The 54,086-nt window shown below is 52.7% G+C and overlaps 3 protein-coding genes across 5 annotated transcripts; all 3 read left to right on the forward strand.

The window, feature by feature from the left end:
* The first annotated feature begins 2,285 nt into the window (after positions 1–2,285).
* LOC129121743 (cytosolic 5'-nucleotidase 1A-like) lies at positions 2,286–9,727 on the forward strand. The gene is made up of 7 exons (XM_077179923.1): positions 2,286–2,510; positions 3,849–3,907; positions 4,556–4,723; positions 5,061–5,190; positions 5,685–5,807; positions 6,878–7,056; positions 7,584–9,727. Exons 2-7 carry the CDS (start codon positions 3,863–3,865, stop codon positions 7,884–7,886), a joined length of 948 nt encoding a protein of 315 aa, XP_077036038.1. The 5' UTR covers positions 2,286–2,510; positions 3,849–3,862; the 3' UTR covers positions 7,887–9,727.
* Positions 9,728–17,878: 8,151 nt separating this feature from the next.
* CTSD (cathepsin D) lies at positions 17,879–33,523 on the forward strand. The gene is made up of 9 exons (XM_054634178.2): positions 17,879–18,270; positions 18,720–18,876; positions 21,074–21,197; positions 22,798–22,916; positions 26,403–26,602; positions 27,735–27,857; positions 29,021–29,165; positions 30,110–30,208; positions 30,771–33,523. The coding sequence occupies exons 1-9, from the start codon at positions 18,209–18,211 to the stop codon at positions 30,930–30,932; spliced, it is 1,191 nt and encodes a 396-aa protein (XP_054490153.1). The 5' UTR covers positions 17,879–18,208; the 3' UTR covers positions 30,933–33,523.
* A 4,042-nt stretch (positions 33,524–37,565) lies between these two features.
* IFITM10 (interferon induced transmembrane protein 10) lies at positions 37,566–48,463 on the forward strand. 3 transcript variants are annotated; one of them, XM_054635322.2, is made up of 3 exons: positions 37,566–37,809; positions 38,847–39,261; positions 47,568–48,463. In XM_054635322.2, exons 1-3 carry the CDS (start codon positions 37,700–37,702, stop codon positions 47,715–47,717), a joined length of 675 nt encoding a protein of 224 aa, XP_054491297.1. In that variant the 5' UTR covers positions 37,566–37,699; the 3' UTR covers positions 47,718–48,463. The 3 variants fall into 3 exon arrangements, with proteins under 3 accessions (XP_054491297.1, XP_077036040.1, XP_077036039.1); XM_077179925.1 differs by having other exon boundaries at positions 37,792–37,877; XM_077179924.1 differs by lacking the exon at positions 37,566–37,809 and adding an exon at positions 38,159–38,427.
* Positions 48,464–54,086: the final 5,623 nt, after the last annotated feature.

The following is a 54,086-nucleotide window of genomic DNA, read 5'->3' on the forward strand; positions in this document are numbered from 1 at the left end:
GGGGAACCCTGACTCTTGCTCCCACCCTGTGCTGACTGGGTTCCCAAATCCAGACTTACCGACAAGTGTCCTTCCCAGCGTCAGCCTGCCCTCCCTGCTGCCCAGGCTCCAGTCAAGCCAGCATGTGTGGCAGGGGCATGCTGTGAGATGGGAGCCCAGCGGGCACGCAGCGGAGGGTGCAGAAGGGATGGTGGCTGCACTGCACAGCCCAAACAGGAAAGTCTGCTTTGCCAGCTCAGGAGCCAGGTGGCCCCAGCAGCTCTGCCGGCCCCACCTCGCTGCTGACCCAAGCAGCGTTCATGCAGGCAAAAAGCCAGCGGGGAACTCCCTGCTGGACCAGGAAGCAAAACCTGCCCTCCTGCCTGCCAGAAGCTGGAGGGCATTGCTGCCCAGCTCCAGGCACTGGGAAATTGCTTCTCCAAGTTATCCCTGCAGTGATGCTGGGCTGAAATGTGTGGCTGCAGGCACTTAGCACAAGAGAATGGACACTTTCAAGGGGATGGGTGCATGACTGCATCCATCGCTGGTCAGCTCTGCCCTTGGGAAGCCCAGCTCCTTGGCCTACAGGGCACACACTGTATGAGGGCCTGCAAAACGTGTGTGTGGATGAACAGGAATGCTCTGCTGCAACACAGCAGGAAGGACAGACAGGACAAGGGGATACTGCTTGGGTGGTTTCATCCTCCAGCGCCAACACAGAAGCACCAGGCACACAGCCAGGAGCAATTTCACAGGCTTCCATTGCATTAAATTTATGCTTGTAAACTTCTTCCCTTGCTGCCAATTCAGCAAAGTCTGCCCAAAACCTGCCTTATCGCCATGTAAATTTTGGGGTGGTGTCAGAAGCAGGGAGCCATACTGCAAAACTGCCAGTGTCTAGTGGCTGAGGTAGTGATGGGACGTGTCCCAGCTCTGCCCCACCACCCTGACTCACCAGTCCTTCCAGATTTTCACATGGCCACCAAGGCATTTCCACAACACGTGCCTAGCCACAGGAGAGGGGCTAGGGCTGCCCTTCAGCCACTCAAAAAATAGCCACACTCACAAGGACCTTGCACTCCTGCTGCTCAGGAAAGCACCATCTCCAGGAGCAGGAGATGCAGGAATGATGCTGCAGAAAACTTCTGGGGGAACTTTTTTTTCTAAACTGGAAGTCCCAAGGGATGCACAAGAGAAATGCAATATGGGGATGGGGGAATAGGGATATTTAAATCCTGCAGGGAAAGGGGGTCTGCATATGCACACTAAAAGCTGAGCATGTAAGTAGCCTTTTCAACAGGTGGTTTGCTAGAGACAGCTAAAAAAGAAGAGATTCAGATCTTGGGGAGAAATTCTTTACTCAGAGGGTAATGAGGCACTGGAACACATTGCCCAAAGAAGTTGTGGCCTCATCCCTGGAAGAGTTGAAGGCCAGGTCGGATTGGACTCTGAGCAAGCTGATCTGGTGCATGGCATCCCTGCCCGGGTGGAAGGGGTTGAAACTAGATGATCCTTAGGACCCTTCCAACCAAAATCATTCTATATTCTATGACCTCAGTGAGACCAAGCTGCACAGGACCCTGGTGCCTTCCCACATTTTGGGAGGAGATTTGGTGATCCTGGTGATAGCCTGATGTCATGCAGGTGGACAACTGTTCAGCCTTAGTGCATGTGAGTTTGGTCTCCATCTGGTCTCCAAGGCTGGGCAGGCTGTGTATCATGTTCCAGCAGTAGGGCAAAGGAAAAGCTGCAGGATGGTCCTGGGTCCCTGAGCCACTCTGCCCTCACCCTCTCCCCCCCACATCCCTGACAGTCACAGTCTTGGACAGAGAAAGGGTGTTGAACTATTCTGGTACCATGAGCCCCACAGGGCTGGGTGCCACACAGCCTACCCAGAAAAGTAAAATCCTAGCCCCAAAATCAACCCTGCTCAGGACAGCATGTGAGACATGGCTTTCAGAAAATTAGGGAAAAGAGACCGAAAATCATTACAGTAAAATTGCAAACGTGCTGCACCCAGCCACGCTCTGCACCTGCCTCTGCTCCCCGCATCCCTGCATCTGCCCCGAGTCACTACGGACCAGGTACCCCTATTTTTTTCGGTCAAAAATACAACCATTCAGGGCTGGAAAATGAGAGGACTGGAGGCACTCTATAAACACTCCAGCTGCAGAAATAAGACATCACGGCTTGTGGACCGCGATCAGCCACTGAGCACAAGCGCCGAGAGAGCTGCGGAGCCGGGAGCAGCGCCGAGGGCCCTCCCCAGGGTGACCGCGGCCGTGTCCGAAGCCAGGCGCAGGTGACCGTGATCCTCTGCAATGCCAGCCGGGAAATGCAGTCTGGCCCGGGCAGGACGCCAACCAGCTGGCTGCCTACAAATCCCAGCGCGCCGGGGAGCGGAGCTGCGCCCATCCCGGCTCCTGCCCGCTTCCTGCAGCGCGGCAGGGGGAAATATAAACAGCGGGACACGGCCGGGATGCTGCCGCGGGACGGGCCGGGCCGGGCCGGGAGCAGAGGCAGCGCTCAGGGTGAGTGAGTGAGTGTGCGCTTTTCTCTCCGGCAGAACCCTGTCTGTGTGCAGGGGCTAACATCTGCTCCCTGCTAGGCAGCCGTAGGAAGAGCTGCGGGGACCAGCAGCGCCCGCCTGGAAGGCTTTCCTGCGGTCTGGCAGCGAGACGTGTGCCCGTGCGGATCCGGGTGTCTGGGTGCGAACAGCGCTGCGGGCTGTCGGGGCAGAGAGATGGAAAGGAGAAGTCGGGCTTGGTTTGCAGTGCTTGGAAGAGCGAAGCAGAAATTAGAGGTGGATTCTCCCACCAGGAAGGGCTGCCCAGCTCCGTTACCCCTTTGCGTTTAGTTTTGACTTTCAGAGAATACTTGGCTGAGATTATGTCGGAGGAAAGCTCCTGCCTGCGCTGGGCTGGTGTTTGCCACCCTCTCGAGGAGGAGACCCCTTCCCAGCATGGGGCAGGGGGTGGAGGAAGCAGAGGGATGCTCAGCATCTCCTGGCTTTCCAGGCAGCTCTGGCTGGGGTAGTAGCCCTGTTGCAGGACTTTCTACTCCTGGGGCAGTCGGGGAGTGCACATGGAAGCTCTGAGCAAGGAAGCTCATGGCAAGGCTGTGGCTCTCACGGCTGGCATCAGCCAGTGGTGCCTACTGGCCCAGGCAACATTTTTCAGTCCCTGAACAATAAACATTAATTAAATAAAACTGGGGCACAAGACAGGTCTCTGTAGAAACCCTGACTTGTCCTTTACACTGCATGTTGGCTTTGCTCTTTGCTTGCCCAGCCCCCCAGTACAGTAATCAGCTAGGGCCTTACTGGCTCACAGGGCTGTGGAGGGGCAGACCAACCCCATCGCAGGGGTCTCAGCCTTTATCCAAGCCCTCACCACACTCTTCTACTTACTCCGGCTTTTTACAGCTGCAAATGAGCTGCTGATGCAGTGAACTCCTTCATTTGTAAATGCAAATTCACCATTCAAGCAAAAGTGGCAAAAAAAGGCAACAAGGATGTGAACTAGAAACCTACTTGGGCTTTTAAAGACAGCCTTATTTTGTTTGGAAAAGAGCTACACAACAGCTTTCAGCAGTTCCACACAGAGAAAAATACTCTTTGAGAAAAACAGAAGTAAAAATAAAATAGTGATCTGTGTTTGAAAAGCCATTTTTCCATCACATTTAATTGGAGCTATTAGAACAGTTTTTCTCAGAGCAACGCTGCTGTCAGGAGAAACAGGTTCATTTGGGCTGCTATGCTTGGTGTGTAGGATGTTTCCTGTCTCCTTTCCACTCTTTCCCCTCTCAAGAATGACTATAGATTGATTACATTATAATCTGTAGGTTTAATTTTGTATTTTCTCTTAAAGGCTGAGAGTTGAAGATGGCAGAGCTGGAAAGCACAGTCATAAACACCAACGTAAAACAGGTAAAAGGGCTGTCCATTACAAAACACACATCCTGTATTTCCAAACCAAGCCTTGAAATGCCACCACAGAAGGGAACACACCACAGCCCAGAACTGTGGTGGCCTGAATTGCTCATGCCTGGGTTTCAGCAGAAGTCTGTCCCAGAAGGCTGTCCCAGGGCTCTGGGCTCTTGTTCCCAGTGAAGTCCATGTGATTTCCAGTTGCTTGGACTGGACAGGTACATTTGCTCACACTTAAATTTTGGAGCAGCCATGTCTACATACACAGAGACTTTATTCAGCTGTCCAGAACAGACACAAACAAAGGGTAGTACCACCATTATGTGCAAAGAAACCCAGCACAAACAGATGACTGTGGCTGTGCTGGCCCCACAAAGAACAAAATTATGGAGCAATTCCCTCTGTGTGAGCTGTCCTTGGAGCATGTGGCACTTATCAGACAGGTTAGGGTTTCACAACTGCCAGCCCCATCCTTGGTGGCCTGAAGATGAAGACTGGGTGTGGTACCTCTGGCATCAGGAACCGTGACACAGGGGTGATACCTCCAGCACCCAACCCCACCACTCTGGTTGGTGCCCCCTGCTCACTCCATCTCCCTGAGCTCCTTCTCTGCTGTCCCCTGACTCCTCTTTCCTCCCTGTCCTGCAGAAAGACCCCAGCACAGCACTGGTCGTTGCTGTGACCACCAGAGCCATCTTCAACCTGGAGGAGGAGCACAAGCTCTACCTGGAGAAGGGCAAGGAGGAGTACACAAGGCACCAGCAGGCCAACCAGGACAAGCCCTTGCCACCAGGCACAGCCTTTGCCTTCATCCAGGTGAGCCCCACACCTGGCATGGGGCACATGCAGACACTCACAGGATGGGGTGAAAGCTCAGCTTCCCCAGCTTTAAATCTCAACTCCCATCACAGGGTTTGTCACATCATCAACCTGTGCTGATCTCTTGGCCTCATTGCAGGGCACTGAGACCTGTTCTCCTGACCAGTCCATCTCCTCCTGGCTTTTCCAGGATGGTTGCTCTGTCTGGCTCTCCATAACATGCCAGCCTTGCCGTAGCTGACAGATGCAGCACAAACCACTAACCATAACTGCAAAAGAACCCTGCAAAGGTACTGCAGTCATGCCTCTTTTAAAGAGTCCCATCTCCTCCCAGGCAGTGCAGTATGTTAACAAGAAGATCCTGGAGAGCAACCCAGCAGAGAGGGACCTCTTTGACATCCTGGTGCTCTCCAACAACAGCCCAGAGAGCGGCATGCGCATCATCAACAGCGCCAAGCACTACGGTAAGGGGGACCCATCCCTGGCTGTGTCTGGGAGGCTGCACAGCAGATCAGGCACCACAGTGGATCATCAGTGGCAAACAGAGAGCCAAGGGATACAAGGGGAAGGGGTTCTCTTGGACCCCAGCTCCCCTCAGCCATCTCTTTTACACCAGGAAGTTGCAGCATTTTGAACGGCCTGGGCATGTTCAGGCAGGTACTGAAAATAAAAAAAGTTTAAAAAAGCCACCCTAAATCCCAGAGTGCTGTCAGGAGGAATGCTCGTTTAAGAGAGGGATGGAGCGAATATTTACATGCAGTCTGCAGTTTTATTGGAGCAACAACAGGTCAAGAAGATGCAGCAAGAACACAGGCAGGTTCCCCATACATCACTGGGAAATTCATTGCCCTGAGCTCTTGCAGAAAAGCACACCGAGACCCAGGAAGGGAGGGACCAGGGAGGGGCTGTGAGGAAGATATTGCTCCATAAGATTCCACTCACATCCCTTGTCCTGAAGGCCTGGAGATCTCCAAGTTCTGCTTCGTCAGTGACGAGGACTCCACGCAGTACCTGAAGTCCCACGGCGTCAAGCTGTTCCTCTCAGCTGACAGGACAGATGTCTGCAACGCCCTCCGGAGAGGTACGTTCTCCCCTCCATCCCACGGCCCCAAACCCACCACACTTTTTCTAAGCAGCTCAGTACCAAGAGACAACACCAGAGCCTGTGATTTCACAGGGACAAGGGGTGAATGGTACATTGATTACCAGTACAGTCCTGAACAGTTCAGTTTCCTTTTCTGTCCTTACCAGTAGCCTGCAAACACACCAGGCTTGCTCAGATGCCCTCATAAGTCACTGAGTGCATTATGCATCATTTTGAGCACAGCTCTGCCATGGGCTGGTCATTCCCTGCCTGACATTTAAGCCTTTCTAACCAAAAATGCAGTTCTATTCATCAGTGAGGGCTTATCAGCGATTCCCAGGGCTTTGTGAGGATGCCACAGAAATTTACTGTCTTGGTACATGCAGAGTTTCTGTGTGCTCAGTAAGCACGTGTCTGCCCTCAATCAGAGGAAGTGCAGTCTCCCCAACTCCTCTAATGGGGTTAATCACCTTCCTATTAATTCACTTGGATATGAGCATATCAGCTGGCCACCGTCCTTCAAGGTCAGGAGCAAGCCATCTGCAGCCTGGACTTTCCTTCACCACACAGCACATTCCTGGAACCTCCTTGAGAGAATCATTGCCCTGACAAGTGTCTTCCATCTGGGAGCCTGGGTCCACATATGAGGGTGGGCAGGGAGCAGCTTGTAGGAAGAGACTGTAATTAAGCCAATTACCACAATCAATGGAGATGCCAGCCCATATTATTCACATCACAGTGTGCTAAATCTGGGCATTAAAGATTGAGGCTTGGCAGGGTGAGCAAGCACCAGGAGGAGGGCTGCTCATGCCTTGACAACCACCCACCATCTCTTACCACACTTCAGTATCTGCCCAGACCTTGGTTTCTGATCAGCAGCACTTTCTCAGGGAATAACAGAGCCATGGAAATGCTCGGCTGACTCCCCCAGAAAGCTCCCTGACTTGGAGGCCCTGGCATGGTGATGTGGGTCAGGGCTGCAGCAGATGCGTGGGGAGCAGCTGGCCATGCATGGGGTGCCCCAGGGAGGGCTGTCCCCCCTGACCCCAGCTTGCTCTGCCTCACAGGGGTCTCAGCGGCGCTCGTCTTCCAGCAAGAGGTGCAGGCCCCCAGCACTCCACTCCGCGTGGCGTTTGACGGGGACGCCGTGCTCTTCTCAGATGAGACAGACCGGATCTTCCAGGAGCAGGGCCTGGAGGGGGCACTGCAGTACGAGCGGGCCATGGAGGCCGTCCCCATAGGAGAGGTGAGCGTGCCACCTCACTTCCGTGGGCACCCACAGGCTCTGCTGTCTCTCCTGCTAGGGCTTTGGCATGAACAGTCACAAAAGCAGAAATCCTTACAGAGTCCCTATGCATCCACTACTCAGTCCCTGGTGTGGGCCTGATCTGGAGTCTCACTGGAAATGGATCTGTTATCTCCTGTAAATAAGCCCTAAATATCTAGGATTGTGGCTAATCCAAACACCACCTATTGTAGGCTGTGACCTCTTGCTGTCCAAGTCCCTGCAGGACTCAGACCCAGAGGCACTGCTTGCTGGGATGTACCTTGCTGGTCACTTTGGGATTGGGATGAGCACCACAAGGCTCGCCTTCCTCCCAGGGACCGCAGTGCACATCCCCAGTCCCAGCATTGCCCAGTCCTGGAGCCCACAGGCATTGTGTGCTCTGCAGAGCCTTGAGAAAGTCTGAGGGAGGAACAAGTGGCTTGTACAGGCAGAGCAGGTGTTTCCTTATTTCCCACACACTCCCAACTGTCTTGCTGTCCTTCCAGGGTCCCCTGAAGGCTTTTGCCATGCACCTCGGGAAGATGCGTAAGAAGTTTGGCCAGGGAGAATCCCCCATCCGCACCTACCTGGTGACAGCGCGCAGCGGCCGGGACATGGGCGTGCGAGCCATCAAAACGCTCCGGGAATGGGGTCTGCCCATCGACGAGGCTTTCTTCATGGATGGGGCTCCCAAAGGCCCCATCCTCGCCCAGATCCAGCCTCACATTTTCTTTGATGATGGGCTTCATAACATCCAAGGGGCCCAGAATGTGGGGGTACCCTCTGCCTGGGTCCCCTCCTGCTGCTGATGGGCTGCAGGCCAGCAGTCCTCCCTCCCAGCAACACGGGACTGGGTCAGTTGGAGGCAAAACTTCTGGTGGAGAAGGAAAGATCTCCTAATGTGCAGCAAGCAAATCTCAGGGAAAGGGAACGAGAGCATGGACTCCCATGCAAAGCTTGATGCATATTTCTGCTCCTCATAAGAGGTTTTTTACGTCTTAGGATAAAGCCAAAAGACACAACTGCTCCAGGATGGGAGGACACCTTTGCTCTGACACTGGGGACTACACCTACCTGCCATGTAGGACCTGGGGACTTTTCTCAAAGAAATTAGTGAAGCTAATGCCATACACACAAGATGAAAGGAGCAAGAAAAAAAATGCTAGTTTTGGCAGTGCTCAGACTGTCCCCAAGATTGAGCAACACAGGAAGGACATCAGCCTGTTGAGCCGAGTCCAGAAGAGGCAGACCAAGATGATCAAAGGGATTGAGCGCCTCTCCTATGAGGAAAGGCTGAGAGAATTGGGATTGTTCAGCCTCGAAAAGAGAAGGCTTCAGGGTAACCTAACTGCGGCCTTCCAGGACCTGAAGGGAATGTACAGGAAAGATGGGGAGGGATTATTTACAAAAGCATGTAGTGACAGGACAAGGGGGAATGGATTCAAACTGAACAAAGGCAGGGTTAGATCAGATATTAGGCACAAATTCTTTTCTGTGAGGGTGATGAGGCACTGAAATAGGTTGCCCAGGGAAGTTGTGGATGCTCCATCTCTGGGAGTATCAAAGGTCAGGTTGGAGGATGGAGCTCTGAGTAACCTGGTCTAGTGAAAGGTGTCCCTGCTCACACCAGGGTGGCTGAAACTGGCTGATCTTTAAGGTCTCTTCCAACTCAAACCATTCTATTATTCTATTATTTATTCCCATCTGCCTGAAGAGAGCTCTCAAGACTGTGCCTCACTGGACACACTCATCTTGGTTTCCTGAGGAGAGTGATGTGCTAGTGAGTGCTTCAGGCAGCTCCAGCCAAACTCAGAAGAGGGAGAAAGACTTCAAAACTGTAAAGGACCTACAAACCTTTTAGAAATGGGTGAATGGGTTGAAGAAAGAAAGCCCAAGCTATTCCTCCTCATAAAAGAGATTATAGCACAAGACAGTTTTCCTTAGACATGCATACTGCCCAGAGTGCTTTTAGGAGACAGAGACATGGGACACTCAGCTCCTGGAGCTGCAAGACAGGGACAAGGCTACAGCCCAGCACTGAGGTCCCACCAGGAGAGGGCACTGGAGATAGGCTGCCTGCAGCACAAGCCATGGAGGGGCCCGGGCTGCAGACCGGCACCACGGGGGCTGGGGCAGGACTGGGAACTGTGGCCAACCTTAAATGGATCTCCAGAGCCGTGGGTGGAGGGCATGGGTGGAGGTCTCAGGAACAACTGCTCCTTGCACATGGGGTACCTGGTGTGCTCGGTTACCCTGCTTGACATCACACCACACCCCAAACAGGGATGCCTCTCCGCTGGCAGTTTGGACTCAGTTCTTAATTTTCCTGGGGAACAAGGAACCTGCGAGGTTCACCTGCAGGTTTCTTTCCCCAGGGCTGGATGTGAGTTGCCACTAGAGGCCACTGTGCTGCCTGGGGACATGGCACCTCAAATCCCTGCCAGCTGTCCAGAAACGCCTTGTTAAAAAACGTAATCTAGCTGCTCAGGCGTCAGCGAGATTATGGGCAAGGAGATAAAGACAATGCTGGCTTGGTTGTTTTAACCTCAGTGTAACCAGAAAATAATTCTTTTAAAGGCTTCACAAGTGTTGCTCTCACCAAAGCTTATTTCCCCCCCCAATAAATAAATAAACAAGCATCCCAGTGTGAGTGCTTGCTCCTCATGCCTGTGTCTAGCAGTGTGGGAGGAAGGGTGGGATAACTCAGTGCTCCTTTACATACATTTGTTTACTTATCAGGTGTTTGGCATGTTCATCAAAATGGCTTAAACACACAAGAAACCTTCAGTGGGCTTTGGATTAGGTGCCTGAATGTCATCTTGTATCTGTCTCCAAGCTCAGTCCTGCTACCTCGAGCATGGGATTCTGCACTTCTTGCCTTAGCAAGGGCAGCTGCTGGCCCTGACATGCCACTGGCAGAGGTCCTGTCCCTGCCTTTGTGGCCACTGTTTGGGTCCAAACTCAGGGTTGCTAAGGCAGGGCAGGGATGCCCATGTGCACAGATTTGATAGGAAGCCACCTCCAAAGAAGCAAAGCCTGGCAGGGTCTTGGCACCAACCGTCTGGCCCATGGCCCTTTTGCTCAGTGCAGATGCTGAAATTAGATGTTTCGAGGTAGCAACATCAACAACATCAGCCACTCATCATTCGCTAATAATGCTAAGCAGCCGTCAGCTGAACAAACATTAATTACAGGATGCTCCAAACATGCTCAGTAAGCAGGTGCAGATATTTGTCCCACTTTTGTGCAGGTCAGATACCACCGGGCTCCATGCCGGGATCCAAGCCCCCACCTCCCACCCTGCCTGCCACACACAGCCAGCTGCTTCCATGGCAGCTGCTGCTGGGGACACGGACCCAGTGCTGGGTGTGACTGTGGGCATCTTCCACCACCCTGACCCATCGCATTTGCTGATGTCTGGACAGGGCCAGCAGGAGCTTGGTCACTGCCTTGAGCGAGAGGAAATTAGCTGAGTCAAGGGTGGTGGGGAAGGCCCACGTGAGCCGCTGCAGTGTGTGGGATGCTAGGGCAGTGGGAAAGCGCCACATGCCTTCTTCCAGCACTGTCAGCACAGTGGGGGATGACAGGGCAAAACATGCCCAAAATAGGAAAAAAAGGAAGGAAACTCGGGACTTGTGGGGTTGCATCATATGGGGCCAAGTACAGCTGCTACAGGCCATAGTTCAGCCTTGTAGCATCAAAACTGCCCTTATTGCCCTGCTCCAATGATGTGCCATCGAAAACACCCTCTGTCAAGGACTGCTGCAGCTTCATGCCCTGCTGCAAGGACAAACTTGCTGTTTCTGTCTTAGAGGCTGCTGTAATAAGTTCATTTATGCTTAGGATGCTCCTCAGGTTTTGGCTTTCTGAGGCATCTTAAGCTCCCTCCTTCAAGGCATTGCTGATGCTCCAAGGTCTTGTGCTGCTGCTGCAACCTGAAGAGGGTTTAGCTGCTGGGGCTGGTCATGGCATGCTTCTCTGATACTCATCTCAAGTTTTGCTGGCCAGGGCAAGGCAGGAGCAGACCACAGTGCCATGTCACCACCACAGATAGGCTCCCTCTATATCCTGCTGGGTTTCATACCTTTCCACTCCAGGAAGAGAAGTGCACAGGGGGCTCTGAGGACCTGCACTTGATTCTGACCATTGCTTTCCAACAACACTGCACAACCCCAGCCAAAGCTGCCTGGTGTCTGGGCTCCCCTCTGAGACACCCTCGTGGTCCAGAAAAGGAAGTGGGCCCCTAGTCTTCTCAGCCACAGGCAGGGCAGCTGCCTCCTCTGCAGGGCCCAGTTCTGCCAGCAATGCCAAACAAGTGGCCCTTGTTTCAGGGTGGGGCGCGTGACCCCAGGGATCAGAGGCTGCAGCTGGTTGGCCTTGAGGAGTTATGGGAGACCTTTGCCCAGGACCGTGCCCTTAATCCCTCCCTCACTGCACCAGTCAATTTAGGGTTGCAATGCTAAAAACAAAACAACTCAGTGCTAAACAAGAGAAAGGGTTTTATGAAATGGTGGTACTGCAGGGAGGGAAGATTGACGTGTATTTATCTGCTAACAGAGATCTGCAGTGGCAGTGTCCGAGCTGTTCAGCTTCATTGACTCCTGGCTGCAGAGGGAGAGGATGCTGGAGGCTGCAGGACCTGGGTGCAGCTGCAGTGTCTGCCAAGGATGCTCCCACACCTCCCTAACCTACAAGCACCTTTGATCATGAGCACTGAGCAAGGCATCTTTAGATTTTTGACCATAGCCTTAACCCTAAGTCACCCTGGTGGCAGTGTACCTTGAGAAACACTCAGGACTTCTCAGCCAGAGAGGCCAAGATGCCACGTCCCACGCTGCAAAAAATTATTAACAGGCTGTCGTGCATGTAGAAGGTCAGAGAGAGGGTGTGCAAAGCCACAGACTGTGTTTGCCAACGTGCTTAAAACTGGTTTCAAGATCTTAACCCCAGGCAGTCACACTTAAAATAGTGGCTGTGGTGGCAAGTAAAGATGGAGCTTAGCAGAAAGGTGACAATAAATTAGAATTCAGAGCCTTTGTGGAAATATTGACACAGCAGAAACTGCCCCAGGAGGTCCAGACTGATTTACCAAATAACCATTGAGAGCTGGTTGCTCCCACTCCAAGAAAACACATTGCAACTTTTAAGCTGATTCTTGGGTTGCAATGGGGTGTTGACCTTCATCTTTCTGACCTCACACTCCTCTCAGGATCAGGAGTGTCAATTGCTTCAGTGTTTTGTTATGTGGAAGAGACATGATTGTAAAACTGATCGTCATCTTAGGGCAGCTTCTGCTGGAAACTAAAGGAAATAATTAAATGACATCTAGTGCTGGCAAATGAAATGAAATGTGTGCTTGGACATGGCTGGAGGCACTTCTCTGCGTCATGATGGAAAGCCCACCAGCATGCCAATACCCCCTGTCCCAAGTCAGGCTTACATGGGGGACAGAAGCAGGAATTGCCCAAGGTGGTGATAAGGTGAGTTGGGTCCCTGTGTTCTCCATCACATCCTGGCGTGGGTGGGGATGAATCAATACCATCATTGTCACTTATCACCCCATCCTGTCAGCCACGGGTCACGCTGCCTTGCTGCCAGGGTCTACCACGATTGTTGTTGCCCATCCCTCGCAATTTCAGCCTGCTGCAAAATAACTCAGGTGAGGCAAACAACATGAGATCCCTGCCCTGAGGAGCAGACAGGGCCTGCAGCCAGGGAGAGGCAGGTCTCCTCCTCCCCAAGGTGGGTGCCAGGTGTGTCACTAGCCATGGGGGAGGATGGGCCAGGGGGTGACGAAGAACATCCAACGCTGAGCGGGGTCAGGAGCGGGCAGGTGGTGTGGGGGTGGCAAGGATTTGGGCAGGGCCACGAAATGCGTGGGACACAGGGACAGGCAATGTCAAGCTTGGCAGCAGCCCACTGAGACAGGGTAATGTGTAAGTAAACTCTAGTGAAGACACCAGAGCAGCTCAGAATCTTAAAGACAGTAAATATATTTCACTTATGAAATCCTTTCTGGGTTTTGTTTTTAAATAGCTAGGAAAAAGATGGAAGAGCAAGATGTGATGAAAACACTCCATGCTTGAAGGCTGCTGCAAATGGCCCTGATGAGGATGGAGCCATGCTCAGGGTTCCTGCCTGTTATGACATCCAGTTGTGTCACACGGCCACCAGTGAGCCACCCTCACCTGCCAGCAGGATCACGGTTTGCAGTGTGAGGGACACCAAAGGAAAAAATACCAGCCTTGGCCTTCCGCAACTCCACTTAGCATTTCCCCTAGGTCACTGCAGCCCATGATGGCAGCCAGAACATGTTTCAGCAGGCTGCTGGCCAGCTGTGCCTCCAAGCCAGCCCCAGCCAGCCAGCATGAATGGACTGGGGATTGCCACTACCCATGATGCCAAGAACATCTTCCCCAGTGCCCGCAGCACTGGGACACAATGGCCAGGGCTGCATGAGTCACCTTGTTGTGCTCAGTGCAACCCCTCCTCTGCTCCCAGGTTTCCCACCACCCAGAGCTGCTGCTAAACCACCATTTAGTCTTGCTTTTGTGGGTGTTACCCTGAAAAAGGGTGTAGTTTGGGATGTGCCAGCGCCACTGCAAAACGCACCCTCACCTTGTGAATTGTACATCAGTTTAGGAAATGGTGTAGGGAGTGGGTGAAGTCCTGGCACCATGCCGGGAAAAAGTTACTACTGCTTCTCTTGGGATCTCAGGGATGGTGAATCAGGCTCCACTAATGAGCTGCATCCAGCACCTTCACACCAGCACCAGCAGAGACAGGCTGCTTGAAACCAGACTTGCCCAGTCTTGTGCACCCGTAGGCTCTGTTCAGCTCAGACAGGAGACCGGTTTTCTTTCCTTTTAGCAACGAGCTTCAAAATCAGAAATGCATTTTCTTGAATTTGAAGATGCCCTCTAAAAATCCCACCCACAGCTGAGCAAAAAAATAATCTTCATCTCTGAGCTGAAGCTTTCCTTGCCCTGTAGGTCATTGTAGTTCACAACATTGGTGCTGCTGTGATAAATAAATTTAGGGAAAAAACACTGAGGAAAGGGTGAAGGCAAACACACAGCCACATGTAAGGACAAAGAGACCACTGCAGCAACCCTGGCAGAGGTCTGCCAAACTGCAAATGGGAGACCTGCTAGAGCCCCCCAAAAATAAGGCATTTGAAACTGAACATGAGCCAGTGTGCTCCTGTGGCCAAGGAAACCAGTGGCATCCTGGCCTCTATCAAAAATAGTGTGGCCAGCAGGGTTAGGGCAATGATTGTCCCTCTGTACTGGTGCCGGTGAGGCTGCATCTCAAGTCCTGTGCCCAGTTCTGGGCCCCTCACTACAGGAAAGTCATTGAGGTGCTGAAGCATGTCCAGAGAAGGGCAGTGGAGCTGGTCAAGTGTCTGGTGCAGAAGTTCTATGAGGAGAGGCTGAGGGAGCTGGGGGTGTTTAGTGTGGAGAAAAGGAGGCTCAGGAGAGACTTCATCACTCTCTACAACTGCTTGAAAGGGGATTGCAGTGAGGTGAGAGCTTGTTTTCCCTGGTAACAGATGACAGGATGAGAGAAAATGGCCTCAAGTTGTGCCAGATGAGCTTTAGACTGGATATTGGAAAAATTTATTCCCTGAAATCAGGCATTGGAACAGACTGGTCAGAGAAATGGTGGAATCACCATTGCTGAAGGCATTTAAAAGCCATGCAAATGTGTTATTTAGGGACATGGTTTAGTGGGGGACTTGGCAGTGCTGGGTTGCTGGTTGGACTCGAAGATCTTAAGGGTCTTTTCCAACCTTAAGGATTCTATGTTTATAAACTAAGCTGCATCAGGTCCCTGCCTGTGGAGCAAAGGGCAGATGGGACAACCAGGTGTCACTTGCAGAGGAGACCCCAACCTCCCAGAGCTGGGGTGCCCTTCCCAACTGGAGCTATTGGAGCTTAGTCATTTGACCCCACCTTGGGAATCCTCTCAAGCAGGCAGGGAGGTTGCAAAAGCATGGCCGGGCCCCAGGGGCGTGTCGCCCCACACCCACAGCTGGGGCTGCAGGGGAAGATGCGCTGGTTCACCCCTGGAGCCACAGGGGATGCAGGGCGCTAGGGAGACAGAGCAGCAAGGAAAGGGGTTCATCCACTGTGACAAAAATAGGAGTGAGGAGAGAGACTCCTCCATTGTGTCTCACACGTTCTCTAGATACCTCAGCCATGGCACTCCCTGTTTGCTCCATAAACAAGGAAAAGTGTGCAAAAAACCCTAAGTCCAGGCTCGTGCTACTCTATCTTTTTAAGATAATATGGTGCAACTTTCACGGTCCCAGCCTTTAAATACCCAGACGTGCTCCCAGCTCCTGGTTAAACATACCCACTGTACTTCTTAAGGCTTTAACATCAGGGCAAACATTCCACAGAGGTGCTGAGGGAGCCTGAAAGCAGAAATCCTGTCTCCTTGCTGGAGCCACCGGCCTCCCAGCATGCAGGCACTGCAGTGTCAGCTCCAAAACTACTGGTGCCAAGGGACAGAGACAGATTAAAAACTCGGGGGATAAGACCCCGAGTCCCTTCCCAACCTGCAAGCACCCAGGAAAGGATCACTACTGTAATATTCCCTGACACAGCCCCATTCTCCTTTTTTCCCATTAAACCATTGGAAACATGGGACATGTAAGTCACTTAGAACAGTTCAAAAAGCAGCAACCCTCTCGCACTGGTATGAGAGCAGTCCCAGATGAGGAACAAGCCCTGCTACCAGGAAGCTCAAGCTAAGGCTCATTCATAACAGCAAAGCTTGCCTCTAATCTCCTGGAATCAAAGAAACAGACACAGCCTGGGTCCAGAGTTCTTTGCTGAAGCACTTTGCTGTGTGATGGTACGTGACTAGTATGCTGTACTCACTGGCCCATCCCTGCACTCTGGAGCCCACTCCATAGCCATGGGATTCTAGCAGAGACTGGCCAGACTGGAAACACTCGAGGAGGAGCTACCATAGGTGCCCCAGCCTGGAGGCCAAGGTGCAGGTTTTCTGGCCAGCTACAGTTTCCCAGCCACTTCAAAGAGAAGGGAGGAGGACTGGTACTTCACTTGCTCTGCCACAGGCTCCAGGAAAGCCTATAAGGGACGTAGGGGAGGCCTGGGCCTGGCATCAGGGCTGTCCTTTTTGTCTGCAAAGCACATTTGTAAAGGGGTTTAGAGCCCTTCATGATGGTGGGTTTGCTTGGATGGGGCTGGTTTATGTCTGACCCACTCCTGCCCACAAGCATCCAGGGGGATGAGAAGAGGAGACCTGTGAGCTGGAGCCCGCAGCAGCAGCAGCAGCAGCAGCAGCAGCAGCAGCAGCAGCAGTGATGCCTCTGGGGTCAGGCTGCCGGTGCTGCGGACCCGCTATGCCTTGGCCCCTTGCCCGAATGAGCCACACGGGATTTTGCTGAGTCATGCAGTGCCTCGGGGCCGGGAGGGCAATGGGTTTTGCTGACTCATGGTCAGTGGCATTCAGCTTGACCACACACCCACAGGGCCAGGAGGGAAGCAGGTGCTGGCCAAAATAACGGGACCCACCAGGTTCAACCAATGTGCCAAGCGATCACTCCAGAAATCCTCATCCCAATGGCAGCTGTGCCCCACAGGCAGGTGGCAGGTTTCCTGAAGCCCCATCAGCTTGACCAAGATGGGGCAATTTGGAGAGGTCGTGGGACAAGATACAGCCCAGGGCAGAAATGCCCTCTAAAAATACTTGGGATGGATCACAGATGGGGGGGTAGCATGCACCCAGGGCAGCAGGGTCCTGTGTGAGGCCATGGGAGGATGGAAGAGGCTTAGGGACGGAGTGTGGGAAGGAGTTGGTGCAAGTGAGGTGCTAGTGACATGACCCAGCAATTTTACAGAAGTTTCATGAACACAAATGTGATGGGAGACGGACAGGAACCTCATCACAAAGCTAGGGGTCCCCCACTCCAGCAGTGCCCAGCTTGTCCCACAGGCTGCTGCTTTCCCATCCCCACAACTACGCACAAGCAGAGCAAGAAAACAAACCATTCCAGTCCTCAGGACTTGGAAGGGAAAATGTCTGTAAATCCGATTTCATTTTTATTGTTTTTCTAGCAGGTCTCGTGGCTCTGTATGAGCTCTGTCATGGCAAACTGGGCAGAGATTAGCTGTGGCCTCCTGAGTTGGTGGCGTGGCACCTCTGAACCCTGTTACGACACTTTGGTGGTGGTGAAGAGCCCATCCCAGTACTCAGTCTGCGTTTTGAGGAAAGGGCAGACCTCAGGGACTGCTGGTGGCTTGTGTCCCCCCGGGCTCTGCCCTGCACCAGCATCGTTCTCGGTGGCTGCAGGTGGCACAGTACCACCACAGTGCATTTTGAGGGGGGGCAGATATGGCTTGACATCCCCTCCCGGCCCCCTCACTGCGCTTCCCAAAAAAGCTGTGGCCTAGGATATGCCCATCTTCTCCAGAAACACCCAGCTCGGAGGGATTGGAGGGATGAGTCCCTCAAACTGGAGGTGTCCTGGGGCCAGGGAGAAACACGGGGCTGGGGAGCTGCCACGGCCCCCTGGGCAGGTGTGCACAGTGAAACACTGAACCCTGCACAGCGGTGACAGCGGGTGGCAGGGTGGCCCAGGCCCCTGAGCAGCCGAGCCCCGCGAGGAACTGGGGGTCTGCTGCCTGGGGCTGTGCGTCCCCTCTTTCCACTCCCCTGGGGAAAAAAAACCGCCAGATAACCTGGAAAGAAAAAAAAAAAAAGAGGAAAAAAAAACCAGCCCAGTAGAAGGAAGCTAAAGGCAGTCCAGAACGGGGCACGCGCGGCCGGGCAGGCATCTCGTGACTGATTTCATGGTGTTTATTCCCCTTTCCCGGGGGCTGAGTCACGGCCTGAGGCGCCGGGGGTCAGCCCGGGGGGAGCCGTGAGGCGGCGCCCCCAGCCCCGCGCCCGATCCTCGCTCCCCGCCCCGGCCCGCCCTCACGTGACGCCGCTGGTTGCAATTTTAGACCGTCAGCTGACTCCAGAAATCCGTGGAGAGGGGCCGCTCTGCCTACAAAAACAGGGACAGAAAGCGAGAGCGGCGTCGCGGCCTCTCAGCGTCGGGACCTCCAGCCTCTCACCCCTCGCCACCGCCGCCAGCAGCGCCATCGCCGCCATGGGCCTCCGCGGCCTCCTCCTGCTGCTCGCCCTGGCCGGGTCCTGCGCCGCCCTCATCAGGTGAGAGGAGGGGGTTCCTCAGGGGCTGCTGAGCCCTCCGGGTTGCGAGGGACACGGGAGAAGCACCCCCGGTTCTGCTGCAGCGGTGCCCTCCGAGCTCCTCTCGCAGCCCTCCATAGCGGGTGGCTCCCCTCCATCAAAGCGAGGAGGGGAAGGTTCGGAACACCCCCCTCATCCTGAGCATGGAGGGGCCTCGCCCCAGCTTCCCCTACACCTGGTGACCCTCTGGCAGCCCGCCGGCCTTTCCCCCTATCCCCTGGCTTTGGGAAAAACATCGACCGCAGCGCGGCGAGGGAGATCTGGCATAGGGTGCTGGCAGGAGCCCAAACCTCACCTACCTCGTACTGGGGAGTCCCCTGTTTTGAGTGGAGCCCTGCTGTCCCCCTTCCCTAGGTATCCCTGCCCTACACACCCCCTTTAACAGGTGTGTGTTTGCCGTCCCCACACAGGATCCCCCTGACCAAGTTCCCTTCCATGCGGCGGATCCTGAGAGAGGCGGGCAGTGAAATCCCAGATATGAATGCCATCACCGAGTCCATCAAGTACAAGCTGGGCTTTGCCGAGGAGGGTAAACCCACTCCGGAGATTTTGAAGAACTACATGGATGTGAGTAACAACCCCCCTGCAGACCATCCCCTGCACTGCAGCGGACCCCAGCACAATGTCACTTGTAGGGGTGCCCATCTCAGGGGGGGTGAGACATGGCAGCCTCCCACCATCCAGGAAAGCAAAGGAGGGAGAGATGTTGATCCTGTAGGACAGATTGATGCACCCCCGTGGCTTAGTGAGTGGGTACCAAAAGGTGTTTCCCATTATTACTAAACTAAAAATACTAATACTAGTAATTATAACAACAACAAACAACCCACTGCCACCCAAGCAGGAGCTTTTCAGTTTGTGACCTATTTCCTTTCCCCTTTGTCACTAATTAACAATCATAAATAGGGGCCTGCTCACTTACAATCCTTCCTAGCATCTTCTGGCCATTTAGACTCTACTTTTGGCAAGACAGGGGCATAAAAATCATGCTCCACTCCTTGAGAATGCTAGCTTACTATGGTCCTGGGGATGCAGGACCCTTCCTCTCAGTATCCTTCATCTTTCACACTGCCCTGGGAAAAACCACCCTTTATCTCTACTTTCTTGTCAGCAGCTTAGGGAGCAAAGCCAGCTGGGTGGTGGCAGAAAGAGAAGCCAGATAAAGGGCATGAAGTTTGCCCTTGCCCTGCTGCCAGACACGTGTGGGGTTTACTATTTCAGGGTTCCTTACCGGGCAGTGTAGGATATGAGCATTGGCTGGCAGAATAAACCTGGGCCCAGATATTTAGGCATTAATTCAGCGTATGTTTCCCTGCTGCCCTTCCCCAGCGGCTCTTGTCACCCAGCCAGGGCCCTCCTGTCCTGGGAAGGGCCACCGGTGTTTCAGTTGGCAGTGTTGAAAGGCAGGGCGAGCAGTTGTGTCACGGTGCTGTCTCTTGCAGCCACTGCTCAGAGCGCCACTCAGGGCAGCACTGTTTTCCCTTGTCACAGAGGCACCAATCCAACCTGTGGTGGCAGATAAAGGACGGCTGAGTCCCTCCCAGCCTGGCTGAGAATACTTTTGCTGCCAAGTGAATTCTCAGGACAAACCCCACTAGCCTGTGTGCTTCCTGCCCTGGGACCCTTCATGGGTTTATGTATGTGACAAACGGAGCCCCTGTACTGGGGGTTAATTTTCAAGCCCCAGCAATAATTACAGAACCACTGGAAGCAAGTGCTGCCTCCCCATTATGGCTAATTGCAATGTTGCAATGGATTGTTAATTACTTAGTGAGCGAAGCCTTGCAAACTGAGCGCACAGGAGGTGAACAGCTTTGATAATCCTGTTTTCTTCCCTTCCCCCCTTTCCCCCCTCTTAATTAAGTACATGTGGGGTTTGGAAAGGCTACTGGCTGACTTCCCTTGCTTCTCCAGCCTTCTCTCCAGAACCCTGAACCAGCTGCTCCCCAGGCAGGACACAGCTCCCTGCCTGTTTGGGAGGACTGGGGAAAAATGAGTCCATGTAGCACCTGCCTATCATTCTCTCTCTTCTGTGGAGAGAAGGATACTTTGCCAACAACTCAGCCATTCAGGTTTCTTCCAGTCCCAGCAGAAATGTAGTCTTAGAGCAAAGGTGTATCCATCAGATACCTGTGCTACAGGGACTTCTCCCAATCTTTCACCCTGGAGGCCTAAATCCATCTCTGGTGGTGCTGCTCATGCTCTTTGCTCCCACCACTCCTCCAGTCTTCCACCTGAGCATTTGTTTATCCCCCCCCATTCCCAGAGCTCACCAGGAGGCACCAAAACCTCCAGCAGCTGTACCTCCACCTGCAGTGGGCAGTGCAGCTGCTTGCTGCAGCCCACAGTTTCTCTGCAAACCCATGAGCAAAGCAGCTTCCCAGCCAGTTTCAGCTTTTCAATAACGCAGGTGTTTTGCTTGGCTTCCTTCCATCATTTTTTCTCATCCTTGTAGTGAACTGCATGTTAGCCTGCAGACCTTCCCCCTTCTCTTCTTCTCTGTCTCCGTGCCCCAAATGTCCTCCCCCGCACACACCCATCCCACTTGTCCTCAGTTTATCCTTTTCACACCCACTGTAATGAACGCTGAAGGGGAACCTCCCTTCCAGAGGAAAAAGGTTGGGAACCCATCAGTGCCAAAACCAAGAGGAGGGCAATGTCTAGATAAGCTGATCCTCTATTCAACCCTAAGAGATTTTTTGTTCTCTAATCCCTGCTTTTAGCCAGCTGCCTCTGCTCAAGGCTCCCTTCTTCTGCTTTGCAGGCCCAGTATTTCGGTGTGATCGGTATCGGAACACCCCCCCAGAATTTCACCGTCATCTTTGACACTGGCTCCTCCAACCTCTGGGTGCCATCCGTGCACTGTTCCATACTGGACATCGCCTGCAGTAAGTGTCACGGGTGCCAGAAGCTGCTAAACAGCTTCTCCTTCCCTGCAAAATGCAGAGCCTTGCATTGCAAGAGGAGAAACTGAGGCAGCAGTGTGAAAGGACTTGCCAGAGGCTGATGGGCTTTTTAGGGTGAGAGCTAGAAATCCATCTTCCTGCATCCATCCTTCATTAGTCCTTTCCTGGGTTTTTTCTTTTCCAAGTAACTCCTATACAGGGCCAAATCTTCTCCAACAGCTTCAGCCCTACAGCAGGGGAGCAGCATCATTGGCTGTGATGTTTCTCCCCAAATTATAGACCAGTGCTGCTGTTATCCCATTGCACAAGGCTGACTTTTTAAAGTCAGCCTCTTGCCAGATCTGATACAAACTGTCCTAGTTTCTGGTTTATTGCTGCACAGAGCATGTGTGTGCATGTTTATGGAGTTATAATTAACGTGAGCCAGGTAGGCACAATGAAATGAGAATGTCTTAGGGACTGCAAGTTTTTTTTTTATTCTGTGGCATTCCTATGCAATAAACTTCCACAGCTGAAGATGTCAAACACGGCTATGGCAAAATGCCATTCAAAAGCCACTGGTTGTGCTGCTTTAGCAAAGTGGAGAAACCTGTGTAGTCAACATCTGCAACCATGAAAGGCATTCCACAGTGCTCATTGGGAGTAGAGTGGAAATTGGGACTTCTTGTACAGACACCTTCTCTTTGCATATGTGAAACAAGATTTAGGACACTGACAGGGTGGTGAGGTTCAGACCTGGTATGCCAAGGGGGTTCCTGATTTGTAGCAGGGAGATGGTTTCTCAAGGCAGTGCCTCGGGACATGCTGGGACCAAAGGGCTCATTTTATGAATATACAAGGAGCTTAAAACCTCCTGCCAGACTGGAATCCAAACTGGGACCCAGACAGCCTAGCTGGGAAACTCCTTGTGTAGCTCTGTCACTTTGTGCAGCGCTCGGCTGGTTCATCCTCAGCTGCTGTCTGCACCACTCAGCAGCCAGCCATGGGACTGCACTGGCCAGCTCGTGACTCGGGAGCAGTCTGGGGAGGAGGAATCTGCCTGCCCATAAAACCAGGGATATCCTACAGCTCCCAACCCAGCCAAGGGGAAAAGCAGCTTAGGTTAGGGGAAAGCCCTTCTCCTCTGCAAATAAAGGGATATTTTGAGTCCTTTCTGTACTAAAAACAATTTTTGAAAAATTTCCAGCTACTCCTAGTAAAAGAAACAGATAAGTCCATGAGGTGAAAACGTTCCTGCCCCGAGCAGACTATATTTAAAGCCACCCTGGTTCTCCATGGCATGTGGAGGGATACATTTTGCTCTGCTGACTAACACACCACACCAACCACATAACCTCTAGGCTTTTAATACCCAGTGGCCAAATCGGATTTAACAGCCTGAATTGGATCTGCCCACCTAATTCCCTAGACACTGGAAATGCTTTGTTAAGCAATCTGGGCTTGGCAAACCCTGGGTTCAGGCCCATCTTCTTATCATTGAGTGTCCATTTGTCAGGATAACCTGGATGATGTGGGGTTAGGTTTTGGGGAACTGTAGGTGTAAAGGAGCACTAATGCTGTGTGTCCCCTTTCCCAACTGCAGTGGTGCACCACAAGTATGACTCTTCTAAATCCAGCACCTATGAGAAGAACGGCACCAAGTTTGCCATCCGCTATGGGACAGGGAGCCTTTCCGGGTTCCTCAGCCAAGACGTGGTCACGGTGAGTCACGACTGCCCCAGACTGCTTTCAGTAGAGAGCTCGGAGCTGTTAGATTCCAGTGATCTCCTTCTTGAGTGTCCTACTCTTATAGAACACCCTTCAGTGCTGTGTTTCCAAGTGCTTTGAAATGATATGGTAATGATGTCTGTTAAGGTAGCAGTAACCATGGCAGGCTAAGAAGGGTGAAGATAGTAATCTGCAGGTCAGCAGGCTTGGAGTGGGGACTGCTCACATGGTGCCACTGCAAACATGGTTTCTGGCCATACTTCCAACCCTTTTCCTGGTGACCCCAAAAACTTACCAGTCCAAGATATGCCAACACCACTGCACAGACTGCTGGTGGTGCCCAGCTTGTTCTTGGCCAATATCCACACATTAGCGGATGCCCACATGGGCAGCTGCCCATGTACAGACCAGAAAAGTCTCTTTACTGCCCCATCCTGGTCTCACATCATGAACTGGTGCTTATGCTTATAAAGGCTGGGGGACACCCTGGGGGTATTCAGTGTGCAGCTTGAGTTAGTTGTGTGGTGGTTGCTTCACAGTTTGCTTTTCAGCAAACAAAGCCTGAGCTTTCTGTCCTGTGAAGGACAAGTGCCTTTCATGACTTCCTCCCAGGTACAGATGCTCAGGAGAGTTTGCCAGCTGCCAAACATCAGGGGTGCATGTGCTCTCAGATTACTTGCTCTCCTGGCAGGGATCAGAGCATATGTTTGCTTTGCAGGGGGGGAGAAACAAAGCAAAAGTTTTGAATAAGCACATAAATCTGGGGATTTGGAGGTTTCTGTTTAGGTTCAGCTGAAAAGTATTGGCTTACCAATTTCATCAGAATCAAAAAGTATCCAGGAGAAGCTTAAAGTGTGTGACTTGCAGGATGCACTCTTTAGCCCATTCTTACAGCATGAAGATTTCAGGCTAGCCTGGAAGCATCAGCTGTTGCCTCTGTGCTGCATCCAGAGATGCAGTAAGGCAAACAGCAAACTTCATTGTCCTTAGAAAGTGTGGGATTAATGCAAGGGCTGAAATGAGTCAGAAAGAAGATTGCCGTTTTTTCTCTTTTTTTGTTTGTAATTGTCACCCTAGTCCCTGTTTGCTGACTAGTTCTCCATTTCCCAGCAGCTCAGAGGAAAGATTTTGTGCCTCAGTTTGTTTGGGAATTGTACCATTTGTTTTCTGTCTGCAAGAAGAGAAACCTCTTGCATGGAGCTTAGCAATGTCCCAGTTGTAATAGGCATGAGCAGGGGTGACAGAGGGTCAGGGACTTTCAGCTTGGACACATGGATGCATCCTCTGATGCACAACATGTTGTAGGCAAGCTCCCAGTCAGGTATAATCTTGAAAGAAAGACATTGAAATAACCTTCAGGGTGACCCTCTTGGCTCCAGCCATTCTGGTGGGTGGAAGCAGCCACAGCAACCTCTGGTAGCGCTGACATCTGACCAAAAGATGCTTGTTGGGTGGTAGTCCAGAGTCCCCCAGCCCTAATGGTTTTTTGAGAGGGTGATGAGCTCATGTCAAACATCCTCTCTCATTCTGTGGAGGAGCAATGCCCTGTAGCTCCGCACTCTGCAGGGCTGCTTGCTCTCCAAAGAGCAGCAGGTTCAGCCAGACCTCTGCTCCTCAGACATCTCATTTCTTTATCATAGTCCAACCTTGGGATGTCCTTCAAGGACAGCAGAGGAAACTGAGCTGGCCGTGGGGCACAGTGTCTCTCCCATGACTGCAGTGCAGATAGACTGCACAGATTACTTTCCTTGCCTCTCCCTTGTGCCTCTACATCCCAAGCCCTGGTGCCAAGCTATGCCTTAGAGGCCCTCACCTCTTGGTCTGCCTTTGCCATCCAGTGCTTAACTGCTGGCTGAGGCCACCAACAAGGAGGCCAGGTGAGCTGTGGAGTGCTGACACCCATCTGCAAAGAGCTGGAGGGTGGCCACCACACGGCCATCCACTGGTCATGATTTTTGTTGCTCAGTTTCGGGGCAAGAGCCAGCCAAGAGACAGAGACAAAGGATCTGTGACCTGGCAGGAGCACTCTGCTAAAGATGGTCTTGGGTTTCAGCCCTGCTGTGGACCAAGTGCAGGCAGGGTCTGTTGAGAATCCATGACTGGGCAGAAATCTGCCTCCCCCTTGGGATGTGCAAGCAGAGCAATATTCAAACAAACCTGACACTCAGTGTTATCAGTCCATTGCATTTTACTCTAAGTAGAAGCTTCACTGAACTCTCCAAGCTGCTGAGGATCAGTGGTGCCAAGGGGTGGCTTTTGTACACCCGGGGTGTACAAGTGGGGCAGGCGCTGGCGAGCGGATGCAATGCTGTGCGCGATTTCCCCCACATCCTGCCCTGTGGCTTTTAGCTTTCGCAAGGCTCGATTGCCCTTTCCTAGTGCAGTCCTCCAATACCATTAAAGGCAGCACTGCTGTCCCAGCCTTGTGCTGTCTAGCCTGGGGGGATATTAGTAATTTACAGGGATCGTTATCTGCCATCAGGTAGGAGAGGCCAGCTTGTCAGTCCAGCCTGGCTCACTACAGGGCTGCTAGCTGCAGGCTGAGAGGCTGAAATTGTCCTAGTGTGGATGCTAAAATTGCCTCTGGTCAGCCAGAAGCTCACAAGCCTCCTGAACTGCTAGAGCCAGAAGCCAGCAGATGCATCCTGCTCCCCATCATCAGAACTATCCTCCTTTCTCTGGTCATCTTCTTTCTGGGGATCTGCCCTTGGAAGGCGTTTCAGCTTTCCAGTGGGGAATGCCAGTCCTTCTGAAGGCTGGCAAGGGCGATGACCTTTGAATTCTCAGTACTCTGCTTGCTATTTTCGTGCTTCATGCTCAACCTCACTTTCTTGTCTGGGTCTTCTCCGCTTTCACGGGAGGTCTCTGCAGGCTGGCTGCTCTTCCAAGAGATTCAGCAATATCCTCGGGATGTTTCTTATGGAGGGGAGATCACAGGGATAGTGGGCAGAGGTGGGAGGGATTTGTGCTCCCAGCTGAGGATGGGTGCAGCACCCAAGGAGGTAGGATACACAGATGACTTAGAAGATGTCCAGAGTGGGGAAGAAGATAAAAGGAACAGCACAAGAGCTTTTCAGACTGGGAGGAAATTATGAAGTAAGTGATAGAGGAGGAAATGGAGGAGGGACAAATGGATATGGGTCCTCTGTACTAAGAGGAGGGGCTGCAGAACAGCAAGGCCAGTGCTGGGACACTGCAAAAGGCTAAAGGGATTCTTCTTAAAAATATGCTGGGCTTTGCAGGGATTTGGGAGGTTCCACTGAGCCAGAGTTGCCAGTCTCTTCCCCTGACAAGAGTGGCACCAGGGTATCTGGTTTCTGCAGCTGCCTACAAATGCAGTGGTGGAAGCAGGCAGGAGTGTGGCAACACATTGAGGGATGTGCTACAGCCTCTGTTCAGTGAGGGTCTGTTACCACCCACATCCCTTGAGTCGGTTTTCTTTACAATCTGCTTTTCCCTTCCCTCTCCATCTCCCCACAGTTTGGTGACTTGAAAATCCTGGATCAGACCTTTGGGGAGGCCACGAAGCAGCCAGGCATAACATTTGTCGCTGCCAAGTTTGATGGTATCCTGGGCCTGGCATTCCCAAAGATCTCTGTGGAGGGCGCCGAGCCTTTCTTCGATAACGTCATGAAACAGAAGCTGGTCGAGAAAAATATGTTCTCTTTCTACCTGAACAGGTAGTGTTGGTTGGCACACCCCTGGTTGCAAGGGCAAGCCCAGTGGGCTTTTCTCTGTTTTCCAGTAGCACATCTGCTGTTTTACACTCTGGACAGCACTTCCCAGTTGGGGAAGGCACAGCAAGTTCTGCTTGCAGGAGCAGTCAGGACAAAATCTCTTACGTTTGCTGCTCTGAAGTAAGAAGAAGGGAAGTAGAAATGCAGTTCTTTTACTGATAAACAGCTGGGTGGATCTGTGACCAGATTTCTTAACTGATGAATAGACAGAGGGTGTTTCCAGAGGAAAGAGAAATAAAAATAAGTGGGGCTGTGTTCATGAGATTGATATTAGTGCAGTCCCTTTTGAGAGGTAAACAGCCCTAGTCTGCTGCCAAAATCTGTAAGCCATGTGGTCACCACCATGTCACCTCCCCAGCAAGGGTGCCCCCCATCAGTCATCACTAATGAGGGGGGCAGTGCTCTCTCACCACCCTGGGAGATCCTCCTCTGCAGCTGCCAGCACCTTCCCACCCACTGCTGCTCCCTGCAGGACACGCCATCACTTTCCTGGCACCACGGCAGCAACTCTGAACTACTTCAGCCCAAAAAGTAGCATGCCTGGGGCAGAGAGGGCTGCTGCTGGCCATTCAAGCACCAGCCCTCCCCCATCACCATATTTCTTCCCATCTGCTCAGCAGTGAGCTCTTATCTGATGGTAACCTTGAGGATTCACTTCAAGGCTGCTGGTTGGCAGAGTTGAGTGCAGATAACCTAACCCTGCATCAGCTGTGTCCAGCCCTGCACAGGCACTTTTTACAAGCTGATTCAGGAAGTCCCTGTGTCAGTGCTTAGTTCCCTTTTGCCATCCCCCTTCCCTTCCATGAGTTTCTTCAGGTTTCTCTGAGAAAGTACCAGGTGAAAAGCTGCAGGATGCTTTGACTGGGCCAAAATATTCCTATTTCCCCATCCCAGCCTATTTCACAGTACCTGCCCTTATATTGATAGAATATAGCATGACATAATTTATCTGTCTCCAGTACTGTTAATGCTGTGCTTCACCTCCAAGCACCCCAGCAGGTGTTTTTGGGAGGCATTGAAGCAGGTTGTTCTCACCCAGCCCTTGATGTTCACAGGTTTGGTTGTTGTTTTTCAGAGATCCCTCTGGTGTCCCTGGCGGTGAGATGGTCCTGGGAGGGACCGACCCCAAGTATTACAAGGGCGAGTTCAGCTGGTTTAATGTGACACGCAAGGCCTACTGGCAGATCCACATGGACTCGTAAGTTCCCCATCCACCTAACTACATGCAGGGGGTCACATGTGCTGACAGCACAGGCCTGAGGTTTCAGTGAGACCCTCCTCGAAAAGGAATCATCCCTGCAAAACATCCACACCAAAAAAAGCAGATTAAATCCCACCCTAGGACTGGATTGTTTGTCGCTGGAAGGAGACAAAAGGCAGAAGCCATAAGGAGATGTTCTGCAAAATCCTTTCCTCTTGTTTGTGCCTTGACCCGTGACCTTTGAAAGGATGCCTGCTGCATCCCTGCAAAGCAGAGAAGAATGCCAGTGTGTCCTCCTTGCAGGCAGGGCGAGCCCCATAGATGAAGCCCCAGTTGTGCTCAGCTCTCAGCAAGGCCTGAGCTGCATGGCTGTCCTGCACACAGCTCCGGAGGAGCAGGATGAGGCCTCAGGAAGCCAGCCCTTGACTGAAGGGCACGGTGCAGCAATCAGCGCACATTGTTGGAGGCACAGGGGAGGAGAGCAGGCTGAGCTGACGGCCGCCAGCCCCACGGTCTATTCTGAGCTCTCCCACGTGATGGGAACTTAAAAGTGCCCTGTGATCAGAGTGTGTCCTTTTCCTGGGAATTGCATCCCTCCCCAGCGCGGCGTTTCAGTTCTCATTTTCCCCCAGAGCTGCAGCGTTGGCAGAGTATGGCAGACCCTTGGCGAGAAGGCTTTGTCTTTCTGCACTGCTGTGAAATGCAATGCGGGCGAGGAGGCCAAGCAGCTCCTGGCTTGCCTTTTCTCTGCACAGGAACCCTTCCCTTGCCCATGGCTGTCACAGGACCCTTTTAACCCTTTTTTTCCTGCAGTAGCACAGTACTGTAAAAGTCCATAATTCTTTCTCCTTAGCTCTCTCCCATGTCCATTAGCTGTGGCACTAGCTCTGGAGTGCAGGTAGCAGGCAGGGTATGAGGCAGCATCCAGGCTCTCTGCAGAAATGCAGTTACACTTCAAGGCACCTGCTCAGTCACGAGCAGACAACAGAGAGCCAGGGGGTCTGTGCATTGAGTTGGTGCTGCATCAGTGTTTCTGAACATCTGTCCTTCCTGGATGGGTGTCTCTTACAGCCCTCCCTTGCCTGCCTGCATACTGCTTCCTGCAGCCTTCTCTGGAAGGGCCTTTAAGGGTTGTCTAATGTCTGGGCATCTCTCCCCAGGGTGGATGTTGCCAACGGGCCAAGCGTGTGTGAGGGGGGCTGTGAGGCCATCGTGGACACAGGAACTTCACTCATCACTGGCCCCACCAAAGAAGTGAAGAAGATACAGCAGGCCATTGGTGCAAAACCACTCATAAAAGGCGAGGTGAGGCTGGGCTGAAAATGTGGGGGTCTATGGCCATCACAGCACCTATGCTTGCACCCTACTTTGTACCCAAATGCTTGTTGAGACCCTAGTCTTCTGCTCCCTCTCATCTTTGTTCCCAGGCTGTGCTCCTGGAAAAGCCACTGGCACAGCAGGGGCCCCTTCATCTCTTCACCATGGGCAGCATGCACTGCCCTACTCATGCTGACGGTTAGAAAGCCCAGGTCCCATGAACTTTGGGAAGCTTTGAGTCTCTTCTGCCACCCATCTCTGGAAGGTGGAAGAGAAGGGATCTGAGGTGCAGCTGAGACGAAGGATTCACATTAATATTAGTCCAGAGACACTTTAATTAAAGTATATTTCATGCAAATGGCAACTCTTTGTATGAAAGTTTTCAACCATCAAAGCTAATCTCACAAGACTATTTTCCCTCCCTAAAATTGTGGAAGAATATGGATTATAAAGACCCTGTAGAAAAAAATTGCCTTTTCTGAAAGCTCTCCCAAATCAGAGCCATGAGCATTTGTTGGGCTTTTCTGCAGTGTCAGAGACCCGAAGCTGCAGCAACAGTTGGCTTAGACCTGCCATCGTCCCCGAGGCTTGCCATTGTTAGTGAAACTGGTTTTGTCTGTGTACTGAGCCACAGCTGCCTCTCCTCTGGTAAAAACCCCCAGCCGTGCCACATCAGCTGTGGCACCCTAGGACTCAGCAGAGCCAAAAGCTGAATCCAACATCCTTTGGCTCCATGCCTATCCATAAAGCCCTCTTGCCCCTCAACTTGGAGCCCTAGGCAGGGAGCAGACTATTTATCCCAGCTCGAGCTTCTGCACTCTTAAGCTGAGCTGGTTTTAGGGAAAACCACAGCAAAGATGTGACTGTGCTCAAGGAAGACTGTGGGAGAGTGTGGGAGGTCCAATCTAAAGCCTTTACTGTTGCAATTTCAGTACATAATTCCCTGTGAAAAAGTGCCAACCCTGCCTGTCGTCACAATGAAAATAGGAGGGAAGTCCTTCAGCCTCACAGGAGAAAACTATGTCCTCAAGGTACGTCCAGGCAGATTTTTCCGGCCTTATGCTTCTTCCCCAAGGCCTGGCTTTTGCTTCCACTGCAAAAAAACACGAGAGCAGCCAAAGCAGTGCTGGAGCTGGTGCTCAGGAAGAAATCTGAAAGGTAGCAGGATGGTTAAGGAAGGGGAGGTAAGCTGTTGCATCACTTTCAACAAACATTTAGCTCTTTTCTGCTGCATTCTGGTGCCATGAGGCCAGCTTTATTATAGCAGAGGCCACCAGCCTGTCATTTAAGCCATCTGAATCAACTCACAAGGACCATCTTGTGCAGATCTTCACCAGTGGCTCTAATTCAGAGCTGTGTGGGCTGGGAGGTTTATGGCCATGTGCAGCTTTGCTTGATGCTTTAGTGCTTAAGGGAGGGGGAGCTGGGTTTGCAGTCACAGAAGCAGTGGGTTGGGGGTCACTTTTGCAATCTGTGGATCTCAGTCTGGGAGAGGCTGAAGCAAAGGCAGCCTTGCAGATGTTCTTACCAAGCCTGCAAGGTTGAGGAAAGGGAATGGCCTGCTTAAATTGAATCTCTCACTCTTCTTTCTAGATGACTGCACAAGGAGAGACTATCTGCATGAGTGGCTTTTCAGGCCTGGACATCCCACCCCCCGGGGGCCCACTCTGGATCCTGGGAGATGTCTTTATTGGACCCTACTACTCCGCCTTTGACCGTGATAACAACCGTGTTGGCTTTGCCACAAGTGCCTAAACAGCTGCCCCCCACTGCCTCTGCCACACACACACTTAAACACACATGGGAGCTGTAGAGAAAGGTTACCAGTATTAGAAATCCAGTGAGTGGAAAGGAGAAAAAAAAAAAAAAGGAAAAAGAAATGGAACTAGATTTAAAACTACATGGAAAATAGTCATTAGTGCCCTGCTAGCTACTTTTTCCACTCTGAGTAAGTGGTGCTGGGAGGTCTCTAGCTGACAACTCCAGCTGGAGTAGTCCCTTGCTTTACTGCTAGGTCTTCCAGTAGTTCTTTTTGAGAATGATTCTCAGAGCTGAACAAGGCCCTCTCACATCTCCCAGCACTGGTGTCCTTCCTGGGGGGAGGGGGGGGGCAGCTGGCTGGAGCCAGCCCCTGGCACGTCTGTTCGTGCAGAGGGGCTGTGCTACAGCTCTTGGGTTTGGTCTTCTGCCCTGGGGGAGAGGGGATGAGGGCAGGCTGTCCTGCACATCAGTTCTTACTGCTTTTTCACTCGTGAAGTGGGGGAGTGGATGGCCTGGGACAATCTGTCTTTATGACCCCTCCTTGGCAGGTTGAGGCAGTAACCAGTAGGTCATTTCTCAAGGAGTTTGTGCTGGTGTGGTCCTAGGGGAACATGTCCTGGGCTGCAGCAATGGGGAAGCATGGTAATGTGCCCAGAGGATGAGTTTCAGATCCTAAGGGCTGTGGTGGTGTGTTTTGTTCAGTGATGGCATTAGTGAGAGAGCTGGGAGGCATGGTGTCCACATCCCTGACATAATGGGACATGGGTTTGTAAGGGGGCTCTAGGCAGTGGGACTTTTCAGTCAGTATGAATATTAAGGGGGTCAAGATAGGTTATAATAGAGGTTACTTGAATTCAGGGCCATGAAGGTCCAGCCTTCTGCTGAGCAAAGTCATGTGGCACAAGTTCTCTTGAGTTTAGTGACCTTCTCCCAGGTTCCCCAAACAGCAGATCTTCCCAGCTTCAACCACAGCCAGTGAGTTGAGAATAATGTTTCCTGAAGCAACTAAGTGATCTACAGGCTGAAATCATACTGGTAAAATCTGTGTTTGTCAGCCACATAAGAGCTTTTGGAAACATGATTCACAGCATTTGGAACTGCCCAAAACTCAAGAGACAGTTGTCAGAACCAGCAAACCTCCTTGGCAGGAGGATGTCATGGTAGCTGCTGGACTTACATTCACTTTCCCTGCTGCCCTGTCCCAAAATCCAACTGCCTTTAACACCCTCTGTATCTGCTTTCCACTTCACTAACACTGGTGAGGTCTGTTCATGTCCAGCTGTGTTGCAGAGAGAGTGAGGCACAATCCTGCTTCGGATTTAGCTGATTTAGCTGTGCACACAGATCCTCCCAGAGAACCGGGATCTGCGCATGCGGAGCCACTTGCTGGGCTGGCACTGGTAGGCAAACACTGGTGGAGCTGGGAGCATGATAAAATTAGTTTTAAGCAGTACTGGAAAGCAGAAGAGAGCCTGCCAAGAATCCCAGCCCCTGTGCTGGGAGTAAAAGACTCTCTTCATTTTCCCAGTGTGCTGGATCAGGTCCTGAAGTTAAGGGAGCGGCAGCAGATAAGGAACAAAGCTTGGAGTGGCAGAAAGATAAGATCAGTAGCGGCCATGACCTCAAACCAGGCTAAACAGATGGCAAAATCCTGGCTACCCAAAATTCACTGATAATCCTGCCAGCAGTAGCAGTGGGGCCAAGAAATTTTTTGAGAAAGGTCTTTGGGCAGTGAGAGAATAGACAGTTTTGCCCAGTGGAATAAGTTTGGCATTATAACCGTGCTTCACCTTGGGGGGGTCTGGCATGGACAGTGGGGACAGGCATAGGCACACATGGGACACATGCTTTGTCCCCTACAACCCCAGATGTGACAAATGCTGCTCCCCAAAGCTTGCTTCTGCCTCCTCATAATCTTCACCTGAAGCTCTGCATCTGGACACCAAAGGACATCTGTTTTAGACTGGTCAGAGAACAGTAGCATGTTACCAAAAAAAAAAAAATCTTCAGTAGCTGCTCCAAAATTAGCAAATATTCAGCACCTCTCCAGAGATCTTCAGTTTCACACCAGTTAAGTTCTCTGAGCTCCTCCAAGTTCTGCTACATCCTTTCCCAGCCCCGGGATTTCTTCAGCATGGGAAGACAGAGTTGGCCACTCGGGTACCTGCTGAACAGACCTGATGTGGAGGCTTGACATGGACCTGGCAGTGGCTTTTGAACATCTTCAGCATCAGATTGAAGTGGGATGTGCAGCACAGCTCCAGACGGAGCCCTTGGGCCGTGGCTGTGCTGGGTGTGGTCCCAGCACAGTGACTCCAGGGGGGCCGGGATCTGTCAGCAGGCAGGAGGCAGCTGCCTGGGAAAGCATGGCCCAGAGTGATGCTCTGAGTGACACACTGTAGGATAGGCTGGAGGACCAGTTCACTGCAGTCTTCCCTGAATAGGTCTCCTCTCCCTGTTCTGTTATTTGCATTTTTAAACCCATCTCTAATCGTGTGACTGGTTTTTTAAAATTATTTTGCTGTCAGAATTAATTGTCTCTTCACAGAACATTGAAACAGAAAATACAGTATTTTCCCCGTTAACTCTGAGAGTGGTCATTCTTTTGCAGTTTTAGATGCCAGACTTTGTGGGTGTGCAGAGACTGTGTCTCCCTGACCTGTTGTCCCTGGACATCTGGTCACCCTCTTGTGTGGACTCCTGTGTGTTTCAGAAGGGCTTCTCCCCTTCTCTCTGATAAGGAAACATGCTAGACCCTGTTGGATTTGTCTTTTTCAATGGATTAAAACATAACCTCTGCAAGGTGACATGACAATGCCACCTGCCTGACCCAGCCCCACTGGGGCAGCAGGCACTCCCAGTGTCCATGCTGGCCTACAGCCTTCTCCTGGGGCCACACCTCCCCAGCTGAGTATTGCCAAGGGTAGTCTGTTTACAGGGAATCAAGCTGTCCCCTGATCATCTAGACCTGTTAGAACAAGCTCCTGCTTAGGATTAGAACAAGTTCCTGCTTAGGATTTGGAGTGGTCCTGTAGCAGCCAAAGCAGAACTTCAGTTTCTAAGTTTGGCCTAAAATCAACTAAAGGTGTGAAGTCTGGGGAAGTCCTGTAGCCCAGCGATGAACATGGTGTCGGGTTTTTTCAACAGTGTAGGAAAAATCCATCCCTCTTGCCTAGCTGTGTAATTTTTAGTCCCAGCTCTGCTGTATGGGAGCTGGAGACTGAAGCAGAATGAAGGCCCCATGTGCCAGGTGGAAGATAAGAGCTAATCCCTACTTTGAAAAAAGCATCATCTACATAAGCAAGATGGATGCAGCCAAGTCCCATCCCATCTTCTGAGCACAGATCTAAGCACACAGCTTAGCTGATTTCCCTACTGGCATTTCCTGAGCCTCTGTTCCCCCAGGATGCCTAAATTCCCCAATCAGCTGTTCCCCTATGTTAAAGAGATGGATTTAACCCAAAAGGGCTGGCTGGATCCTGAAAACAAATCATGCAGCCCACTGTTCCTCAATAGCCCAAGGGGAGAACAAGTCATCTGCTGCCAAATATTTATTGACAGGAATATGAGGGCCCTATTTCTGCTGGGGGGATTCTGCCTAAGTCTTCAATCATGCCTTGTGTACAGAACATTACATCCCAGTGGGAGCAATCACAGCCTTGATCTTGGCCAAGAGCAGAAGAAGCCAAGAGCTGGAATTGCCCACCCATGCTTTTCCAGCAGGGAGCAAAGCACACACCCTGCCCCAGGAGCAGCCTGAATGCAGCCCCACACTATCTTGCCCAGAAAGTCCTCAGGTTTACTTCAGCCCCCCTGTTTACTGCACCATCTCTGCAGAACTCCATGCACATGACAATTTGGTATTTCACTCTTCATTAAATGTCTCCATTGGTGCAAAAAACCATCAATTTTTTCATTACATGTCCCCTTCAGTAGTAGGGGCTTGGCACTGACCCCCAGGGCTGTCTTCATGGGCCAGATCCTTCTCCAATTCTGATTAGGGCTTTACCAAAAGCCCATTAACACAATGGCTTCCTTTTCCTGCCCAAGGAGAGGGAAGATGAGACCCCTCATTTATGGAGATGACTTGCTCATCTGGTTGGCTCAGCAATTTGTTCATTTGGGAAACTATTTTTACTCACCATGAATGACTAAGCACATCGTTTTGGGGGCTGATGGCTTTTCCTTTTTCCGCTCTTTCTTGGATTTGTTTATTTTTAGGTTTCTTTGGGAGGGAAGAGAAGCGGAGTGCAGAATGAAAGCTCAGAGAACAGGAGACAGAGATCAAGGGAGAGTGGGAAAATTGGATTTACCCCTCAGAGTCTCAGGCTGCCTGTTTATGGAACTTAGCAACCACTGAGCAATTTTATAGGGGTAATAGGAAAGGAGCATTCAGGAGGCTGTGGACTTTTTCCTTCAGAAATAAAAAAAAAAAAGCAAGGTTAGGTTCTGCTAATGGCTTCTGAAGAGCTTGAGTAGGATTTGAGACAGAAGATTTTCTCACAGGTCTTACAGCATTTGATGATGCTACAGCCCACATGTCTCTAATGTGATTATGTGAGAATTGCTTTGGGGTAGCAAGCATCCTTCTGTTCTGTTTGTCCCGTGCTTAGCACAAGGGAAAGCCAGCCTTGATGCCACAGTAATGCAGGCAATTATTCATACTCACCCCACCTTTTATTTGAAAGGAAAGTAGTCCTAGACCATATGGTTGAGGGCATGCATGCATGACCTTTGAAGATGCCTAGAAAGTTGGAGGAGGGTTAAAACAACATAGAATATTGAGGGGGTTTATTCCTTCCACTTTTTATGTCAGTTCCTTGAGGTCACATGAATGGTTGTTGAACCAGTGATGCTGCATATATGCCACTGTGGTCCATGTAATAAACCTCTCACCACTCACACTTAACATTGAGGAAGATGATGAATCAGTCACACAAAGACCAAAAAGTGCTCTGCAAACTGTAGGGATGAGCTGGTACCTGGAGAAGAGGAAAAGCAGCTATTCAACCTCCCTGACCTTTCAGTCCTATTCATACCAGGGAATGTGACTCTCTCTGTTGATCTCACACTCCCCTACACCACCCTGCTGCCTCCTCTTGCCTGCTCCAAACCTTCTCTGACCTTTTTCTCTGCTCACCCTCCATCCCTGCCTGACATTAAGAAGAGGAGCATCCTTACCCACACAACTTTCCCCAGACAAACGAACAGCAGGCTCATCCGTAGCTCCAGTCTGCATCCATGGGGTTTCATTGTTCCTCCTGAGCCTGCAGGGAGGATGCTCTGCACAGCTGAGTTTGTCCAAGCCCTCTAGAAAAGCTGACGACAGCTGGCCATGGCTCTGCCTCTCCTGCAAACCTCTTAATCCCACAGGAGCATCACTCTCACCCTTGCACTGCCTCTGTTTCTTTGCAGCTTCTTGGAGAGAGATCTGGATCTCATCACAGGCAGCTGTAGCAGTAATAAAACCTTCTTTACTTTGGCAGGACCCAACACCACTCCAGCAGCAATAAATCCTGAACCAGAGGGCAATTTGTCCTTTTTTAACCAATGCAGGCTTCAGAAGGATTAAGTTGGTCTCATGGAAACTGGACCTCTTCCAGTCTCAGAGACCTTTGGATGTGCAAGAAGTTGCCCCACATCAGACCAACCCACAGAGATGAACACAGGGTGGGTGCCCCTACACTGGAGCCAAACCTGCCTGTGAAGAGCTGAGTGAATTACCATCCTTATTTCTTAGCTCAGCACTTTGTGGGTAGGCTTAAGGCTTTTCCAGAGGATTTCCCTTCCCTTGCAGTTTCTGCTCACATCAACTTTTGTTCTACCCACCCCGTTTCCAGTATTCTGGGGATTGATTTCTCTGCTCCCCTTCCCCAGCACCACAGCTGAACTGCCTGCTGCAACAAGGCCACCTGCGCCACGCTATGTCACACTGTGGGGTGACACGGCGTGTCCTTGTGTCCTCACCCTCCCTGTGCATCCTCCTGAATGACCTGCAAGCTGTCCCTGCACGCCACCAGCTGCTCTCCATCATCACATCCCTGGGGGGACCCTACCGCAGCACCCTAGAGCTAGGATTCTGAGCAGCTTCCAGAGTGTTAGCAATGGGAGGTAGCAAGCACATCCCTGCTCCTGTGCTAAGCCTGGGCACAGCCTAATCCTCCCGGGCTTGACCAGCGTTGGTGACACCCCCACCCCTTCCCCTAAAGCAGCCCCATGCCGTGCATCCTGCTGCCGGAGTGCCCCCACCCCGCCTGCGCTGGGATTTGCTCCATGCCAGCAGGATCTATTACCTCACACGCAGGATTGATCCCCTTTCCCTTCATCCCCTCAACACCAGAGCCCGTTTTTCCCCACAGCATTGCATCACCACCACCTCCCCTTGCTAATTCTGCTCGTCCCCACGCACTCCTGCCACACTTATTTTAGTTTTTTCACCCAGGTCCATAGCGGTGAACCCGCAAACAAGGCTGCAGTGAGTCCCCGCTGCAAATGTCTCTGTGGGTGACGCTGGGGAGAGCAGGGCCGAGCATCCCCCCTGCTGCTCGGGGAAGCCGCTCGGCCGGGGCCCAGGAGGTGCCCTTCTCCAGCGGGGCGCTACCAGGATGCTCCAAGCAGGAGGTGACGTCCCAGTGGGGGGGACACGAGGAGAAGGGCTGAGACACAGAGGAGCTCTCCTGCGTGAAGCATGTTCGGGGGGAGACAGGGGCTGCAGGTTGACCTTCCCATCCCCTAACTCCCTCCCTGCCCATCCTTGGTCCATGGGTGCCCCCCTCCCCGCCCTCCCCTCCTCCCTCAACTCCAGCGCCGAGGAAGCCGAGCCGGAGGCAGTGCTGAGCCGGATATGCAGCGACTCCCCGCATCCCTCCTTGTGAGTATCCCTCGCTCCTCCTGATGCCTTCGGAGGAGACCGATGGACGGACGGACGGGCAGCCAGAGGTGGACTAGTCTCTCCTATTTGCAAAGCTAGGGTGGAGGGGAACTTCTTCTAATATCCCCTTCCCCATCCTCTGTCTTCATCCCCTCTTCCCCTCCTCCTCTTCCTCCACCTCCTCAGCCACGATACCCTTAAAAAAAAAAAAAAAAGGTGGAGGGAGGGGGGTATGGGAAACCTGCTGGCAGGTGGAAGGAACCGGGAAATGGAATCACCGTAAAGACTAGGACTCAGGGAAAAAAAATCCCCCCCAAAATGCCCACCCCCCTAAGGAAGGAGGGAGGGAGGGAGGCAGGGCGGAGGGGCGGGCTGCTCTGCCGCACCGGGAGACCCGCTCCGCCCGCAGCCGAGCCACCGGCTCCCATCCCGGCATGGGACAGAAAGGAGAAGGCCCCGACAGACCGACAGACAGGCGGGCGGGGAGGGATGCGGGGGGCTGCAGCGCGGCCGGCTGGCGACTCCCTCGCAGCCCCCCGGCGCCTCCCGAGTGTTTCTTTCTGCTTTTATTTGTGTCCTTTTTTAAAAAAGGATGATTTCCCCGGTGGTGACTGGAAGGCGGGTCACGCAGGCCAGCGGGCAGCGGCGGGGGGAGGCCGTGGCACAGGGGGAGGGAGGGATGGAGGGAGGGATGGAGGGAGGGAGGGATGCTGCCCGCCCTGCCCGCGCCTCTGCCCCCGCCCGGGGCCGCGGCCGGCGGCAGCTCCGCGCCGAGGCGGCGGCGTCGTGGTCCCCGGGTGTAGCGGTGCTCCCTCCTCCCTCTCCTGCCTGCCCTACTCTCCTCCCTCTCTCCTCTGCCCACTCCCTCACTCCTCTCCCTGCTCTCTCCTCGGTCTCCCGGTCCCTCTCTGTCTCTCCTGCCTTCCCCCCCACGTCTCCCCTTCTCTGCTCCTTCCCCCCTTTCTCTTTTCCCTCTGCCCCCGGCCTTTCCATCCCCTCACCCCCATTTTTGACGGGGGGGCTTTTGGCTTTGCCAGGGCAGAGCGCGGTGACGCCGCGGCAGCCACCACGGAGAGGACACAGGACCCCCCCCTGGGCCCGCCATGCCCCTTTGAGGGGGTGGCCTGGACCCCGAGACCCCCGCAGGGCCCCCCGCAGGGCTGCTTCGCCTGCATCGCCAAGCCCCCAGCTCTCCGGCAAGCTTCGCCCGTCCTGTCTCCTTCTTCTGCCGTTTATCTCATGGAGAGCAAGAGCTGCAAAGGGGACAGCCTGCGGCCAGCGGTCCCGTGCAAGCACTCGGTGGAGAAGAAGACGATGACCAACCCCACCACTGTCATTGAAATCTACCCCGACACCACCGAGGTGAACGACTACTATCTCTGGTCCATCTTCAACTTTGTATACCTCAACTTCTGCTGCCTTGGCTTCATCGCCTTGGCCTATTCATTGAAAGTGAGTACTGAGCGCGGGGCTCGGCGTGCGGGGTGACCGGGCAGGGGGAAGCGTTCGGGGGTTGTGCCTGATGTGAAACCCCACTTTGCCACCCAAATGAGAGGCTGCAGACAATGGGGATGGGGATGGGAAGAGCTGAGGAGCCAAAGATGTTACTTCAGGTGGGGAAGAGGTGCTTTCACTTGCTCCAAGTACCCTCTGAGGCTCCTCTGTACCGCGGTGCAGGGTGACAGGCAGGCAACACAGGGCTGCTTTGGCTCATGCTGCACCTGCAGGCACGCCAGCACTAGGTCCTTTATTTGGGATCCTGGCTGTTAGAGATCGTCAGGATAGGACCCAGCAGCATTGGGTGGTCAAGCAGGAACAGTAAGAAGCAGCCAGCCAGGATCAGCCGTCAGCTGGCAAGTTGCAGGGGGTAAGAAGCTTACAAAGTGCAGGGCAATCCTGCCTGTTTCTTTCTTGCCCTCTCCGTAATTAAAACACCAGAGCTCGTGGCCAGCTTCCCCCACCCCAAGCCCTATAAATCCCAAAACAAGGCCTGGAGACCTGCCAGCATCATGGGAATGGTGAGAAGGTGGAAGAGAGTGCAGGGGGCTTCCCACAGTGTCAGGCTGGGGGGATAGAGAGCTGTGTTGTTGGAGAGGGTGATGGCGTGGAGCACAGCCCACGATGGGAATGGGACCAGGTTATTATTCCTGATAGCTGCAGGGGAGAGCAGCCCGGCAGGAATGGTGCCTGGCAAACAGGCAGCACCTTGGCAGCTGCCAGGAGAGAGGGGCCTGGGCTGCCCTCCCCTTCCCTGCCTGCCAGATGTAAAACTAACTGAATGGATGTGCAGAGAGCCCGGGGCGGCTGGGTGGCCCGGAGAGGAGCTGGCTGATTTGTTTTGGCAGGCAGCATTTAGAGGAAGGCCAGGGTGCAGACAGGCTTCGTCACAGAAGCAGATCAATTAACCCCATACAGCTCCTGTGAGCTGCACTGTGAGCACCCAGCACTGCAAGGAGGCTGCTCCCAGCTCTTCAGGGTCTCCATCAGAAAGGCCCAGGGAGAAGTCTGCAGCCCCTGTCTTGGGCTCACCGAGCACTGGCCTGGTGGTGCCTGCCTCAGTTTCTCGTTCCCAAGATGGGAGGTGAGCTCTCATCCATTGCCTGTGCAGGAGGCTCTGCTGCTGCCTGCCTGAGGCACTTAATAGCTTAAATCATCCTGGGGCGAAGCATCACCACAAGCAAAGGGCAAATCCAGCCAGCAGCAGGCTCGTATGAGTGGGGGGAGCAAGTCCCTTAACAGCCCCCGCACCTTGATCCAACAAGGGAAGAAAACACTGGCTTCCTCCTTGTTTCTTTAAGCCTTTCCTTGTCTGTATTTGCCTTTAACAATTGACATCTTGCCCGTGGAAGAGGCTTCCGTGGGTGTCTGGGTACATGTGGTTCCTTGCTGCTGCAGCAGTGAGGGCAGGACAGCCTGAGAGCAGGGCTGACCCATCCCTTGGTGACAAGGTAGTGTCTGCCACCCACAGTGTTTTTAGAGGCTGGACCCTTCACTATCCTTGACATGGGATGGAAGGAAGGGCAAAGCCCAGGAGTAACCCGGGGCCTTGCACGGGACAGAGGTGTGGGCTCGGCATCTGTCTGCAAAGACCTAGAGGACACAAAGCATGAAAAAAAGAGGCAGTGGTGAGGGAAGGCAAATGGGCAAATTTGCTCCAAATCAGAGAAAGGAGAATAGAAGATGGCTGTCAAAAACCAGCCTTGGCTTTTGGGCTGGGAAGGCGGTAGCTGATGGGATGTAACTGCGGTACCCAAACAGAGGCAATGCTGAGCGGGTAGAAATAACTCTGCTCTGGTTTTGGAGCTCCCCAGTGGCTGTGACTCTGTGGCAGGGGGAAAATAGAAACAAAATGTCCCTCAGAGGCAGAGGACAGAGCTAGCAAGTGGCTGAAGGGATGCCGAGTGCTCTCATGAGCTGCTGTTGGGGTGAGTGGTGAGAGGTAATGCAGATGCTGGGGCACTAGCAGGTCTGTCCTGGGGAAGACTGGGATGTTCAGAAAGGCAGCTGGGTTCCTTACCCACAGCTACTGCAGGGATCTTCACAGCACCCTAGCCAGGCTGGGTGTTATGGTTATTTCTCCAGAAACATTTTTTCTTCTCTTTTACTGTCAGTAATGTTTTTCCCAGAAGTTCAGAGAAAACAGGAGCAAGAAATGCCCTGGGAACAGATATCCCTTCAAACAGGGAACTATCTTGTTCCTCTGCAATTAAATGTAAGGACATATGAGCAGTAGGCACTTAAGTCTGGCCTTTCTAGGGACTGACTAAGGGGTATTAGGAAGAAGAATGAAGCTGCACCTTCCTCTCCCTTGAGCCTCTTCTGGGACCCCTGACACAGAGCCCTCAGCCAGTGGAACACAGGTTTCCTCAAGAGCCATCAGTGCACTGATAACATTAAGTGGTTCCTGGGGTTACACTTTGGGGTTGCACCTAGCTTTTTAGACTTCCTTTAAATAACTGAAACATCTAGCAACTTCAGGAATTATCATTTTCACTATCAGAAATAGTATTTTCAATTCCCTGTCATAAAGGTCACTTGCTTCTGACAGATTCATGCTGTTAATAAAGCAGTATCTCCTTCGTGACCCAAGTCCATGAGATGTTTCAGTACATATCTTAGCACACCCTAGCATTTCCTCTGGTTTCAGCAGCATAATGCCCACACTGGAAGACAGATATATCCTTGGTACACTGGAATATTACTGTGAAGCTGCCTCCTTCCTCATGCCCTATTTTATTGGTTTCAGCCACATCTGGGAAAACGGGCATGTCTGCCTGGCCTTTTGCATGCTAGCTACAGCCTTCTAGATTTCTTTCTGCAGGGAGATGCTATTTCAGGGTGATAACCATTTACTAAAAAATGTCAAAAACCCCCACCCCAGCACCAAAGAATTTGTGAAGAAAGAAACACATGTTTTCAGGTGAGGGCAGAAACTGTGACATACAAGCCACATTCTGTGTGTGACAGATGTCACAGCCAAGAACCCTGAACAGGAGTGTGGCAGCATGCCTCATCTTTATTTACCCCTATAGCAGGCCAGATCCTCAGCGAACACAGCTTGCTGGGCTACAGCGGGGTCACACAACTCATGGATCCCTCCAGGGGTCATTTCCAGCATGCCAGGCTTCTCAAGGTCAGCCTCCCAGAGTGCAAGCAAGGCACTTGCATCTAATCATGTGTGCTGGATGCTGGGGGAGGAGAGATCAACAGCAGGACCAGAGAAGTTAGAAAAGCTCTAAAGTAACCCTAACCCCAGCCCAGCACAGATAAAAGTACCACTGCAACAGCAAAGCTCTGAACTCAGTTGATTTTGATCAGAAGCAAATGTTGTGGTCTGATATTCAGCAGCTCCCTCCCTTCCCCTTTCCCAGCTCCAAGTGGTAATGAATGATGCATCAGTGCCTGGTGGCAGGAGATCTCACTTCAGTTGTTCAGAGCTTCGTCTCTGGAGACTGCTGGGGTGAGCCAAGTCCTCTGTACCCATTGTGCCATGAGGCAGTAGATCAGAGGAGCTGGGATCTGAGATGAGCTGCAGTATGGATGCCTCGTTGTGGCTCTATAGAGATGAAGATGCCAAGGAGCCTTGCTGGCTTTTTAAGCCTCACCAGCAGCCCACAGCATTGCTTGCAGAGTTTTCTTGCCCCTTGAGGTCATGGAAATGTGCCAAGCTCTCTTGCCCACTCTCTGCCCAGCCCTTAGCACACAGCTGTGGGCACGACTGTTTGCCCTCCTCTCTTGCCACTTGTTGATCTTCCTTGTTTCGAGTGGAAGCAGACCAGCACAAATCCACAGCTATTTATTAACCCTGAGAGGCTGCCTCACCCAGCCTCTCAGGCAGGCTCTCATCCTGCTTTGTGGAAGGAGCAATGGTTTATGGATGTGGGTGAAATGCAGGGGTGACAGTCCCGTGATGCCAGTGCCGGTGTGGTGGAGGCACGTGGGCTGGAGAGCTCTTGAGCAATTCACAGAGCAAATAAATCCAAGGATCGCCTCCAGAGCTCCTTCTGTGCAGGGACATGGAGCTCTGCATAGAAATGGGTTTACTGACAACCAGCTGTGGACTTCCAGGCTGCCTTAAAAACAGCCTCATTAGACTCGTTATCAACAAACCATTTGTCTCCTTCTGCAAGCTGAGGCAGCACTTTTCACTAGAGCAGCAAGTTTGCTGCTCCCAAAAATGAGAGGGGCTGAGAGAGGGGAGGCAACTGCTGGGGGAGGGACTGGGGTGGTCAGAGCCAAGGGGAGCCCTTGGAGATGTTGCAGAATGTAAAACCCCAAGGAAACAAAGGGCAGAGGACAGTGAGGAGAGGGAGGAGAGAAAGACCCCTTGAGCACTGACACACTGGAGGTGTGGGAGGACACAGTGAGATGGAGATATTGGAAGGTAAGGTGAGCAGCAGGGAGGAGACAGGCAAATAAGGATGGATGGATGGATGGATGGATGGATGGATGGATGGATGGATGGATGGATGGATGGATGGATGGATGGATGGAAAGGCCACACCACCTTTTGTTGCTGGGAAAGGAGAGGCCAGCTCCTCTTGGTCCCAGGATTTGCATCAAAAGCTGGCTGTGTTTCATGTAAGGATAGGCATGGAAGAAGAAAGAAATTGTGTAAGTTGCCAGCCTGGATCAGAGGTGAGCTCTGCCTTGTCCAAAGGGGGATTTCCAAGGATGCCATCACACAGTGCTTGGAGGTGCCCAGGGAAGCCCCAGTCAACAAATGTAATTATCATCACACTCCAGTCATCTCAGTGCAAAGCAGGGCCAAAAGTCACCATCTAGTTTTAGGCAAGAGAAAAGGGTCAAAGGGATGATGAGAAGAGCCTGTGGCTAAGAAAACACCACACCTTGGTCTGGGTGGGGGTTCAGCCTTGTGACCTTGAGGACCTGTCCCTCACTATGCTTCATCTCTCTGGCTGTGGAAAGAATCAGCTTCCAGGGCTCCCAGAAGCTCGAGCACCAGCTGCCAGCACATTATGATGATGGTGGCCACAGGAGCATGAAAATAGGAAAAGCTGAAGCTTTTCCTAAGACAGACACCAGCATCTCCTTAAGGACAAAGCAGGGAAGGAGCTGAAACATTTATCTGCTCTCCAGGAGAGCTCCTCCAAAGCCTGGCTCAGTTGCCACAGTAGGACATTAAAGTGGGACATCTGGAAGCATCTGGGGGTGCAAAGCCATGCAGGAGGAGGCAAGGCTGCCCTGCAGAGATGTGGGAGGCTGGAGCTGTGAGTGGTGTGTAAGGAGAAACTCCTTTTAATTGCACTTTTATGCCATGGGGGCCCTTGTACTTCTCTGGTGCTTAGAGGCTCCGTTTCAGTGTAAATGATATGGGCAATCAGGGATGATTTCCATGAGGGTGACCACTGAAGCCACAGGGGTTAGCAGGAGTGTGTGGGTGGAACCAGCTGGAGGTGCAGGGAGAGGAGGCAGCTGGGTGCCCTTTGGTAGGAGCAAGGCAGCCATCGTTTGGACTCAAACAACAGGAAAGGGAAGAGATAGAAGGGATAAAAAAAAAGGAACTGTGGGGAAATGGTGTCACTGGGGAGAGGGCAGCCCTAGGCAGCATGACAGGAGCAGGGCCAAAGGGAGAGCCATGGGAAAGTCAAGGAGAGGTGCTGCTGAAGTGTGTCGTGGGAAAGGGCTAAAGCACCAGTCACGAGTGTGAGCTGGTGCCAGGTGGGAGATGCTGCTGGGAGAGGCTGCTGGGAGCACTGGAGAAGGCTGAGCCTGGAAATCAGGGTTGTAGGGCGCCCCAGGGAGAGGAGGAACGGGAGGTGAGGAGTAGGAGACAGCTCCTGGGGCCAAGAGGAACTGGCCTCCTCACACAGGTGAAGCGGCTTGGCTGCGGGAGGGTTGCAGAGCTCGGTGTGCCGGCCGTGCCGGTCTGCTGGGGAAAGCTCCGTGTGACAGCAAACACTGACGGCAAAGGCCAGCGTGCCTGCGGCACAGAACACCGGGATACAGTGCGGGAAGGGGCAAAAGGCATTTGCTCCATGTCGGTTTTGCCTGAGGCAGCCCCACCGCTGGGAAGAGGAAAGTGTGTGAGAGCTTCAAAGAGTCTGCTGGGAGCGGCAAGCGGGATTTCTGGCCTGAATCCAGCACCTCTGGGGCTTCTCACCAGTGCGTGAGGAGGTGCCAAATGTCTGCTGCTGCTGAGCCCAGGGGTTTTTGGGAGGATGTTAAACGTACTGAATAATTTCAAATGTGAGTCATCCCGGACATTCAGCTGACACAGAAAGGCATGTGGGCTCCCAAGCTGCCGGCTTGATGCTTTCCCAGAGATCATCTCCTCTGCTGAGAGCTCCAGCCAAGTGTGCCCAAAAGACACATGGAGTTTGTGACTGTCCCTCTTCCCAATCCCAGAAGGATGCTAGCTGAGCACTCCACAGCAGGGCAATGGCCCCAGCTCCAGCTCTGGGCTCCAATGAGCAGGGCACATCACAGGCTGAGGACATGGCACAGTTTGATTTAATACAAGTATGAAAAATAGGCTCATTCTTGTCTATGTGCCTGCCAGCACCAGATCCCGTGGGTCTCATGCTAACAGCAGCTTCTCTACCCACAGTTCAGAAGATCAGGGGTTGCTTGTGCAGAGAGGTCCTCAGTGGTGTGATGGAGAGGAGGAATGTTGCTTGAGGGTCTGAAATGCAGTTTTGGAGGACCTGTGAAGCAGCAGGTCAGTGAGAACAAGGGGTGCAGCAGCCCTTCCCCATGTCTAGCAGAAGGCTTTTAGGACAGCCCTGCAGGTAAACCCTGCAGGAGGAAGAGAGAAAAGTCTGTAAGATGTGGTCTGAATCTGTTGCAGTGTCTTTTCAGAAAGCTCCTAATCGATAAAAGCTTTTTAATATTCCTTGGTCTGACTCTGGGGCTGGTTTTTGCAGCTTTCCACCCATATCTGGTGTCCACCAGCAGTGCCCAGCGGGGCTCTCACTGCTGGCAGCAGGGCAGGCCAAGGGCTCACAGCCCCAGTCCCCACAACCCCACCCTAGAGAGGACAGGGGGGCAGGCCCTGCCACACCCTGGGCACCCTGCTTGGATACAGGAGATGGATGGGGGTCAAGTGTCCTGGTCCTTTTGTCCAGGTCCTTTTGTTCATCCTTGTGGCTCCAGCTGCCTGAGTCTGCTGAGTGCTGGCTGAAGGGGCAGCCTGGGGACAGGGACATATCTCTGCTAGGAAGCAGTGGAGTCTGACCCCTCCTCTGCTGGGATCCAACTGCAGAGCTGCTGCTGGTGCACAGTGCCATCAGCTGCCTGGCAGTGCCATCCACTGCCTGGCAGTGCCACATGCTGCCTGGTAATGCCATTGCTGCCTGGCAGTGTCATCTGCTGCCTTGCAGTGCCATCTGCTGCCTGCTAAAGCTGTCGCTAGTGCATCGGCAATGCCCGCTAGTGGCTTTGTTGCTGGCAGTGCCATGCACTGCCTGGCAGCCTGGGAAAGGTGGGGACAGGCCAGTGACATGGACATGCACAATCATCGCCCACTGCAGAGCTGTCCCAAGGAAAGCCCATAAAATCCCATAAAAGCTGCGGGATAATGAAGGGAGCAGACTGTGCTGTCAGAATGGAAAGCTGCCTGTGGCAGAGATGCTACACAATCCGCATAAGACCTGCAAAAGGAAAGGAACTCATTAACCCAGGACTACTTAATATGCTGGAGGCTCGTGCACAGCCCTGGAGCTGCAGTAGGATGCTGTGCCAGCTTTCACCCGCTCGGCCACTCGGTGCAGAGGGAGGCACAGGGATGCACACCAGACCTGCAGCCTCCTCCCTTGTGGGCTGGGTGGGCCCAGCCTGGCACTGCAGGGCCAGGGCGTTGTGACATGGTGGGAACGAAGTGTGCTTGAGTGCCTGTGTGCCTGGGGTGTACAATGGCATCTCAGTTCCTTTGTGCACCTTCAGGCTCCAAATGACACAGCCCCACTCCAGGGACCATGGGGCCCTGGTTTGCCTGGTTGGTAACAGCAGCGGGCCACTCTTCCAGATCTTCTCTGCTTCCAAGAATTTCCAGCCCACAAGTATTACAGTGCTTGGCTTCACAAGCTCAACCCATAGCAGAGACGGGGTGCAAACCTCACCTCAGGGCGTTTTATGGCACCCCAAGTGCTCAAACACAGAGGCCCAGCCCAGCCCTCACAGTGCACCTGCACAGGTAACCACGTACAGGTGCACTGGGTTTTGTGGCTGTTGCTTGAAACAAGTCATGTCTTTCATATGTGTTGCAATTACTTTACTTAATTATCTTTTTGTCTCAGGTCCGGGATAAGAAACTCCTCAATGACTTAAATGGAGCAGTTGAAGATGCCAAGACAGCCCGGCTTTTTAACATCACCAGCTCAGCCCTTGCCACCTTCTGTATCATCCTTATCTTCATCTTCCTGCGATACCCTCTCACTGACTACTGAGTGAGGCCAACAGCAGCTGCTGCCGCCAAAATGCCTCTATGCCAGAAGTGTCTGCAGTTTCTTGTAGCAAGGACACACAAAACAAGCCAACCACTACACCTTGATTGCCAAAAAAAAAAAAAAAAAAGTCAATTAAATACATAAATAAATGTTAAATTAGTTTATCAGCCCAGCTGAGCATACCTTTCTTGCCCTGAAATGGTATGTGAACAGCTGAAGGAAAGGGCCTGACTCTTACACGTGTACAGGAAGAAAAATAGACCAAGGAATATTTGTTTTATGGCCAACAAGCTGTGTGAAAAGAGCGTGCAAAGCCCAGAGCTACGCACACTTAGTGGCAGACAGCTGAGCTCTGGGAAGCAGTGGGGTCCTGTGGAGCTGGAGACACATGCAGTGATGGATGGGGATCATGGCAGGGCTGGCTTACAACATATCAGGTGTGTTCAGACCGCCCCACCACCCCCAGCTTGAGGGGGTTTCTTTTCCTTTTTTTTTTTCTCTTGAATTCCATCCACTGGTTCAAACAACTCCCAACCCCTGGAGAGCTGAAGGTGTTAGGAAGTTTATGCTGGGGAGCCCCAAAGCCTCCAGAGAAACGCCAAAGTGTGAAAGGGCAGGTTTCTCCTTGGGATCTCCCAGCAGTGCTGAGAAGGAAGGCACCTTCTGGAGAACTCGCCTAAGCCACCTAATTGGAGTGCTACTGTATTTCTGTAAACAGTCAATAAAAATATACCTCTGATATGTGATGCTGCTGGGTTAATTCCTTCCTTAGCAGGGCTGGTCTCCTGATCTCTATGGGCTGGCAAGAGAAAATGCTAATGTCTCCAGCAGCTGCTGGGAGAGATTTAAAGCAGGAGTGAGGGATGCTGCTGCAGGTCGGGGCCGCACGCAGCCGTGGAGGAGAGCGCAGACCCAGATTGAAGAGCAGAGGCCTGGGTGACTCCGTGCTGGAAGATCTATGGCAAGCAGGCAAAGGCAGCCAAGTGGAGAGGGCCTCCTCCCCTGCTAGGACCAGTGCTGAAGAGGAAATAAATCACCACAGTCTGACCCTGCTGCTACTGCAGCACTTCCCAGGGTCATTATGAAGAGGCAGATTTCGGAGAGGACATGTGTTTGCCACTGAAACAGGCAGGAGCTCAGAGCCCTGCCCAATAGCTGCCTGCAGCTGCCTGTCATGCTGCAAATCAGCACACCCTGACTTAAAAACACCCATAAATGAACGACAAGATCAAGACTAAAATACAGCCTATCAGCCCCTCTGACCCTTCATCTCATCTCATATGCCACAGCTGCCTCATCTTTTTCCAGCTGTAAGATGACCTCATGCCAAGGGGCAGCAATCAGTGCAGACCAGCCATGGAGCTGGGAGAAGGCATCAGGATCCACCTTTGTACCCACCCTGAAAGCAGAGGTGAGGCAAGAGGTGGGGAATGCAGACAGGCTGTCATGGGACACTTCATCATCTGCTGAGTGCATGGTTTAATCAGCAGGCTGTCTCTGGGCTGTGCCATAGTGAGATGTGGGGACAGATCATGAAGATGCTTCCCTGAAAGCATCATGAGATGCCACCTCCTTCCTGCCCAGGTCTCCACACCTTCATCCTGTCCCAGGCTTCATTTATCAGGGGAGCTATGGGCAGAAAGACCTGCAGTCCTCCCTGCCTCCCACTCACTGGAGAACATTTCCACACCAGACCAGATCAGGGATCTGTTCTGCAGCAAAGTTTTGGTTGGCAGTGCAGTCTATGATGCCCTGAAAGTACCTCAGCCATGAACAGCTCTATGATCACTCACTCAGAGGTCAATACTCTTCCCAGCCTCTCTTGGTTACTTCTTGCTGCCTTCCCTGTAGCAAGACCTGAGGGGTCATGGCTGTAGGTGTTTCCATCCTAGCATATGTAGGGGCTGTGGCCAGTCCTCATCCCAGGCTGAGAAAGGAGGTGACATGTCACGATGGCAATGCCCCCAAAGAGGGTACAGCCAAAAGGACTCACATTGCAGCCACCCTGAACTGGCAAATTATATCCACTGGGACAGTGCTACCTTAGGCAAGGCCCAGACCAGTCATCCCAGGGTGCTCCGAGGTGAGGAGAGGCACAGAGATGAAGTTTTATCCCCTTTCCCCCCCTATACCCGCACCAAGCTCACGTTGGCTGTGTCTGAGGCCTTGGCCTGGTATCCTTCCCCATCACACCTCAAGCTTTGCAGCTCAAACACAAGTGCAGCTGGGAGGGCTCGGGGGATAACGCAGACAGGGTCACCCTGTGTGTAGGGCCAGGGGTTCCACGCTGCAGGTTTACATCCCTGGGGGACCAGTGGCATCTCTTGCAATAATGAGTGCATTCCTTTCCATGAGCTGGGACTCATGTCAGCCACATTGCAAGTGCTTTTGCACCCAGAGACCACCTCCAGCTCTAGGAAATCTTGCAGGGAATGCCACTGTCCCCATCTCCTGTGCTACACAGGAGAGAGCCACCCTGCTTGGCGTGCAGGCATGGGGCTGTTCAGATAAAGGCAGAGCTGACACAAAACTGGAAGTGACCCAAAGCCAGCCTTTTCTACATTTAACAAGTGTGACAAATGAGTTATCATCATCCCTTCCCCTGACGGACTGCCTTATCTGCAGGAAAATGGATGCTGGTTTAATGAACCAGGGGGAATATTGAACTGACTCAGCAGCATTTTTTGCATCTATAACCCATCGAGGATGGAGAGAGAGGGTTACTATTAGCAGCCATCCTATTTACTGTTTGTTACCCTTGTTGTAGGAGCTGAAATTGCTGCAGCAGGTTGGAGGTCTACCCAGACACACCATGGACAAGAACAGGGTAGCAAGAAGGATGCTCAGCATCATGCTCAGCTCCACCACAGCCCTTGCCTTGGCTCCACCTGCAGCTCTGAGCCGTGGGGCAGCAAAACTCCTCTGCTCTCCCTTCCTCTCTCTTAGTGTCTCCCCTTTAATGGAGTCCCTCCAAACCCACGGCAGAAGGAAAGCACCTGGAAAATAGGGGAAATAAGGGGGACCCATAGATTTCCAGTCTTTTTGGGGAGAAAAAAAAAAAAAACCTCATGCATGGCTCTTCCAAGTGAAGCAACATCAAGGTATTCAGCATTCATTTCTCATCTTGTCAGTGTCAGGGAACCCCAAATTGAGACAGCAAAACTACATCCCCATATACTGTCAGGCAAGTACATCCCAGATTGCACCAACTGTGCTGTTAAGCAAAAGAAAGAACTTTTTTGATTTTGAGGGAACAAGGGAAAGAAAAGCAGCAGCCAAATCCGACAGGTCCTCTAATTGCCTTTTTTTTTTTTTTTTTTAATTTTGCAAGAAAATTCTGGAAGTTCGGGTTTTGCCAAGGCTGACACCCGCCGCGGCAGAAGGCAGGCTTTCAGGAGTTGCTTCTCTGCCTTTTCACTTCTGCCACTCACAACGTCGCGCCGCGCTCTCCAAATCGCACTTTTTTTTGGCTGCGAAGCCGCAGCCTCTGTTGCACTCCGCGGCGGGAAGGAAAACTGTGAGGAGGGGGTGGAAGAGAGGAACAGCCGAACGCAGCTTGAGAAGCATCTTTTGAGATGGGGAAGAACTGACGGCCACGTTGCCATTTAAAGATTTAATTGTATTCCTTCGGGAGCCTGACAGCTTGATGAGGATTGCTTTTTGGTTTTTGTTTAGCTCAGGGGGGAGCGATTGTTCCCTGTTAGGCGACATCGTGCAATTGTGCCTAAAACACCTGCGCTGATTTTGTGTCCCTGGTAGCTGTGAGGCGTTCAAAGGGGTGAGCCTGGGGAAAGGCCACCGAGGCTGGTGAGGGTCACCCTCGTCCGGAGAGGAGATGCTCGGGGCCGGGGCTCGCTCATCCCCGCGATGAATGGCTGCGGGGGGACCCTGAGGGCAGCGCCAGCAGCCAGGAGGAGGTGCCGGGGCAGGGAGCGGGGTGTCCGGGCCGGGCTGGAGCTGCCGGGCTGCGGCAGGCAGGCAGAGGGCTCTCTCTCACCGCGGCTGCACGCCGCCGGCAGCGCACCGCCCATCGCCCAGCGGGAGCTGGGGCGCTGTGCCCTAGCAAGGAGCACAGGTCCATCCACGCTTCTCCGGGAGCCCCCGACCCGACAGCCCCAGCACCGGGCTAGCGCTGGACTGTGCAGGAAGCAGCTGTGAACTCAGGGTGGCTCCTAAAAGCAGCCAGAGCGGGTCCCCGTCCCTCCGCAGGGATGTGTCCCTCCGTGCCAGCCGGGAGGTGTGCGTCAGGCCCGGGCACCGGTGCACATTCACCCTCCACGCTGGCAGGGAAAGGCGGCTGGGAGCCCCGCAGTGCGTGAGCAAACCCTGCCGTGCTTACGCAAGTCTCAGTGCCTGGCCGAGCCTCTGCCCCCGCTGCCACACTGCTCGGGGATCCCTCCTTGGCACAAGTGACACCAAGCCAGTGAGCAGACAGCAGCACGAGTCCTAGCTGGGATCACCTGGATTGGGTTTGGCTGGTAAACACGACCTGCAATTCTCCTTTATCTATGGGCTGGCAGTAATAAACATGAGATGGAGCTCGTTCAGGTAAAGACCTCCTGCCCAGTGTCGGCACCCGCCGGTTCCTCTGCCTGGGATGAGCTGCCAGGCAGAGCATGGTGAGCCAGGCCTGGAGCAGCCATCGGCCTGGATACCCAAATTAAGTGTCAGAGAGAGGTGCAAATGGCAACCTCTATTCTGCTCTGGGGTGTGTAATCCTCCAGCAAAGCCGACATCACAGCCCTGCTTCCCAGGCTCTCCATGGGCCAGGAGGAGAGTCACGCTGCCAGCAAGTAGCAACTCTCACCTCCCTTCCCAGCCACGTGCTGATGTCCTGGGTGACCTTAGCAAAGCCCTTTCATCCCTCTTTTCCCCTCCAACACTGTCTCAGAGGTTGATGGCTTCTCAAAGGCAGAACTGCAGCCTTGCTGAGAGCCACCAGGTTCTGGGACCTTGGCACTGTGGGTGTCCTGTGATGGGTACAACTGCAGCAGTGCCCAGCTAGGGTTGGCAAACACAGGGGGAAAGCTGGACACTGATGGAGCTGCCTCTTCCCTCCTCTCCGTGCCCTCATCCGTGTGCAGGTTGGACACTGAAGAGCGCCTGGCTCTGCAGGCAGACCACGGCAGTGCGCAGCCCTGCCGGGGGGAGGAGGGGGAGGCACAGATGGCAGCAGATGCTCTCATCAGTGAAAATGATTGAAGCAAAACAAAAAAACCCTAGCAACTGGTGAGCAGCCTAACAAAAACTAGCACGGGGTACAGAGAAAGGGTCTGGACTTGACAGACCCTTGCATGGAGCCTAGCTCCATGCTGCCTTCTGGCCCAGGGAAATGTTTTTCCTGTCTCCAACTCACAAAGAAAAAAAGACTATGCCTTGTCCCAGAGCACTGGGCAGCAATTATTTTTTAAGATTTGGATACATTAAAATGAAACCATTTGGTTTCTCTCCCGTTCCCTTGTCCCTATCCTCTCTCTTGTCCTTTCCTCTCTGCTTTCAAAGAAGTGAATATGACCCCTGACAGCTTCTAAGCACATCTAAGCCCCTTGCCTACCCTCACTACCCATAGTAAGTCTTAATGTGGGCCAACACGGCACTCCATTTCAGCACTGGGGGCAAAGGAGCAGGAACGCTTCCTGCACCTGAGAGTGTTACTGTAAAGCAGCTCCTCTGTTGTGATAGCCTCATACCAGTGCAAAGGTCCTGCTCCTCCACCCCCCCATCCCCTGACTTTGACCCATCGTGCCAGGACGCAGCAGCCATGCCCCATGTTTGGCACATCTCCATGCTCCTGCCCAGCTTTCCTCCAGTGTGTCTGGGCCGGAGGGAATCAGAGGGACTTTATTCACTGTATGATGATTTACTTTTCCTTTTCCCCTTTGGCAGGAGCGCCTTGTGGCACAGTCAGAGCTACAGAATGAATGCTTCTGCAGCATGTGCTGAGCTGAATGGCACAGCACGCAGCCCTCCAGCCTGCTCCTTCTGCGATTAATTGCACAGGAGCTGCTCCTGCGCCGTGCACACACTGCCCTGCACGCTGCGAGGGCTGAGCCACGCTGCACACAGGCAGATACTCCTGTTGGGAAGATGGAGACAGATCCAGGGCAGCCCCTGTGTGAGAAACACACCTGCCTGGTGATGCTGTAAGTGTCTTTTGCCTGCTCAAGCATGTCAGCTCTCTTCACTGAGTGACACCATTTTGGGCTTTGCAGGAAGAAGGTGGCGTGCACAGGGATCTGTGTGTCCATGCCAGACATGAGGTGGGTGGGAGAGCTGGGGAGAACATGGACAGGCACCAGAGAAGGGAGTGATGCCCTTCTTAAAGTCGATGTGGAGTTCACCACAGTCAATACATTTCTTTACAGAACA

This window comes from Agelaius phoeniceus, chromosome 6 (genome assembly GCF_051311805.1).
Source record: "Agelaius phoeniceus isolate bAgePho1 chromosome 6, bAgePho1.hap1, whole genome shotgun sequence".
Lineage (NCBI taxonomy): Eukaryota > Metazoa > Chordata > Aves > Passeriformes > Icteridae > Agelaius > Agelaius phoeniceus.

Excerpts from the sequence above, each read along its gene's own strand:
- LOC129121743 (XM_077179923.1), top strand. The coding sequence starts at position 3,863 with ATGGCAGAGCTGGAAAGCACAGTCATAAACACCAACGTAAAACAG. Across the intron at positions 4,724-5,060 it reads CAGCCTTTGCCTTCATCCAG|GCAGTGCAGTATGTTAACAA; the intron begins GTGAGCCCCACA and ends ATCTCCTCCCAG. Across the intron at positions 5,191-5,684 it reads CAACAGCGCCAAGCACTACG|GCCTGGAGATCTCCAAGTTC; the intron begins GTAAGGGGGACC and ends CTTGTCCTGAAG.
- CTSD (XM_054634178.2), top strand. The coding sequence starts at position 18,209 with ATGGGCCTCCGCGGCCTCCTCCTGCTGCTCGCCCTGGCCGGGTCCTGC. Across the intron at positions 18,271-18,719 it reads TCCTGCGCCGCCCTCATCAG|GATCCCCCTGACCAAGTTCC; the intron begins GTGAGAGGAGGG and ends GTCCCCACACAG. Across the intron at positions 30,209-30,770 it reads GAGAAAACTATGTCCTCAAG|ATGACTGCACAAGGAGAGAC; the intron begins GTACGTCCAGGC and ends TCTTCTTTCTAG.
- IFITM10 (XM_054635322.2), top strand. The coding sequence starts at position 37,700 with ATGGGTGCCCCCCTCCCCGCCCTCCCCTCCTCCCTCAACTCCAGCGCC. Across the intron at positions 37,810-38,846 it reads GACTCCCCGCATCCCTCCTT|GGCAGAGCGCGGTGACGCCG; the intron begins GTGAGTATCCCT and ends TGGCTTTGCCAG. Across the intron at positions 39,262-47,567 it reads CCTTGGCCTATTCATTGAAA|GTCCGGGATAAGAAACTCCT; the intron begins GTGAGTACTGAG and ends TTTTTGTCTCAG.